Source organism: Carassius auratus, chromosome 13 (genome assembly GCF_003368295.1).
Source record: "Carassius auratus strain Wakin chromosome 13, ASM336829v1, whole genome shotgun sequence".
Taxonomy (NCBI): domain Eukaryota; kingdom Metazoa; phylum Chordata; class Actinopteri; order Cypriniformes; family Cyprinidae; genus Carassius; species Carassius auratus.
The window spans coordinates 7432804-7504892 of record NC_039255.1 but is presented as its reverse complement, the minus strand read 5'-3'; the positions used below and the strand labels follow the sequence as shown (position 1 = coordinate 7504892).

Sequence of the window (72089 nt, the reverse complement as noted above, 5' to 3'; positions counted from 1 at the left end):
CGGACCAGGATATGGTGAGTACACCGCTTCCAAGGAGTTTCCGCTTCCAAGGAGGCTGTTTGCAATGTGAAGATAAATACAGACTTGAAATAAATAACATGTAACAACAACTTGTCTCTGTGTGGTTAAATGGGGAAAAATGTATCATAGGGGAAATATGGTAGACATAACACGAAGCTATGACAACTGATATGTGCATCTATCTGCAATCAACGCCAACCGCATGATATCTAACTGTATATAAATAAATGTTAAAGCATAATGAACCAGATAAAATAATTATATTTTAAACCTAATAAACTAGAACAATAATAATAATTCATTGCATTTATATAGTGCTTTTCTAGGAACTCAAAGCACTTTACATTGTCAGGGGGTATCATCTCATCCACCATAGTGCACCAGAATGCCCACCACACACCAGCTTACTGCTGGAGAGGAGACATAGTGATAAACCAATCAGTGGATATGGGAATTGTTAGGAGGCTATGATGGTCAGAGGCCAATGGGCAAATTTAGCCAGGATGCCGAGGTCACACCTCTACTCTTTTCGAAAGACCTGGGATTTTTAATGACCACAGAGAGTCAGGACCTCGGTTTAATGTCTCATCCAAAGGACAGTACTTGTTGACAGTATAGTGTCCCCATCACTAGACTGGGGTGCTAGGACCCACACAGACCACAGGGTGAGCATTACTAGCACCTCTTCCAGCAGCCACCTAGTTTTCACAGGAGGTCTCCCATCCAGGTACTGACCAGGCTCAGCCCTACTTAGCTTCAATGGGAAACCGGTTTTGGGCTCCAGGGTGTTATGCCTGCAAGCCATAACAGACTGGTGACAACAGTCACCAGAATTACTCAAACATTAATAGCTAATGTAAAGATACATAAAACAGTTGTTTGTACAGACCTCACATCCTCCTACTATCGCTTGTAATGATGATGTCACCCTAGCACTTGTCATCACAATGACCTTTTTAAATTGCCAGATGTGATGCAGAGTCCAGAAACATATTCCAGACAGAATACAAGAATGCTGATGATTTCACACAGTATTACAGTTTTAAACATTTGATAAGACATTAAACCCCATTCTCTGAACCAAATTCTTAATAACCTAAACAAGTTTGTGAAGTAATTCACTCTTTCGGCAAAACATTTAACAATTAAAGGCAGACTATGTAAGACTTTTTTATTCAATATATTTTGCTGACTTGTGATATGATGGAGCTGAAACTTTGGAGTATCCCCCACCTGTTAATCTACTTGTATTAGTATTTATTTAATTAGGATTAGTGTTATGGAAAGAGAAGAGGGAGCCAAACAGTTTTCATTCAGTTTGTTACCTCCAGGCAAAACTGTCAATTCAGATGGAATTAAAATTTCTAAGGTAGGTTACCTGGATATGAATTAAATCACTGATGTTTGATTTCTTTAGCTATGTAATTTTGGCTCCAAGTAGATACATCCAGAGCAGACAATGGGGTTAACTATTAAGGCTGGAGTTAAGATTGATGTTGAATATCATTAAAGTGCCCCTATTATGGATATCTGAAAATGACCTTATATGCATGTAACACAGCTCTAAGTGAATGAAAACATACTGCAAAGTTTTACATCTGAAAGTGCACCATGCATAAAGTTATTGTCTCTCAGAAACAAACTCAACTATGAATCATCGAAATGATTCGTATTGCCCGCTCACTTTGTGTTTTCGTCAATGGTCTGAATAAAATGCAAATTCATTATTTGCTATAGGTGCCTTTTGAAGCGATAATATTTTTTTTTTTACTTTTATTTAGTTAATTCGATTCATTTTTGGCGTTTCGTTTCTGTTCATTATGATTAATGATAAGAGTGTTTATGCCATTTGCACTGTGATTGGCTGGATTAGTTCCACTTGGCAATGTGTCGCTCACATTACGAGATTACAGGTTTGAAAATATTATAGCACCTGTGCTAGCTCGAGATGGAGAGATAAAGTCCTCTAATATATAATATACATATGAATGTAGAAGGTGAATGTTTATGCATTTATTATTTTCTGCTTTTAATGTATTTCATTTAATAAACAGACCTGGTGGATATAACCAAGTCACCTTCTTACTTTTTTCCTATTTTTTGAAAATCTGTTAGGCTCAGATCCATGTCACATTTTTACTGCAACTTTAATTCACACTTCTACCAATTTATGTCAACAATCTGGGTACCTTGCCCAAGAACACCAGCACCAGATATTTTTGGATTATCCAACACCCCACCATATAGATAGTATTCATCTCGGCATTCGCCTGCGTGTGCTCATCTTTCGATACGTGACGGTGAATAAAACAGTGCGTGCCCGTGGGCGTGAACACGGTCACTTCAGCAACAAGGCAGAAGTGGAGAGCAGCATCTTGTTTGTTCGCTCGTGGAAGCAGCACTTTATCAAACAGTGTTACTTAGCCTGAACGCAAGAATAAAGCAGCCCGCTCTGCACCTGAAATAAAAATAACTCAGATTAGTGTTATGGCATGTGAAGAGGGAGCCGAACAGTTCTCATCCGGTTTGTTACCTACAGCCATAACTATCAATCAAGATGGAATTAGAATTCCCACGGTAGGTTACCTGGATATTAATTAAATCACTGATGTTTGATTTTTGCACTTTGTATTTTTGGCTCCAAGTAGGTAGTTCCAGAGCAGACGGTGGGGTTAAATATTAAGGCAGTTGTTTAGATTGATGTTGAATATAATGATTAAAGTGCCCCGTTATAGATATCTGAAATGCATTGTGTAACACAGCTCTAAGTGAATAAAAATATCACGCAAAGCTTTACATCTGAAAGTGCACCGTGTATAAAGTCATTGTATCTTAAAAGAAAGAGTCGACTCTGAATCATTGAAAGGAGTAATTTTTTTAACGAATCCCAAGCCTTTTCATGTGGACGTCAAAGTTAAAAATTAGCATATTGCCCGCCCGTCTTTTTCGCGTTGCTTTGAATGAAAATGCAAATTCATTATTTGCCAGTAGGTGTCGCTTTTGGAGCAGTAAAAATATGTTTCCCATGCTGTAAACAAAGTAGCATGTGCTCACAAACACTGCTTTATCATGAATTACAGGCATAATAAAATGGAAATGAGACCAATAGGACCAATCACCACAGATTAGCTTCAGACCAAGGAGATGTTTGGAAAAATGAATGTTGAACGAATCATTTGGGAGTTGTTGAGCAAGTAAGGTAAAAATAAATGCATAAGACGATGAAAGTATTTTTTTGACCTTACATGCATATCAGCCTGTTGTTAGGGACTCCCAAAACCCGAAATATAAACATTACCCAAATTATGAGCACTTTAAAGCGGCACGTGCCATATGCATGCGACCATTAAGGTTCATGCCGAAGAGCTTACCTTATTTGCTACCAACATTAATGTCATATTTGTCAAATATATACGTTCAGCCAATGGATACATGCTAGCTTCCCTGAGGTGTGTCTGTGAATGCAGCGAAGAAAAGCCGGTGTTCTGAAATATTTGGTGTCACTGGGTGGAGTACACATGAATATTCATAAGTTTCGTGTTAAAGGGGTCATATGATGCATTTTCAATTTTTCCTTCCTCCCTAGAGTGTTACAAGCTCTTGGTGCATGAAGAAGATCTGTAAAGATGCAAAGACTAAAGTCTCAAATCCAAAGAGATATTCTTTATCAAATTTAAGACTCTGCAACGCCCCCCTAAAACGGCTCATTCAAACACACCCCCACATGTCTATGTCACTATGTGGAAATATTTGTGTAATGCCACCCAAATTTTCACGCAAAGAAAGAAGGCGTAGTTTCAGTAACCGCAGTTAGTGTTGAATCAGCCATTTCAGGAAGATGTTGTGTGTTTTCAGGCGAAAGCAGGAGCACTTTATTTGGAATTCTGAAATAGGCATTTTTTAGGAATCTTAAGGTTACTTACAACAGATTCATACCGTTTCGTGAACCTAGGAGAGGAGGTCATTCTGACATTCTGAATCATCTACTGCAAGTATGTTTTAAATGTTTTTTTTTTTGTTTTTTTTTGTTTGGTTTGATTTAGATTTTTGACAGTAAATTGTATATTTTCATTTCAAAGATAAAAGTAGATTATTTTGTTGAATAAAGACAGCGACTGATTCTGTGTTAAAGTTTTATTAACAGATGTGGTGAAGGCATTACATAAATTACATTTACAACACACCTGTATAAATATGAAATACATGAAATACAATATTTTACATAAAATAAAATAAAATTGAATTAATAAAAATACAAAAATCATTTTCAGATTTCTTTCAAAAAAGATAGCACAAACTAAAACTAAGGCATGAATTTAAATAATAGTAATAATAATAATAAAATAAGATAATATAAATTTCAAGTTTCAGCCTAACTAAAGCTCAAGCATGAGCCTTCACTATCTTATTGGAAGGCTTTGTGGCTTTTGTGGGAGAAACAGTAAAGAGTGGACAAAAAAGGAAACTTGGAACAAAAACAAGAGACGTACACAATTTTTAAACACATTTTTCTGCAACATGAAATTAGTTAGTTATAGTATTAGTTAAACTATTTGAAATTAGTTATTTGGATGTCCTTTTACATACCGGTGTGTGTGTCACTTATTTTAAAAACTTCTTTTTTTATATCCTTCATTTCTGTGTGCTGGTCAGTTCACAGCAGTGATAGAAATTAATCTGTTCCAAGAAATCTTTACATTTTATGGGAATTTTGACCTTTATAAGGCCTTTTTTTATTTCATTTTTATTTAATTTTTTTAGTGTGTGTCTTTTATAAAATTATACATTTTATTAAAATTAAAATTTATCAAAAGATTTTACCATGAAACTCTGCAAAAAAAAAAGCAGTTATACTAGTACAATGACTAAATATATTTACAATGTTTTTATAAGTTTTTAGTTTTTTTTATCGGTACTTTACTTTATGCGGTGCATATTTTTTTCCATGCCCATGTTAACGGGTCAGAGCGGTGCTATTCAATAAACTTCATTTGAGGTCCGGGGGTCTAACCTATAAAATTAGAAATTAAATTGAAATCTAAAATCTATAAAAGGTTAACATTAGTGCTGTCTGTCAAACGATTAAAAATATATATTTTAATAAATAAATATATTTTTGTCATATTATTTGCATATTTATATTGTCATAATTTCACACTGAACCTCCAAATTAATTTAGAAACAACATCAAGTATATTTGAAATAAATATTTTAATGGCATCTTTCAATTAAGTAGCCTCTTATTAATGAAGTATTGATTTAAAGTATTGAACTATTAAATTAACATTAAATAGGCTCTGAAATATTAAGCGATTTTAAAACAATCTTCACGTTAACTATAAGTTCTATATGCATAAAATATACACAGAATAATAAATTAATTAAAGCTACAAAAGCTATCCAGCGACTGAACAGTCGAGTGATTTCTCTTTTTCTTTCGTTCTTTAATGTAGTAGCCTACATCAGTGACAGACTTCAGCAGGTTTAAAGGGGGGGTGAAATGCTCGTTTTCACTCAATATCCTGTTAATCTTGAGTACCTATAGATCGTGACCCTTTTTCGTTGGGACTGCATTATCCTTAAGAAATAAATGATGTGCAAATCCGGCATCAAAGTGGGCCTTGTTTGTAAAACAAGCATCTTCGAAATGCAGGGAACAAACACAAACACTTGCACAACTCCGTTGATGCTCTGTAAAAATAAACTCCATCCACTGGTCCCTTAATGCTGTTTCTCTTTTGGTAATCTGTGCAGGGTTGTCTTGCCCTGGCAACCAAAAACACACTTCTTTTGTGACTTTTCGCGATGCTCTCGCTCTGACCAGTGATTGTCTGTGCTCAGCCTCTCATAGCAATACGGGAGCGCGCGCTCTTCCGGCAGACGTGTCCTTCGGACCCATATAAGGAAATTCCGCTCCATCTAACGTCACACAGAGCCATACTCGAAAAAAACTTTCCGAAACTTGTGACAAACCGGAAGAGGTTTTTTTGGAACAAAAATACTCCTTCAAACGTACAACTTAATTTTTTAAACTTTGTCCATGTTTAGCATGGGAATCCAACTCTTTAACAGTGTAAAAAAACTCAGTATGCATGAAATAGCATTTCACCCCCCCTTTAACTTTAAAATCAGCGTTGCCCCTTTAAAACTTGATGCACATGATGCGGATCTGACACATATCTTCTCCAAATTCTCTGCGGTCGTTTAAGACTTTATAAATCATTTAGGACTACGTGTATAAGGTAATTGTGTGTGTTTTCGAGCGTTGAAGCGCTTCTGGTGAGCTGTCTAAGTTGCTCTGCGTCTGTGTAACAGCCGATGCACAGCCTTTTAAGTTATCTGCACCGTTACGCCTGTTTCACATATAATCTGTCTGCAGTGGCTATACAGTCCGTGTGCGTTACGTATGTTGTGCTGAAGCAGCACGGACTCATTGTGCTTTCACACAGGACGCGTTTGCAGTCCGTTACTGATGCGCGGCAGTTTAAACCACAAAACACAAGCTTTGTCCATTATTTTGATATCAAATCATGTAAAAAAATAATAATGATAATAATATCAAAAAGCTTTTTCAGCATTATGATACTCTTTTATCACAGTAGGCTACAGTAACAATCTTTCATAGACATATTTAAATTAAAATATAAACAACGTATTACTACTCATGGATTTGACTGCTAGTTTTTATAATAAGTTGCTGAAACAAGCTGCAACACATTTAAACACAACATTAGCCTACTTTTCTTGTTAGGATATCACAAACATTCAAAATTAAAACTAACCACTGACAGAAACAGTCGACTCTCCTGCCTTTTGCATTTAAATCTTTATTACACACAATCCAATGGGTCTTAAATAACTTTGTTTTTCTGCCTCTATAAAAGTGCATATATAATGTTGCCTTGTTTCTCTAAAGCTGCTCCTTTTCTTGTTTTAAATCTAGCCAAAACCCATGTGTTGCGTGTGAAACATAGTAGGCTTTGATTAGTATACATTTATTGTGAAATGACTGCATTTCCGTGTCAATCCATGTTCATTTTTACCGCGAACACTGCGCTGTCACTTTAATTCAGCGCATGCAGCACAGCAAAAATAGAGTCTGTACGTAAACGATCGCTGCACTTCTCCTGGAACGGACTGACGGATCGCAACCGCGCGCAGTGTGAACGCTGGAATCCGTTAACATGAGTGCGTAAAAAAATACGCAACGCATATGCACCGCAGACGGAGTATGTGTGAAACGGGCGTTAGGCGGAGTTATATCGCAGCGGTTATGAAGAATAAAGAAGGGAAATGTAAAGATTAACTTCCGAAAATGAAGCAGCAAAATCTTCTCAGGTAAAAGTGATCAGAACCGTGTCTATGGACAAGCTGACCATCACTACTCTGACCTTTAGAGTCATATTATTTGATTCACTCTTATCGTTTATGACAGAGCTAATCATGATGATCTTGTCTTCGGAAAATATTATTTTATTTGCTAACGCCAGAAACACTAAATCTCATTAAAAACGTGATTTTTTTTGTCACTATATTGCATGGTTATACAGTACTTCGTAAAAGAAAAAATTTGTGCATGTGTGCCATTTTTATATCTCTTAACATCAGTCAGTCAAACATTATAACATGATAATCAAGTATTACTTAATGATAGAACTTTAGAATTTAGATTTATTTAGTAGCTATTTAGAATTAAAACTTGATGTATTAGTAATTTTATCTGAATTTAGGATTGGTGGTGGTGCTTTTTTGGTCAATCAGGATTTCTGTAAAAAAATTGGGAAAAAACTTACTGTTAAGATAATAATGATAAGAATACTAATAAGAACTAAAAACGCACTAAGGATTAACACTTACTGGATTCATGAATATTAATCAGGTTGTGTGCATTTGCTCGAACTGATTTGCTGAAATCAAAACAGGTACGATAATAGGTTAGCGACAGCCAATGAGATTGCCGTTTGCGCATTAATTCCGCCCACTATCGGAAACCTGGAAGTTCTTAGAAGCTGAAAAAATTCAAAGGAACTCTGTTATTTTGACCGTAAACTACAACTAAGAATATCGTTTACATGTAGCGTGTCTATTCTTTCTCTCCCTCTCTCTCTTTCTGCGTGTGACAAAGCGACGATGAGTAGTGCGCCTATGTAGAGGGATGATTTAGGTTGAACTGTTCTGGAGCAGTTATGATTTTGCACATATCATACCTGTACATAGTTGTCTATATTATATTTTGTGTGTTTGATTTTTTTGTACATTGTTTTTTTTTTGTCTATTTTTATATTATTCTTTTTATTATCTTTGTCCTGTCTATGTCACGGTAGGGTTTAGGAGAAACACAAAGAGAGGGTTGGATCCAAATGCAGGTAAGGGTTTTATTTAAACAGAAGGGTAAATACAAAATAAACAGTCATGAGAGACAAACAAAACCAAAAGAGGGAACCGGATGAAACGGGGAACTCGGAAGAACAAGAAGGTAGAGGAAGTCTTGGGGAACGAGAGCATGAGACACATAGGGTAAGGACTCCATAAAGACGACAGAGAAAGACAGCTCTATATAGGGAGACTAATGACTAAGGATAGTCAACACCTGTGCGATTTAATTGGAGTGCAATTACTGTGACGACATGACCAGACAAGCGGAATTAAAGTGCCTATGGTGAAGTGCCTAAGGAGAAGTGCGCTCACTAGGGGACACCCAGGAAACAGAGACTGATAGCGTGACATTACCCCCTCCCCTACGGAGCAGCTACCAGATGCTCCACCTGAAACCCCGGAAAACCCAACAGAAAAAGAGGTAGGAGGGAGGTGAAGCGGAGGCGGACTAGGGGGAGGGACGGAGGGTCAGAAAACAGAGACAAACAACCAGGTGAAAAGGAGAGACAAAGACAGGACAACCAGGTAAAATGGAAGAAAAGAGACGGAACAACCAGACGTGATGGAAAGGCAGAGACAGGAAGGTGTAACACAAAACAAGGAGTCCAGGAGGGTGGTGGACCGGCGGAAGGAAAGAGGGGAGGGACGGAGGGCCAGGTCCAACGGAGGAAAATAGAAAAAACAAAAAACAAATGAAAACAAAAACATTGGTAATTGGAAGACATTAGGTGATGCCCACCCGGGCGGAACAGAGGGCCATCACACCCATGTGGTCAACGCAGAAGCCCCCCCAGGGCGGAGCGGAAGGCCACCACCTCCACGTGGTCGCGGCCGAAGTCCCCCAGGGCGGAGCGGATGACCACCACGTGGTTGCGACCGGAGTCCCCCAGGACGGAGCGGATGACCACCACGTCCTCTTGGTCACCGCCGGAGTCCCCCAGGGCGGAGCGGATAACCACCACGTCCTCATGGTCACCGTCGGAGTCTCCCAGGGCGGAGCAGATGACCACCACGTCCTCATGGTCACCGTCGGAGTCCCCCAGGACGAAGCGGTCTCGGGCACTGCATCGGGAACGGCCTCCGGCACCGCATCGGGAACGGTTTCGGACCCCGCCTCGGTCTCGGCCTCTGGAACAGCATCGGGCACCGCCTCGGGCTCGGGAACAGCATCGGCCTCTGGAACAGCATCGGGCACCGCCTCGGGAACAGCATCGGCTTTGGGAACAGCATCGGCCTCGGGAACAGCATCGGCCTCGGGAACAGCATCGGCCTCGGGAACAGCATCGGGCTCCGCCTCGGCATCGGGCACCGCGTCGGTCTCGGCCTCTGGAACAGCATCGGGCACCGCGTCGGCCTCTGCATCGGGCTCCGCCTCGGGAACTGCATCGGGCACCGCGTCGGCCTCTGGAACAGCATCGGGCACCGCCTCTGCATCGGCCTCTGGAACAGCATCGGGCACCGCCTCGGGCTCGGGAACAGCATCGGCATCGGCCTCTGGAACAGCATCGGGCACCGCCTCGGGAACAGCATCGGCTTTGGGAACAGCATCGGCCTCGGGAACAGCATCGGCCTCCGCCTCGGGAACTGCATCGGGCACCGCCTCGGGAACTGCATCCAAATGCAGGTAAGGGTTTTATTTAAACAGAAGGGTAAATACAAAATAAACAGTCATGAGAGACAAACAAAACCAAAAGAGGGAACCGGATGAAACGGGGAACTCGGAAGAACAAGAAGGTAGAGGAAGTCTTGGGGAACGAGAGCATGAGACACATAGGGTAAGGACTCCATAAAGACGACAGAGAAAGACAGCTCTATATAGGGAGACTAATGACTAAGGATAGTCAACACCTGTGCGATTTAATTGGAGTGCAATTACTGTGACGACATGACCAGACAAGCGGAATTAAAGTGCCTATGGTGAAGTGCCTAAGGAGAAGTGCGCTCACTAGGGGACACCCAGGAAACAGAGACTGATAGCGTGACATTACCCCCTCCCCTACGGAGCAGCTACCAGATGCCGCATCGGGAACGGTTTCGGACCCCGCCTCGGTCTCGGCCTCTGGAACAGCATCGGGCACCGCCTCGGGCTCGGGAACAGCATCGGCATCGGCCTCTGGAACAGCATCGGGCACCGCCTCGGGAACAGCATCGGCTTTGGGAACAGCATCGGCCTCGGGAACAGCATCGGCCTCTGGAACAGCATCGGGCTCCGCCTCGGCATCGGGCACCGCGTCGGTCTCGGCCCCTGGAACAGCATCGGGCACCGCGTCGGCCTCTGCATCGGGCTCCGCCTCGGGAACTGCATCGGGCACCGCCTCTGCATCGGCCTCTGGAACAGCATCGGGCACCGCCTCGGGCTCGGGAACAGCATCGGCATCGGCCTCTGGAACAGCATCGGGCACCGCCTCGGGAACAGCATCGGCTTTGGGAACAGCATCGGCCTCGGGAACAGCATCGGCCTCCGCCTCGGGAACTGCATCGGGCACCGCCTCGGGAACTGCATCGGGCACCGCCTCGGGAACTGCATCGGGCACTGCATCGAGCACCGCCTCGGGAACTGCATCGGGCACCGCCTCGGGAACAGCAACGGGCACCGCCTCGGGAACTGCATCGGGCACCGCCTCGGGAACTGCATCGGGCACCGCCTCGGGAACAGCCTCGGGAACTGCATCGAGCACCGCCTCGGGAACTGCATCGGGCACCGCCTCGGGAACAGCATCGGGCACCTCCTCGGGAACTGCATCGGGCACCACCTCGGGAACTGCATCGGGCACCGCCTCGGGAACAGCATCGGGCACCGCCTCGGGAACAACATCGGGCACCGCCTCGGGAACTGCATCGGGCACCGCCTCGGGAACTGCATCGGGCACCGCCTCGGGAACTGCATCGGCACCGCCTCGGGAACCGCATCGGGCACCGCCTCGGGAACCGCATCGGGCACCGCCTCGGGAACAGCATCGGGCACCGCCTCGGGAACAGCATCGGGCACCTCCTCGGGAACAGCCTCGGGAACTGCATCGAGCACCGCCTCGGGAACTGCATCGGGCACCGCCTCGGGAACTGCATCGGGCACCGCCTCGGGAACAGCATCGGGCACCGCCTCGGGAACTGCATCGGGCACCGCCTCGGGAACTGCATCGGGCACCGCCTCGGGAACTGCATCGGGCACCTCCTCGGGAACAGCCTCGGGAACTGCATCGAGCACCGCCTCGGGAACTGCATCGGGCACCGCCTCGGGAACTGCATCGGGCACCGCCTCGGGAACAGCATCGGGCACCGCCTCGGGAACAGCCTCGGCCTCTCGAACAGCATCGAGCACCTCCTCGGGAACAGTCTTGGCCACAGCATCGGGCACCGCCTCGGGAACAGCCTCGGCTTCTCGAACAGCATCGAGCACCTCCTCGGGAACAGCCTCGGCCTCGGGAACAGCATCGGGCACCGCCTCGGGAACAGCATCGGGCACCGCCTCGGGAACAGCATCGGGCACCGCCTCGGGAACTGCATCGGGCACCGCCTCGGGAACTGCATCGGGCACCGCCTCGGGAACTGCATCGGGCACCGCCTCGGGAACAGCATCGGGCACCTCCTCGGGAACAGCCTCGGGAACTGCATCGAGCACCGCCTCGGGAACTGCATCGGGCACCGCCTCGGGAACAGCATCGGGAACAGCATCGGGCACCTCCTCGGGAACAGCCTCGGGAACTGCATCGAGCACCGCCTCGGGAACTGCATCGGGCACCGCCTCGGGAACAGCATCGGGCACCTCCTCGGGAACAGCCTCGGCCACCGCCTCGGCCTCCGGAACAGCAGCGGGCACCGCCTCGGTCTCCGGAACAGCAGCGGGCACCGCATCGGGAACAGCCTCAGCCACCGCCTCCGGAACAGCAGCGGGCACCGCATCGGGAATGGCCTCATGGATGGCAGCGGCCCGCTCGGGAACGTTCTCCGGGTCCTGAGGAACAGTAGCTGCCTGTCTCCTCCTCCGCCCTCTACGATGGAGAATCGGTGTCATTGAGTCGGCCATCTTGTGCTGTGGTGCTGGGCTGGCAGCCATCTTGGGCTGTGGCGCTGGGCTGGCGGCCATCTTGTGCTGTGGTGCTGGGCTGGCAGCCATCTTGTGCTGTGGTGCTGGGCTGGCAGCCATCTTGGGCTGTGGCGCTGGGCTGGCGGCCATCTTGGGCTGTGGCGCTAGGCTGGCGGCCATCTTGGGCTGTGGCGCTAGGCTGGCGGCCATCTTGGGCTGTGGCGCTAGGCTGGCGGCCATCTTGGGCTGTGGCGCTAGGCTGGCGGTCATCTTGTGCTGTGGGGCTGGGCTGGCGGCCATCTTGGGTTGTGGGGCTGGGCTGGCGGCCATCCTGTGCTGTGGGGTTGGGGTGGCGGCCATCTTGTGCTGTGGGGCTGAGCTGGCAGCCATTTGGTGCCGCTGCACAGGACTGGCGGCCATCTGGTACCACGGCTCTGGCTCAGCCGATCTGCATCTCCCCTCTCCTCTCGGGACATCCTGGGGAAATGGCAGCCCCCATCCGAATCTCGGTTCGATGGGAGGCCACAGTGGCGATCGCTGCCGGACCTCCTCTCGACCGCTTGCTCCGGAGCGACCTCCCCTGGTCCCCCGGAACACCACTAGGCGAGAGCCTTCAAAACCATTTCGCTTGCTGGCTGATGAAGACATGGCAGCAGACATACCGCTGGATCCTTGATTGATGGAGTCCTTCTGTCACGGTAGGGTTTAGGAGAAACACAAAGAGAGGGTTGGATCCAAATGCAGGTAAGGGTTTTATTTAAACAGAAGGGTAAATACAAAATAAACAGTCATGAGAGACAAACAAAACCAAAAGAGGGAACCGGATGAAACGGGGAACTCGGAAGAACAAGAAGGTAGAGGAAGTCTTGGGGAACGAGAGCATGAGACACATAGGGTAAGGACTCCATAAAGACGACAGAGAAAGACAGCTCTATATAGGGAGACTAATGACTAAGGATAGTCAACACCTGTGCGATTTAATTGGAGTGCAATTACTGTGACGACATGACCAGACAAGCGGAATTAAAGTGCCTATGGTGAAGTGCCTAAGGAGAAGTGCGCTCACTAGGGGACACCCAGGAAACAGAGACTGATAGCGTGACAGTCTAAACCTCATTCTGATTCTGATTCTAAATACAAATTAACAATGAACATTTGGGCGGTGTTATGCAAATCTTCCCACACAATGATGTAGACATGTGGGGGTGTGTTTAAATGAGGCATTTTAGGAGGGCGTGGATGAGTCTTGACTTTTTGTACAAAATAGCTCTTTGGGTTTGAGACTTAAGTCTTTGCAACTTTAGGGATCTCTTCTATGCATGAACAGCTTGTAACACTCCAAAGAGAAAGAAAAACTTGAAATTGCATCATATGATCCCTTTAAATGTCCAGTTTATCTGTAATGTCCCTGCAGAGCCAAAGCAGGAAAACTAACTTGATTGTTTTATTACTGCTGGACTGTAATGCTAAGAGCATTCCAGCAGTTATGAAAGGTTTTTGATGCTGAACACTGGTATTTTTTTAAGAGCTTTAAATGGAAAGTCCCAAAAAGAGAATCCAAGCTTAATCAACTCCTTCAGTTAGGATTTTATTGTCTCCTCTTGCAGTGGAAAGTTCATTGGTCTCTCATGGGTCTAGTTTTACTTGCTTAAATCACTGTCATTGTCCGTCCTTTTATAATCACATTTTTTTAAACCTCCTTTCAGCTCTCACCACCGCAGGAGAGGAAAAGAGGTCTGACTGTATGGAGTAAGGTGTGTTTTGCAATCGGAGGGGCTCCATATCAGATCACAGGCAGTGCCCTTGGCTTCTTTCTACAGATCTTCTTGCTTGATGTGGCACTGGTGAGCATGTATATGTGAACACTATAACTGAATGGCAGAGGATCCTCAGCTCCAGTTATCTTGATCAAAACTCCTGCTGCCTCATTATTACAATCGATTCCATAGCGATAACCAATCAGATCTTCTCATCCGAGTCTGTCAAGCAAATTAAGGATTGGTAGCAGATGAAGTGAGATGTGGTTAAAGAACTCATGTTTAGTCAAGTCAAGTAGATGATATTTTTTGTAGCACTTTTCACAATACACATTGTTTCGAAGCAGCTTTAAATAAAATACTGAAATGAATGTTCTTCAAAATCATTGTTTTCTTTAGAATGTTGTGTGTAAATCCTACAGTAATTAATGTCTTTCTAGTTGGATCCCCTCAACGCTTCTGTGATCCTGTTTGTGGGTCGGGCCTGGGATGCTGTGACTGATCCTACAGTTGGGTTTTTAGTAAGCAGAACCCCATGGACACGGCATGGACGCATGATGCCCTGGTATGTGATTGTCAGAAATCCACACCATGAAATTATATTGTTTTACGATTCAAGATTTTATTTGACATACAACAAGCAGTGAAATATAGATCTGGCATACTCTTTTTAGACTGTGCAAAAAAAAGAAGAGAAAATGAAATACAATAATGAAATATCCGAAGGGGGAAAAAATAAAAAAAGATAATTAAATACAAATAATGAAATATACACAATATATTAAAGTACTACACGGATTCTGTGTAGCGATGCTACAAGAACTGCTATTCAGATGATGTGCAGAGATGAGTGCAGATGAGTTGAGTTGTAATGTGCCGAATGTACGATATGCATGATACTGTTTTCTAAATTCATGAGAAAATTAAAAGGAAATTAAAACTCTGTATTTTTTATAAGCTGGTACTCTGGGATTGGGTGGTTATTCACAGAAAGAGAAAGAGAGATGTATTTAAAACAGAGAAATGAACATTAGCCATGGTGATCCAAGCCAAGTCCATCTGCTCTGGATTATGTATCCCAGGGGTAGGCAACGTTGGTCCTGGAGTGCGAAACCTCACTTATTTGTAACCTTAGTAATCCTGAAGACCTTGATTACCTTTTTCAGATGTGTTTGATTAGGGTTAGAGCTAAACTCTGCACAGGGTTCCCATGCTTCTTGAAAGTATTTGAAAGTTCTTGAATAAAAAGAAATGTGGATTCAAATCCTGGAAAGTACTTAAAAACAAACATAGGTCCATTAATGAGGGTATCAATTAAATTTGAAATCAATTTTGTTTATGCAGGGATTCAAGTTTTTCATTGCTACAATGGATTTTCATCAATTAAAAAAAAAAAACGGCGAAAGAAACATGTAGCACATTGTTGTTGATGTTTTGCCTGTACACCAAAAAACATACCCGCCATGGCTGCAGTTTCTCAGTGACACTGTGATACTGGCACGGCTTTCATCTTTCTCAGTCGGGTTATTAGCATAGAACAAAGAGAAGGACTTGAATTTAAAACCCATAGACGACCAGATCTTAATTTTCAGACTGATTGTTCAAGCTAAAATGTGTATTTTGGGCATCTCTTCACCCATAGGTGGCACTGTTCCCAACTCAAGTTCAAGTTTCAAGTTCAAGTTTCAGCATTATTGTCATATGCATATTCGTACAGAGTACCACAGCAATGAAATGTGCCTCAGCACTTTCTCAGCACCAGTCAATAAATAAGATAAATAAAAATAAATTTAAAAAACATACGCTCAAATCTCAGCCCTCCTTCCTCTTACACTATCGTTCAGTAGCCTTACAGCCTGTGGATAAAAACTGTCCCTAAAACATGACGTACGTGTTGGGATGCTCTGCCAACGTCTCCCTGATGGGAGTTGGGAGAAGAGACTATGTGCCGGATGACTAACATCCTGTATAATTCTCAGTGCCTTCCCAGTACTGCGTTTCCAATAAATATCCTGTAGTGATTCCAGTGGAACCCCAATAATTTTTGATGCAGTTTTAACCACCTTTTTCAGAAGATTTAATTCACTTGAAGTAGCCCTTCCAAACCACACTGTAATATTACCTGTCAGTATACTCTCAATTGTACAACGGTACATTTTTTTAAAAATATTTAGAGACATACCATATTTCTTAAGACACCTCAAGAAGGAAAGCCTCTGGTGTGTCTTCTTAATGGCACAGGTGATGTGGAGAGACCATGAAAAGGAGTCTGAAATATGAATGCCTAAAAACTTAAAAACTTTGGCATGGGCTCTCAGATCATGGTGTTGATGAAGCGTACCAAGTTTTTCTGTGGATTGATCAAATTTTGGACGCGATACAGCCTCTGAACCAATTTCCGTCAAAACATTTTGTTCAGTCATCTTTATACGTCTTGGTCCAAAGATATATATATATAAAACATTACAATATAACATAAAACATTGCAATATAACATTTCTATAATCAATATAGCATAAATCAAGAGTTGAACAGTAAGATTTTTATCCTTTTAAAGAAGTCTCTTCTGCTTACTGAGCCTGCATTTATTTGATCCAAAATACAGCAAAAGCAGGAATATTGTGAAATATTTTTACTATTTAAAATAACTGTTTTCTATTTGAAATACATTGTTACATTTAATTTATTCCTGTGATGAAAGCTGAATTTTCAGCATCAGCATCATGAAATCCTTAACATATGTAAACCTACTTGCATACCGTGAGTCAGAAGTTCCAGACTGTCCTTGTAAAGAGTGAGGAATGGCCAGTGAGTGAGGAACAGCCGGGGGCTTGATTGAGGAATAGCCCGCAGATTAAGTAAGCAGCAGCCAGCAGTTAGAACGAGGAACGGCCAACGGATTCAATGAAGGAGCAGCTGGGGGTTGCGGCAACCACATGTGACGACCCAGGGCTAGACTACAGTGAAACAGTGAAAGCAGATCCGGAGATCCACAGCATGAAGTTGATGTATTTCCTCAGTGACCAGCATGGATCAGCTTTAGGCATGACGAATCAGATATCGTGCTCTTTTGGAAGGCCAAACAAAGTAGTTTCACTTTCACAATGAAACACACAGCTTCTCCGCAGCGAGAATAAAAGGTATGCTGCCTTTCTTTGCATGAACATTTGGGCGGCGTTTTGCAAATCTTCCCACACAGTGACATAGATGTGGGGGCATGTTGAAACAACCCGTTTCTTGACTTTTATAAAGAATATCTCTTTGGATTTGAGAGTTTAGTCTTTGCAACTTTACATATCTTCTTTATGCACCAAAAGTTTGTAACAGTCAAAAGAGAAAGGAAAAATTGAAATCGCATCATATGACCCCTTTAATCATTTAGAAGTGATATATAACTGGCCATAAAGACTGGAAATTGTAAGCCTGGCTTTCTTTTACAGATTAAATGAGCCAAAAAAGAGATCCAACTCAGACTGAGAAGTCAATTTTTTTTTTAAATCCCCTTGAGAAATATTCTAATGCAATACAGACATTTCAAAGTTAAGGCATGACGATTTGGTCAGCAAAATGCTCATTGGAAAAAATCCCCCAAAAAATGAGCCCTACTAAATGAGAATAATGTGGCATAAATAACGTCATGCAGTATTGTGAAATACATTAATTTTTATAGGCTTTATGATCAGATAAGTTGAGAGTGACTCTTGAATGACCAGAGAATTGATCTTCCAGATTCTGTCTGTAAGTTTTAGGAGCTCATTTTTGTCGGTCTCTGCAAGACAGACAATTTAGGATAACTAATACACTCCCAAAACTTACTGCAACATGGAGCTAAGGAGTAAAATGGAGAATATGAAAAATTGGAAAAACAGCAAAGTGAAAAGCATTTACAGTTTAAAGCAAGCAGAAAGTCCTTGAGTTAATTAACGAATAATGTCTCTTTTGAGTGAATGTACACATTTTTTATGTTAACAGGTTTTAACATGTTATTACAACATTTAACCCCTTTTTATTAAATGTAAAAATTGAGAAATCCAAATTTAGATCTTGTACAAGAACTGCAGCAAAAGAAAAAACAAAAAACAGTTTGATGCATATTTTATCAATATTTTAGACATTGTATTTAAATATTACCAGTACTGACTTCTGTGGATTTCATTAAATTATTTTGAACACAACTGCACAAAATGGTCTAAACATTCATTCATTTAAAACATTATTACTCTGAAAATGTTTATGTAAATTTTAAGTGTAAGTGAAATTTTAAGTAATTTAAGGTGTTTTATGAAATTACATATGCTGGGGTGAGAATTTGATAGGTGCTTGATATAAAATAAATGATGCTGTAAAAAGTCCTTGAATCTGGTTTTCATGAAAGAGTTGGAACCCGGACAGCTGGACACTCCAGGACCGATGTTGCCTTCCTAGAATGTGCAAGAGCACCATGTGTTGTCATTTCTCTGGGATTTTTCTGACTGTTTATGCGTGCACTCAGATGTGGAATAAAAAAAAAAAACTAAAAAAAAAATCTTCAATCCCAATCGGTAAGCCAATAGAAAAGGGCACACACACTCCAGTTAGGAGCTTACTAATTCTTTTTTTATTTGCGTTCATTATGAAAGATACAGAATAACAATACTGAGAAAATTATGCTTGTTTAATGGTTTGAAATAGAAACTTTGAATATTATGTTGTAACACCAATATTTAGTTTGTGCAGTAAGAATAAAGCCATATTTGTTGAGTTGAAGTGAAATACAATGCAAATCTATTGTTATATTTGTAAGGTGTGCGTGTGTGTATGACATAGGGAAAAATTTAGCTTTCTGATTGGCTCCGCCGACCACACCACCAGAATTGACCAATGAGAGTGTAAGCAGCGTGCAGGAGATAAGAGAGAGGCAGTTTGTTTATGTTGTGTAGGACAGTTTCAGTTCCCTTTCGATTTGGTCACTCTACATTGCTATGGGAAGTACATTTTCCTCCAAATGCTACTGGAGTCTTATTGAATCACACCAGGGAAACTGGCCAATGGCGGTCAAGTGCACAAAATATGAGGGGGCTCCTACTCTATATAAAGCAGTGCTTGTATGTCATCCAATCTTTTCCTTCAGACAACCTTCTATTAGAAACAAGAAGCCTATCATCAGGAGTACCCACCATGATTTACATGCTGCAGCGGACATGCCTTCTCTTCCCCTGCTGTATTCCGGTGAGCTTTTTGTCAAGGATGACCTCTCACGATTGCTTCTCCTGCACGGAGCCAATCGAACACTCTGACGGCTACGAATCTTGCGTCTTCTGCCTGGGTTGCGCACACCAAGAGGCGGCGTTTGAGGGATCGGACTGGAGATACGACCCTTCGGCCTCTCAGGCTCCATGTTGCCATCATCCAAGGCGATGAACTCACCCAAATAGCTCTGCCGCACTCTTCAGGTGACAAGCTCGCACCTCAGTGTCCACACGCTCCTCACCCCCCTGTTGCAGGTACCCTTCCAGCGCAATTCATGACTGCAGATCTCTTTCCCTCCCCCAGCATGCGGGATATGATGTCTTTCAGTGCCATGGAGTAAACTGAGGATGAAGATGATGCCATTTTGGTGGCTTTCTCCGCGGCAGGCCAGGCCGCTTCAGCACTGCATGTCATGGTGATACTCCATGTGTATCAGGTATTCTGCTGCTGCTCGGTGCAAACATGAGCCAGCAGTGAGGCCAAGACAGCTTTAGCCAAACTACCATCAGGGCTCAAAGGGCCAGAGACCCCGTCCTGACAGAGACGGCAGGCCACCAGCACTGCAATCAAAGCCATGTTCCTCTCGGAGGAGGAAAGCTTCACCCAGCCCAGAAGACGAGCCACTGAAAAAGTCTGCTCGCTCCACTGTGTGTGTTCACCACCTTCCTGTCTGTAGGCAGAGTTGTCACTGTCCCGAATAAGGCCGATGAGTGTGGTTTCATCAGCAAACTTCAGGAGTTTGACAGAGGGTTTTTTAGATGTGCAGTCATTGGCGTATGAGGAGCTCCAGTGCTGATTAAATGGGTGCTGGATGAGAATTTTCCCAGCTTCACTAGCTGCTGCCTGTCTGTCAGGAAGCTGTTAATCAACTGACAGATGGAGGTGGGCACGGAGAGCTGAGTTAGTCTGGGCAGGAGGAGGTTTAGAATGATGATGTTAAACAGGATCCTCACACAAGTCCTAGATCTGTTTAGATGGTCCAAAAAGTATTGCAGTAACATATTGAATTGTCCACAGACCTGTTTGCTCTGTAGGCAAACTGAAGAGGAACCAGCAAGGGTTCAGTAATGTCTTTCAGGTGGGCAAGCACCAGTTTTTCAAATTACTTCATGACCGCAGATGTTAAAGCCACAAGCCTGTAGTCATTTAGTCCTGTACTTTTGGATTTCTTTGGGATGGTAATTAGGGATGTAAAGATTCACTCAGCTCACGATTCGATTCGATTCACTATTTTGATTTCACATTTTGATTCGATTCATGATTATTATTATTTTTTACAAAATGAGATTTAAGACAAATGTGTCCTTTTAATTGTTAGGACAAAATGCTGCACATTTCTTTGTGAAACTGAAATATAATACTATAATAATATTCTAATAGCCCTTGCATATTACTGTTTTTTAGTTTTGATTGCTTCTATTGTCCTTATTTGTAGGTCACTTTGGATAAAAGCGTCTGCTAAATGACAAAATGTAAATCTAATCTCAATGTAAATAGCAAAACTAAATTGAAATTTTAAAACTAACCCCAAATTAAATAAATAACACAAATAAAAATCTGTATTCTTTCCATTTAAAATGAGTGGCAGCCACTGCATTTTAATCATTATCCAAACAAAGATGCTGCATACATGCAACATTAGCAGTTCTTAATCTAAATAAGTATTGTATCATTAGTATTGTATAATTTAGAAATTTGAAGCAAAAACAATGTTTTGACTTCAATTTTGTGAAACTATACATAAAAATATCTGCACGAAACAGTATATGAGACGCAGATTCACTCTCTGCCAGGTGGTGCTTAAAACATTTCATTGTTTTCTGCTGTAAATGAAGCAGAGGTGCATTTATGAACTTTACTATGCATTACCATCTAAACTTTTCTAAAGACATTCAGTTCCACTCAGATTCCCCATTCATATAAACTCCTACTCATAAATGAATCACAATTTGTTTAGCATCTCAACCAATTTGAATCATCACACATTTGAATTGATTTTCAACCGGCACACAGTTAATCGTTAAATCCCTAATGGGGATGATGGTGGAGTGTCTGAACCATGAAGGGACTTTGCATGGCTCCAGTGATCTGTTGAAGGTCTCTGTGAAGATCAAGGCCAGCTGGTCAGCACGGGATTTCAAACAGGCTGGTGTAATATAATCTGGGCCTGGTGCTTTTTTCCTTTTCTGCTACTGGAAGACCTGGCACACATCATCTACAATGATGAAGGTGTGGAGGAGAAGGGGGTTGCAGGAGGTGCAGTAAATGGTTGTGTGGAGAGGTGTTCTGGGCGGGTGGGGGCTGTTTTTTTCAAACCTGCAATAAAACTCATTCAGATCATCTGCAAGTTGTTGATTATCCACAGTGCTGTGGGATGGTGTCTTGTAGTTGATGAGCTCTTTCAGACCTCTCCACACCAGGGGCGCCCCCAAGAGGTGCCCAGGGGTGGCCACAGCCACCACTGTATAAACTCTGGCCACCCCTGGGATGATTTGCAGTGGGTACTATTAATTTAAATTCACAATGTAAATTCAAAATAGTTTAAGAAGTGAAAAAAAGCCAACAAAGTCTTTAGCCAACAAAAAAGATTTGAAGATTGCTGGACCACAAAACAAGTCTTAAGTGTCGAAATTGAGATTTATGTGCCTCATAAATTTATGACTCATAAATGACTCATATATTTACTTAAGTTTCATGAATGAGGCCAAATGTGCTATCAGTGCGTCAAGAGCACTCATACACTCAGTCTGTACTTCACACAGCACGTGTGAGGTCTTGTACTCCTCAAGAGAAAAACACAGAATATGACAGATCTCGTGTTTAAAACGGAAACATGCTGGAATTAATAATTCACTGTAAATGCAAAGCAAGTTTCTGTTTTCTCTACAATCTCTAATGTAATAAGGCTGGTTTCCTTTATTAAAGGGTTAGAACTGCATTTATTTTGCGTTAATTGCGTCAAATTATTTTTACGCATTAAGTATTGTAAAATTAATCGCAAGCATTAAAGATGACAGCTCTAATCTTAATAGAAAAATCAATTAATTATTTTCGGCATGCTCTGAGTGATATTGTATCAAATCATGAAAGAGTATTGTTGCCTGACTTTGATGCAGGCTGCAATATTAATAATTTTTATCTTTTTGTCCTGTACAAATGCACATTTGAAAGTAACTTGAGTTGACAATAGCAGTAGCTTAAATTATTAGGATGCAAATGTTAATTTATGTCCATTTTCAAAAACAGTAACATCTATAAAATAGTTGTCTATTTTTATATGGTGAATTTTAATTATTCTGACTGTTTGGGTTTTATTAAAACTAACCATTGGTTTTCCATAGTAAGAAACATTTACCTCATCATAACCACAGTTAAAACCACACATATATAACTATATGGTTTCCAACTATTTGTATGAAAATCAATTGCATTTGTGTGGTGCTGCTGACACAAGAGCCGACATTCTGATGTAGAACCCGGATGCACTGCATCTTGTTTACAAGTAGAGGAATGCACATGCACTCTCACTCTCATGAATGCGCTTTGAAGACTGGCACCAAAGAGAAGAAATTGTTGAATTAAAGGGGTTAGTTCACCCAAAAATTTTATTTATGCTGTGTTTTACTGGCCTCCAAGGCATTCTAGGTGTATATAACTTTCTTCTTCCCGACAAATCCAGTTTTATTCAATATTGTCTTTGATCTTTTAAGCTGTTTAATGCCATTCAGCGGGTGTTGCATGCATCAATCCAAAATAAGTTAAATAAAAAGCACCGGTCTTAAACTGCTCTGTAAAGGAAAAAGAGTAAGGAAACTTTGCTTCCTTTGATCCTGTAAACAAACATTGGTTTTCACGAGACTCAAAGGCGCATGCACAGCACCAACCTCATACTTCATCATCCCGGAGCTGCTTCTGTGTAAACTGTTGGTGCAAGCTACATTAAAGTGATTATTGTATTTTGAATATGGATTTTTTTTTCTTAAAAAATGCATCAATTCGCTGCAGGAGGCCTTTGTTCACCCCCCGGAGATGTGTGAGACAGTAATTATTATTTTTTTATGGATGGGTGCTTTTTATTTAACTTATTTTGGACTGATGCATGAAACACCAGCTGAGTGGCATTAAACAGCTTGAAACATCAAAGACAATTTTTAATGTAACTCTGACTGGATTCATCTGAAAGAAGAAAGTCATCTACCACTAGGCTGCCTCTGGGGTGAGTTAAACACAGCCTAATTTTCATTTTTGGGTGAACTAACAATTTAAGTAGTTATTTTATATTTTCTTGCACACCAAAACTATTGTTGTAGCTTCATAAAAATAAAGGCTGAACCATATATTTTAACAATGTCTTCTCGATCTTTCTGGGCCTTGAATGTGGTAGTTGTGTTTTGGTTTTCATCAAAAACATCTTAATTTTTATTCCAAAGACTAACTGTCTTAAGGGTTTGGAACGACATTAGGGTGAGTAATTTATGACAGAATTAACATTTTTGGGTGAACTATCCCTTTAAAGGAATTTGCTTCTGATAGTCATTTGTTTACAACTCGTACTACACATATTGAGCTGTTTTTATGAAACCCATTACATTTCCAAAAATATCTTTATACAATTGGAACACACAGCAGGAAAAATTACTGCATCCCAAAATGCAGTGTTGCCAACACTAATTCTGCAGTCTAATAGAAAAGAAAGATCAGCTTATTGTAAGAGGTTTTTCTATCCCGGTGTAAACACTGCTGTCAGTCTGATCCATTGATTTCAAAGCGTCTCCTATTGATCATCACTGTGTAGCATTTGGACCAATCAGACACATAACTATTAGTTATATTTAACAAATAATATCTAACGCCCCCTCATCTAACCAAAGGGTCTATGGACCCTTCTCCTGAAATGCAACAATCACCTCAAAAAAAAAAAAGGCAGAACAGGCACACTATTTGATAGCTGCTCCCAGGAATGTGGCAAAGCAATTCTTAAAGTAATCTCAAAAACAGACACATAATGCCCAAAGGGACTCTTCTCTAATAAGTTCATAAGAAAACCTCTCTTTAAATGAATATCCTTCAGGTCAATGTGTGTATTATTATTGCTGCTTTTGTATATTGTCTGTTGAATTCAACTTTTTTATGCTTGCTTATGATAGAAGCACTCGTTTATGTAATCTTATATGTAGTCTTACCATGTTTTTTATCTATGAATTCATCTTCTGATGATCTTAACGAGAGTGTATATTGTATGTTTGTACCTATGCAACATATTAGTGTTCTTAGAGCCTTTAGTAATTTTTGTAAACATAATTAATTGTAATTATTTATATACATTTCCCTTTTGAGCTTAAATTTGCTACAACTGTTTTCCTAGTAGACTCTCTGATTGGACTAGTGCGAGGAATTTTGGAATGAGGTGGTGTGATTAGAAATCATTTTCACGGCCTGCCAAACTCTAGCTGACTTTTGTTTAGAGCCATAGGGGAAAGATCAGTGAACCTCACAGAGATGTGATTCGCATGAGTTAATTACAGAATGAGTTAATACAGAAGTGACCGTATTCACCCTCAAACATCAAATGAACGGAGATCCTGTTTGGGTGTTTTACATCAGTTCTTAACCAATCAGTTTTTTCCCGGTTCTTCCCCTAAAGCCCAACAACTGTAACAAGCCTTAGTACAATTAGATGATGATGACTGCTTTCTCTCTGCAGGATTCTGATCTCCACCACACCAGCTGTGTTGTGTTATTTCCTGATATGGGTAGTTCCACCTGTAGAGCAGGGAAAGATCTGGTGGTATCTGCTCTTCTACTGTCTCTTCCAAACTCTCCAGACAGTTAGTACACATTCTTGTAGTTTTTGATGAGTTAAATGCAACATTATTATTATTATTCTGTTTTCTGTTCAACATTATATTTATTTACATGTATTTCAACTACTTGTCAAACATCTGGACACTATAAAAAAGGGTTAATATAAACATTTATGCTTAAATGCTTAAAATTATATATGAATGTCTTTTTTAACTAATATTTTAACACTAAAGTTAATATTTAAACTACGCAAATGTATTTTTAGTACAGTCATTTTTTACATTTTTTTTTTTAATGAATGAGTAGGAGCGCATACATAGGATCCATCCAGCTTACAAGTTTTATTAAAATCACATATTCACACTTCCATTTGTGTTTATTATATAATAAAGAATGAGAAGGTGTGTCCAAACTTTTGACTGGTAGTGTATGATAATTGCATTAGTTTGCATATTTATGCTTTTTGTTGTGAGCCAGCCATGAGTTACTCTGTGTGTTTGTGTGTGTAGTGCTTTCATGTGCCTTACTCGGCTCTGACCATGTTCATCAGCACTGAGCTGAAGGAACGAGATTCAGCCACAGCGTACCGTAAGAGCATTTACACACATTTTAACGCCTTACGGTTGCAATCAGCTACATTATACATGCAACAAACACATTATAACTGTGACATCAAGAAACATTTCTTATTATTATCAATGCTGAAAAAAGTTGTGCTGCTAATTTCTTTTCTTTTTTTTTTTGTGGAAACCATTAAACATTATTTTCAGGATTCTGTGATGCACAGAAAGTTCAAAAGAACAGCATTTATTTGAAATAAAATTATTTTGTAACAATTTAAATGTCTTTACTGTCACTGTTGATCAATTTAATACATCCTTGCTGAATAAAAGTTCTAATTTCTTTAAGAAAAAAACAAAACAAATCCTCATATCAATCATATTGTATTATGTATGACACCTGTCCTTCCCAGCATAACCAGTTTGACTGTTTTAGTGATGTCTTTTCTCTTCTCTCTCTCTTTCAGGTATGACTGTAGAGGTGTTGGGTACAGTAATAGGCACTGCCATTCAGGGGCAGATTGTAGGCATGGCCAACACACCTTGCATTAACAGCACATCCCAGACCAACACATCTAGTCACTCTATGCATATTAATAACTCTCAGATCTTACTGGACAACAAATTATTTAATGAGGTGAGGGGGCCATGGTCATTACACAGCAGAGGACATTTCATAACACATCTACCTCTAGCACCTGCTTTATCATCTCTCTCTCTCTTTTTCACAGAGGCGTGCATATATGATTGCATCTGCAGTCATAAGCTTGATCTATGTTTTGTGTGCTGTTGTGCTGTTTTTTGGAGTGAGAGAGCAGGACAGTGAGTTACTTCCCTTTACATACTGTACACATTCACATTATTCATGCTGAGTCAGTATAAAATATTGAATACAAAACCATCAAAATATGCTAAGAGAAAACATGTTACAGATTTTAAGTAACAGTGATATAATGGTAATACTTTGTGTGTGTGTGTGTGTGTGTGTGTACATATACACTCCCTCATACACACACACACACAAACATGAATGTGGATTGATGGATAAATGAATAAAATGCATGAATGAACTTGGATTAATAATAAACAATAGTAGTATATTTCTAAATTAATTCCAAACCTAGATTAATATAATATAATATTATTTCTATGTGTTCTGAGTTAGTTGATGAGACCAAATGCATTAATTACTCATAACAAATTGAACCTTATTTACCTATGCAGGTAAATAAATGTAAATATTTCATATTTGTGGTGTTTTATTTTTGATTGCTGATTGTTTTGATTTTAACATTTTTATAATTTTACATTTTCATCATTTAAAAACATAAATATAAATATTAATAATATCTTATAAATTAACATAAAAGTATAAATTTTTAAAATAATAAAATAACCTCTTCTGTAACTTATGAACTCCCTGGAGTTCTCTAATGAAGCCCCATGGGTTCGCGATCCCAAGTTTGGGAAACCCTGGTCTAATTGTAGGCTGTTTACATTTCACCATGAAACTTGGTGTATCAACACTAAATGTGTATTTTGATGCATTTAATGTTTTTTTATGGTTGTATTTTTCAGATCAGAGTGGTTTAAAAGCACAGAAGCACGTGTCATTTCAGAAGTCTTTGCGGTTGGTGATGGGTCATGGGCCGTATGTGAAACTGGTGGTGGCCTTCCTCTTCACTTCTCTGGCCTTCATGGTAAGAACAACACTTTAGAAGTGCACCTAAAACATGTCACTCTTGTACTTATTTTTATTCCTGTTTTATGATGATATATATCTCATTGGATATCATTTACAAAAGATGCAAAAATGGTGTTTTAACTAAACAGTCTCTCAGGTGACAAACATCTGTGATATGTATGAGAGAGCAAGTTTCTGGAACTGACCACCGCACAGCTCTACATTACAGAGATGAGCTATGTGTGTTAAAACAAAGAGAGCCACAGAGAGAGAGAGAGAGAGAGAGAGAGAGAGGCTGCCATGCAAGAGATTAGGTTTAGAATCATAGTCAGCATTAGGACAGGTTTGCGATCAAAAGTGAAGTTCAGAATTGTTTTGAGATTGAAGTTGGGTTTGAAATGAAGACACTGTGTGGACAATAATCATCAGTCACTTGATGGAATCTCATTTCATCTGTCTGTTTTCCTTTCGCAGCTGATGGAGGGAAATTTTGCTGTGTTCATCAAGTACACACTGGGATTCAGAGAGGATTTTCAGAACGTCTTACTGTTAATCATGGTGAGAGTGTTTTCAACTGACTGCTTGAATACGTTTTTCTGTACCTCTGAATTGTTTGGTTTTGATGTTATAACAGCACTCAGCAGTTTGGATGAGGTTAGCAGCCTCCATAGTGACAAAAGACATGCAAAAAGAGGGTTTATAACTTCAGCAGTGTTTGCACGATTATCTTGGTGTTGTATAATAAGCTAATGAGGTTTTGTAGTGATCAGAGATAAATACATGTTTGTGTGATTGGTCTTCCCAGCTGTCTGCCACTCTTACTATTCCCATGTGGCAGTGGTTCCTCTGCCGGTTTGGGAAAAAGACAGCTGTATACATTGGCATAACAGTGAGTTTCTGATGCTTGTGTTACAGTAGTGAGAGAGGTGTACTGGCAGTCATGATTAATGGTCTGTGTGTTTGTGTTTTAGTGGGCGGTGCCCTTCATGATCCTGGTGGTGTGTGTAAACAGTAGTCTCTTGGTGTGCTACATCGTATCAGTTGCAGCTGGTGCCAGTGTGGCAGCGGCCTTCCTCCTGCCCTGGTGAGGGATTTTCTGTGGCAGTTGTGACAGAGCTGTATTTCAGGATTTTAAAAGCTGATATTAAAAAGGAAGTATCTATAACAAAAGACTTCCTAAAAATATATATTTATGTTTATACATTCAGCAGACACCATTGTGTCTTACAGGGTTACTCCATCGCAAAATGAAGATTCTGTCATTAATCACTTACCCCCTAGCTGTGCCGATGTGCTATTATCATTCAAACCAAAGAGTAAATACTTGACAGTCTATGGGACAGACTCAAGCCTCCAGGTTTTCATCCAAAATATCTTAAATTGTGTTCCGAAGACGAACTAAGCTTTTACGGGTTTGGAACGATTAATGACAGAATGTCATCTTTTTAATTTTCTAGTTTGTTAAATATGGGGAAAAAAAGCCACGTTGCTAGTGCCATTCACTAATATGAATATAAATCATTCGTACAGCTAATAATCCCTTTTTCTTTGCTGGAGATTATTCACGTTTTTTGTAAATATCTAAACAATGAGTAAGGAACATTTGATTAAATATTCTGTATGTGGTAATATCAAGACATTTTGACTTAAAAATAAATTAATGTATTAAAAACTAAAATACCCTTCATTGAAACAAACAAATTAAGATAACTTATCCAGGTATTTTATATACTACCATTGGAAAGTTTGGGTTCAATAAGAAATTAATAGTTTTATTCAGCAAGAATGAATTACAGGCATTTATAATGTCATGTTTCAAGTAAAAGCTGTTCTTTTGAGTTTTCTGAAAAATCCTGAAAAACTTTATCATAGTTTCCACAAAAAATATTAAGCAGTTGTTTTCAACACTGATGATGATAAGAAATCTTAATCTTAAAATCTTAATAATCAAAGTCAGCGTTTTAGAATGATCATGTGACACTGAAGACTGGCGTTAGGAATAAACTACAGTCTTGTAAAGACTTCTTGTAAAAATATTCAAAAACCTTACAGACCCCAAATGTTTGAATGGTAGTTATATTTAGTTACCTTTGACATGCAAGAAAATGCTGATTGCTTTTTTCCATGTGCTCCTCTGTGTCACAGTAGTAAATGATATGAAATCCTTGAATAAATAGCCATATTTAAAGTTGTTGATAATTTTTCTAGATTCAAGAGTTTGATATAACTAACACATCTGATCCCATAAACCAATACCATAATGAATGTAAGCATTAAATATCAAGTTCATAATTTCACACTTACACATACTTCCATTTCAGGTCCATGCTTCCAGATGTGGTCGATGATTTTAAACTCCAGAATCCCACCTCTCAAGGGCATGAAGCTATTTTCTACTCTTTTTGTTTTTTTCATCAAATTCGCGTCTGGAGTGTCGCTTGGAATATCAACACTTGCATTAGGGTAGCTCACTCGCTATCTTCCTCAGTGCATGTACATTAAAAAGCTAAATTTGTGAAATTTGTAAAATTTGTGAACCGATCATGATCTGTGATTTACATTCTGGCTTTTTACGTTCATCATCTCATATTTAGGTTCTTCTGATTTCTGTCCCCAACCTTAGCTTTGCAGGTTATGAGACAGGAGTTTGTGTTCAGTCTGATTCTGTGAATCTGACGTTGAGGATGTTGGTGTCGGCTGCTCCTGTATCACTTATAGCTCTGGGGCTGCTCATCTTTAAAATGTATCCCATCAATGAAGAACGCAGGCAGAACAACAACAAACAGCTTCAGCTGCTGCTGCAGTAGGACATACACTTATGATAATATCTTTATTTTCTACAGAGGTGTTATAAAAATATCACTAATGCCACTATAGTCATGTTAGCAGCACTTGCTGTTGAAAATAAGAGTGTCGTTTCTCACCTCCAGGAACGAAGTACTAGAGACTGAGATGTAGACCTTGAAGCGCGACATCACAGCATGAAATACCAGCTCTGGCCTACAGAGGGCGCCAAAACACATCTTAACCGCTGTAATGAGGAAATCTATCGGCTGATCTTTCAGGGACAGAACTTTCCTCAAATGGAACACTGAAGGATGCTTAACCTTTGAAAAAAAATCTGCACTCCTGTTATGAACGCTACTATAACTAACTAACTAAAATATAGTATTTGCTGCTTTCACTAACACGAACAGCTCTCCCTGGTCAACAAAGGGATACTTGTATGATAAATATGAGGTACAAATCTAACCACTACGTATACATCACATATTCTTGTAAATATATTTTCTCATTTGAGACTATAGATTTATATTTTGTTTTCTGAATGTGAAGGATATGTTGAGTTGCAATTGTTTGAGGACGTGTTTCAGTTTGGTGAAGAATTTTTGGTTTGTTTTTGCACTTGGGTTGAAAAATTTGTATTATATATATATATATTAGTGCTGTCAATCGATTAAAAAAAATTAACTAATTAATCGCACAATTTTTTAAAATTAATCGCGATTAATCGCAATTAAAAGACTGAAACTTTTTGGATATGTAATTGTAAAATGTAAATATTTAATGTAAACTCAAGACAAAGAAACTATTTAAATTCAAAATATGATTGTTTATTGGAATTTTTGTTTAACTTGTAACAGATTTTCTCATGTAAACAACATACCTGCAATAAACCATCAATATCCTCCAAATTAACTGTTGGCTTGAAAGCCATATTTATTACAGAAATAAAAACACAGGCATGTAAGTACCATTTGAATTTCAAAACAATCAATGCCAATAAAAAACAAAAATGATTTCCATGTTGAATTCTAAGTGGACTGCAAAAAAATTCCAAAGTATAGTCATTGCCAGTGCTTTAAGTGGGCCAGTACCCACAGGTACTCAGTACCGCCACTTCCAAATATAGCTCTTGAGCGTACTGCCACCTCTCCGTGCGCCCAGAACGTACTTGTAGCGTACCGGTACGCTCATTTGGACATCTGTTTTAATAGAGGTTTTAATCTTTTACCTGCACCGCCGATTTTCAGAGCGCCCTTCACAATGCAAGCTTCCTAATTCATCCCACCCAGAGCAGAAACTACATTACCCATTCACCCTTAAGTTACACAAGTGAATAGCGCATGTGTCGCTTTTCCCACTGTTAAGTGTCAACAACTCAACGTGGCCGGAGAAGGTGTGTGAAACTCGTTGTGAGTTATACTAAAGCAAAATCTTGAGTATTTATTGTCTGATAAACATTAAAAACTGTCTGCGGAGGTTGAGTCGTCCTGCAGCCCCCGCTGGCTGCTCATTGGCTGCAGCATCTTTTTTCTAAGTTCTAAACAAATACCGTAGACGGCAAGGCACAAATTTAGATATTCATTTATCTAATTAATCTATAGCCTATGCACAAAGACAATATGATCTTTTTGTCCCCTTTTTGTTTTAAAGCTTGATGAAGAGAGAGAGCGCAAGTTGCTGCAGCTGCGAGGAGGACAGTGATGCACGCGCACAGGAGTGATTGACAGTTCGCGGCACTGTGTACAAAAAATACTCCGCTACACAATTATTTCTTTATTTTCGTTTAAGCTTATTAACGTTAGCGTTACAGAAAGGTCTGATTTACGCACTGTTACAGTCATACAGTCATAATGTTTCTTGTGGCAGACTGAAGAGTAATCCGGCAGAGTTTTATACTGAAACTTTCCGTCTAAAAGTCCTTCCTTGGTCTTATCCATATTTCTTTGCACGTTGAACATACATAGGCCACAACTGGAAATAAAAAAAACTGCAACCGCGTTAATTGCGTTATTTTATTGTAACGCGTTAAATATTTCAAATTAATCGAATGCGTTAACGCGCTAATTTTGACAGCACTAATATATATATATATATATATATATATATATATATATATATATATATATATATATATATATATATATATATATATATATATATATAAAACACCTTTAATTTTTTTTTCAAAGACAATCATGAAATCATTGCACTTGTGTGAGCAGTTTATCAGCCTGAGGAAGATGGGGCGGGGGGGGGGGTCTACGTTTATAGTGCCTTATATTGAGTAAGGTGGTGTAAAGATTTTCTACAAACCTGATCAGGTTAGATTATAGCAATTAACACATGTAAAGTTTTAGTCACAGCTCATATAAGAACAACAATTCCCTAAATCAGAGTTAGTGACGGACCAAAGGAATGATTATAATTTTTTATGTCAATCGGTGCATTGTTTTTTCCAGCATGAAATGTCAATATCTCTTTACATTTTGTGTGTGTGTTCAAAAAGTGATTGTATACATTTAGTAGTTCGGCTATTTCACAGACTGTGTCAATTCGAGCCAGATCCTTTTCCAGAAAGTGTCCGATTTTTGATTTCTGGTAACTGTTTTTAAGGATCCGGCGTTAGATCGTGACAGTGCATGCGTGCATGTGAGACCAAGCACAGGTTTATGTATTCGGAGGTTATGTATCAGGTCCGGTTCTTGATGACTATAGAAGGGTGGCCTGGGAGATATCCTGTGTGGGCATTTTTTTGTCATCATATCACATATAGTCTAGAAGATATTTATACTGTATATTAACCATATTAAACTATATGCACACTGAAAAATATAATGCACTTTTACAGCAAAATAAACTTTTTCTTCATTGAATAATAAAGAAAACCTCTTTGTACTCTCTCTGGTTCATTGTTTCTACACTGGTGACTGGTACTTTTTTTTATTTCTAGAAAACACGGCTGTAATCCAGTCTAGAACAATGGAGGGACCAATTGTTTTGAGGAAAATATAAGACCAGACCACTAATGCTATTTATTTAAAGAAACTAAATGGTTCAGCACTCCATAATGTTCACATCGTCTTGTTTTGGATATAAATAAATAATCATACATAGACGATTTTCTTTCTTTGCCCATGGGTAAACTGTACAAATATGTCCTTCATTACTTGCTGCTATCACACCGAATCTCCCTCCATTATCACGGAGTCAACGTGGGCATTGAGTGTTGCTATGAAGTTTTTTTTTTTTTTATTGTTTACCACAGACCATATAATTAATATTATTTCTAAATTGTATTATCAAATACACTATATTGTAAAAAGAAACACATTATTGACTTTGATATCTTCAACTTTTTTTTCTATAGATTTATTGCGAGTTTTATTGTGTGATTGTATAAAAAGTTTAAGTCAATATAGAATAGTGTAATTTATGTATATGAATATTAATTTGTCTAAACAAAGCAAAGATTTTAAACTAAACAAATTCCATATGGAAGTAAGTAAATCAAACCTAAATCCAGTAGAACTCTGAAACTGACCAATTGGTTCACTTTCTTACGGTGCTGGTAGATGCAACAAGTTTTTCATACCTGGATTTGGGGATCCTCTGCCATTCCTCCTTGCAGATCCTCTCCAGTTCGGTCAGGTTGGATGATAAACGTTGGTGGACAGCCATTTTCAGGTCTCTCCAGAGATGCTCAGTTGGGTTTAAGTCAGGGCTCTGGCTCGGCCATTCAAGAACAGTCACGGAGTTGCCACTCGTTCGTTATTTTAGCTGTGTGCTTAGGGTCATTGTCTTGTTGGGAGGTGAACCTTTGGTCCAGTCTGAGGTCCTGAGTACTCTGGAGAAGGTTTTCGTCCAGGATATCCCCGCATTCATCTTCCCCTCGGTTGCAACCAGTCATCCAAAAACACCCCCCCCCCCCAGCATGATGCTGCCACCACCATGCTTCACTGTTGGGACTGTACTGGAGGTGATGAGCAGTGCCTGGTTTTCTTCACACATACCACTTAGAATTAAGGCCAAAAAGTTCTATCTTGGTCTCATCAGACTAGAGTCCTTGGTCTAAAACTTTCTCCCATCTCCTGATTGCATCTTTGGAGCTCAGCCACAGTGATCTTTGGGTTCTTCTTTACCTCTCTCACCAAGGCTCTTCTCCCCCGATAGCTCAGTTTGGCCAGAGGCCAGCTCTAGGAAGGGTTCTGGTCATTCCAAACGTCTTCCATTTAAGGATTATGGAGGCCACTTTGCTCTTAGGAACCTTAAGTGCTGTAGAATTGTTTTGTAAGTTTGGCCAGATCTGTACCTTTCCACAATTCTGTCTCTGAGCTCTTCAGGAAGTTCCTTTGACATCATGATTCTCATCTGCTCTGACATGCACTGTGAGCTGTAAGGTCTTATATAGACAGGTGTGAGGCTTTCCTAATCAAGTCCAATCAGTATAATCAAACACAGCTGTACTCAAAGGAAGGTGTAGAACCATCTCAAGGATGATCAGAAGAAATGGACAGCACCTGAGTTAAATATATTAGTGTCACAGCAAAGGGTCTGAATACTTAGGACCATGTGATATTTCAGTTTTTCTTTTTTTAATAAATCTACAAAAATGTCAACAATTCTGTGTTTTTCTGTCAATATGGGGTGCTGTGTTTACATTTAAAAGAACTTAAATTATTTTAGCAAATGGCTGATTTGTGAACAAAATTTAAGGGGATCTGAATTTGAATTAAAAAAAAGGTATTTTTATCTAGACTGTATAAAAACAGTTCTGAATACTTTCCGTACCCACCGTGTGTGTGTGTGTGTGTGTATATATAGCCTATATAAAAGTACAAAAAGTGTACTTTTTGTAACTACGTTTTTTATTATTTAAATATTTTTATACAATTTATTCGTGTTTTAAATTTATTTATATTTCTATATTTTCACCTTAAATGGTGTTTTTAATATTTCTATTTCGCTTGAGTTATTTTTTATTCATTTTTTTGCACGAAGCTTTATATTAAGTATTGTTTTAATTATTTTAAGGTTAAGTTAAAAAGGATATCTCATCATTAGTGCACAAACAGTGAAATCAATGAAATTTATTTTTGGTGATATCATGGACCGACCTTTTCTTTTCCCTTCATTTAATTTGGTCCCAAATTATTAAACTTTTCCTATATGTTCATGGGTACAAGGCTGTGGCTTTAAAACATGGATTAATATTTAGGAGAATTTTAGGTTAACTTGGTGAAATTAGTCCACAGGAAATGAAGCTCTCTCAGCTGCATAATAAAGATCACAAAGTAAATAAAGGTCTCTCTTTTTTCCGTGCATCAGGGTTCATAAGCAGTGATCAAGTACTCTTCTCTGATCCTGTGACTTCTCCTCTCTCTACTTTGGCTTCCTCAGCTCTGCACTCCACTGTCATGTCTCATAGAAATGATGCTGTCATCTGGTTTGAAGCCAAACTGGCCAGAGAGCCGCAGAGGTCCAACACCAGACTTCTTTGCTTCTGTTAACCTGATATCTTCTAGAGAGGACCATAATCAGAGACAGCACATGTCTCAAATCAGCATAGTGGAGCTCACAGATGAGAAAAGGAAAGAGATGGAGGAAGAGAAACATGGGGATGTTGAGATTTTTATGGTAATCAGTAAGAGTATTGTGTGATCTGAAAGGCCAGATTTAGATCCCCTGGAGCAGACTGACATTACATCCTTGAGCTCGTCTGGCGACAGGAAAATGCAGAACACGAATAATGGTTCACATTACTCACTGAGGGAAGTTCAGAGAATGGGACAAGTCCCTGAGAAGGACAAAGGTTCCACAAAGACTTCAGGTAAGGACAGTCATTCCATTGAGCAACATTCCGATAATGATGAATCAACACTGAGAGACAGACAACTGGATGAGGTGTTTCTGCCAACATTCATCTTAGAGCAAAAGGAAACAGAAGATGAAAATTCTTCAGAAAATAAAAAGGAAGAAGGTTTGAATTTCCAGGTTATTTTTTTCAACGTTTGAAAAGAAACCAGTTTCCAGGATCTGATAAACTGGTACCGCAGGGCATTGTGAGAAAACTACACCTTACACAAAACTCAGATAATCATTGTTTTTCAGATGGAATGAGATACTATTTTATTTTTTTCTATTTCTATTCTCTTTTTAATTATTTTTTTATTATTGAACCATGTAGTCATTAAACCAGTATTGCAAGAAATACATTTTCTTGTTACGGCATGTCAAAATCCTTTGGTTACATGGTTTCCACTGTAATGATTGAATCAGAAATTAGAACAGTTGTGATCTTTAGGATCATGTGTAATGTCATTATGGGTCTTCATGGGAACATGTTGGGTCTTTCTGTCTGTAAAATGACATTTCAAGACTTGTGGGTAAAGTCAGACAAAATACTATCATTCATTGGAATGCCTTTTCACATCATATCAGTTTTGGATATAAAAATACATTTTGTGTTCCTCATCCACACCGACCTTTTCATGTGTGTGTAATCTCTACAGGACTTGTAATAGTTGTACTTTTGAATGAACTGCTTGTATGTACTGCCATTATTCCTGGAACAATTCCATCTGATTTGGTTTCCATTAGCACTAACCCACGTGATTTTTTTATTTTTTTAAAGAAAAAAGCTAGATGTACATGTACAGTCATGATCTATGAAACCACACTGGTGAAATACTTTACAAATTTTTATTTCTTTTCTGCAGTGTAATAAGATAAACCTATAACAGGTCCAAGTATGATTATTCAGAACAGAACATTTGAAATATTACCATCACGAATATCACTAGTGAGTTTACATAATCCATACTAATTAAAATCTCAATACAATGTAGTTTACAATAGTAAAAAATAAAAGTTTAATGAATTTAAAAACCAACTGATATTCAATAGAAAACAAAACACTATAATATTCAATAAATAGTGTTGCAAACATGCTGTTAATGCACTGCAATGTCATCCTGCCAGCAGGTGAAAAAAAAAACGGTTTTCCAATTGCACAGAACACAATCATGAATATTAAATGGAACACTAATGGAAGTGATCGCAATCTTAATTTTGCAATGTAGAAAAAGAACAATGCTTCATAGAGCATATATCATGAGTGACAAATTCTATTTAGAATTTATTTAGGGTCTGTTAAGACACCAATGATGAATGTTGAATTAAAATGTTACATAATGTAAGGGATCCGTGTCATGTAACACTTATTAACTATATTATTTGTTAAAAGCTGCCAAGGTTAGAAAATAATGTGTACAGTACATTATAAATATATTTCATTCAATATAAAAAATATGCTATGTCTGTATTGCAAATCAGAGAACATCTTCCGTAAGTTTCATAATATTTAACTTAAAGTGGTTTTGTAACATAACCTTTATAGACACGTTGTTTTTCCATTAGGAACTTGAATTTCAGCTTGTTCCACTTCTTCAAAGTCATTTAGTTTGGTCTGTTCTTTCCTTCTTCGTGTAATGAACACAAACAATGCACTCATCACGATCAGCAGCAGCAGCAGAATAACAGAGATCAATATGAAGAGCCCATGGTATCTGTTTGCTGACTCTTCTTGCTTCTCACTCTTATCTGTACAGTAGAAAAGAAAATTAAATTAAATAAACTGCAAATTAGTTTTAGACACAAATGTGGTTGATAATTCAAGAGAATTTTAAACTTGTTTTTGAAAGTCCTTACTTGAAAAGAGCTGGATCTCTCTCCTGATGTCCTGTCCCAGGGGTTTGTTGTGCAGTATGAACGTCAGAGAGGAGTTTGTGACTTCAGTGAGGTTTATCAAACTAGACACAACATAAAGTCCGGTGTGAGTGTCCTGCATGAGGTGCGTTTGTGTCTGGTTAGTGATGTCGGAGTTCTCCATCAGCCACTGCAGTGTAGGAGAAGGGTAACCCCCATCTGAAGTCACTAGCAGATTCACTCCATCAGTTAACAGAGAGAAGTGCAGACGAGGTTCAGAGTAGAACGCTGAAAAACACGATAAAACAAAGGCATTAAAACACTGGGCAGTTTCAGTCACATTGTAAGACCCTGATATTGATTCACACGGTTTTCTATGAATATCAGGACATGTTGCTTTGTTACCTGCAATTTTCACTCCAAAGCTCTTCTTCTGGCTGCCAGTGTTTGTGCTGACGGAGCAAGTGTAAACACCAGCATCATGAAGAGTGACTTTGTCCAGTTTGAGTGATGCGTTTCCCTGTGCTATCTCCTGACTGAACAGACTGGTGCGATTGACATAATGTTGATTCTGACGCTCAAGCTGGTCCTGGTTGTAGTAGAAACTGTGAATAACATCCAGTCCACGCTGCCAGGTAATAACAGTGCTTCTCAGATCCCATGAACTGTCCACAGGAAACGTGCAGGGGAGGATCAGATCCTCACTGTAAAATCCAGTGACTGTGTCTCTGGGAACAGTAATCTCAAACCCAGCTAGGGAGTGATGGAGAGAAAATACATCCACAAATGAGTTTCACAATCACTTTTTACTTGATTGATGAGATGATTATTTAATAAAGTATTTCACAGCATTTCCTCCTCTAAACATGGTTTAACAATCTGATTAAGTTGTAATGCTATTTTTGGACAAGGATGATTGATATGGGAGAGAGATCATTTTGAACTCCACTGAAACCAAGATAAAATGTTTCCTTATATCCTTATACATGAGTTATGAAAACCCCTACAACTCACAAAACTTTCCGGACAAGGAATGGGAAATTGTTATTGCCCAGATGAAAGGAATGCTGAGAAGTCTCAAGTTTGATTGATCAGTCCAGTAATTAGTTCTTATAAGTTTAAATTTCAGTTAAGTGGAAGAATTTTACGTTTTAATGAAAATGAATGTAAGTTTGTGATCATCTTAGTGTCGTTTTTTTTTCTTTTTCAATTTTTTTTTTCTGTTCACATCCAGGAAAACAAGGTACCAAAACTGCCACCCTTTTAAAATGTATTGACTACTAATAAGGTACTAATATATAATTTAGAAATGCATTTAGATATAAATATATGTAAAATAGTATAAATACAAAATTATTTATGCTGCCCTATTGAACCAGAACAGAAGGGTTTTTGCTTCAGTTATGGTTCACAAAAAACGTCTAAATCAAAAGGAGAATTTAATTACGGGACTTCGAAACATTATTTATTTATTTCAGTCCTAGTGTTAGACAACAGTTTGTCTAAACTGGTCAACGCGACGCGTACATTACTGATAAACAAATTCAAATCACGCGCACTGCACACACGTGGATGTATGGCTAATTATGAATGAACTTAAAAAAAGTTAGATATTCTTAAACTAGAGCATGTTGAGCCACTTCACCACTTTGTTATGTTGAGAAGTTTGTTTAGTTCTGTGTTATGGAGTCTAATAAAAAGGTATTATCAGATCCAATTTTGTAATTACATAAGCGATAGTTTCGCGAAACATAACGGTAAATACTGAATCAATAACTTGGACTTCTTTGAGTGGTTTCATAAGTTTTGTTTTAAGATTTAATTATAGTTTCAGTAATTTCTCAGAAATACTTACTGCGACAGGTGGCTTCAGAAAGAATGAGAGCCAGGCACAACACTTTCAGGTTCATATCACGGTCCACGGCCGTTGGTAACAGATAAATCTTCTGTAAATCCCTGAATCACCAGATCAAACTTGATGAAGTCCTCTGTCATATGTCGGGGAAGCCCTCCGAGATTAACAACAGAAATCCTGTCCAGGTCACATTCGATTAACTTTGAGATGTCAGTCCTCAACGCCATTATATGTATCGACCTCTGACGTAGTTTCCGGGAAACTTCGTAGGCAAGCAACGAGTGTTACGGAGCAACAAACAATCTTCTTAAAACCCATTCACTGCAGTGTTTCTCAACTCAAGCACACTCGCTGGAAAGATTGTAAATCTCGAACGCTTTGGAGCACAGACTAACGCTAAGTTTGGTCTTTAAAATAAAAGAAGAAAAAAAGACGACACGTGGCAGACAATTGCAGAACATTCTTGAATGTAACAGCAACGTCCAGAAGATTGTGCCAAGGGGCGTTGTAGAGCTGAAGATAGTAAACAAAAACTATTGTTCTTTCTTTCTTTTTAATAAAGTAGTTAATGTTTATGTTGTTAACTCTTATCTCTCCAAATATTTTTTTTTGGATGAACATAATTTCCTTAACTCTCTCTCTCTCTCTCTCTCTCTCTCTCTCTCACACACACACACACACACACACAAACACACACACACACAGTTTTTTGTATTAACTTATACACGCAGAGATTTTGTGCAGAAGTGATATTCATTAAACTCTAATCCTAACCACCCTAAATCTAAACCTAACACAAATCTCTTGATATCATGAAGTTCACGAAGGACAGAACAGAATTAATTAACTTGTGAATGTGTTGCCATGTTACTGGTTAATAAAACAATGAAATTGCTTAAAAACAAAGTTACATAACAGGGTCATTCTACGGAAATGTCAATTTTTCTGTCCCTAGCCTTTACAGAAATATTACACTTGAAAAACACTTTAGGTTTACAATTTTTTATATTTAAAAATGAAACAATATGTAATCTTGAGCCATCAATGTGGCAATATTTGATTTTTATTAATTAATTAGAATTCCAAGCACCACAGAAGTGCTCGTCCCCACAGTCATGTACAGAGGGAAAATGCTTTATTTTGAGGTCAAAAACAGTGTTTTCTTCTATTTAAAATACAACCATGTGTCCATAACTATAAAATATATGATGTAAATTACATTAAAAAACAAAATGCTAAATAAATATTATAAAATATATAATGAAAGTAGTGGTCCCCTGGAGTTGTGTCACTGGTGTTACCGTTTAACAAAAAAGCTCTTATTGTGAAATAACAATCACGCTGATGACATCACTCGACTTTCTTCTTCCAATTTTCTGGAGATCTATGAAGAGAAGCCCATGGTAAGTCCACTGTCTCTTTTCAATTATCAGAAATCTTCTCATTTATCTCATGATTTCATATGAAGCTTTTAGTTGAAGTCACTGGTATGACCTCTTTTATTGTTTGGGCATTGTAAAAACTAGAATACAAATGGATTAACCTACTTAATTTAGTGAGTACACCATGATTGACAACATGTGGTTTGATACCTTGCAGCAGCCATTTTGTAAAATGCAGTTTTCATGAAAATTGTCACTGGTGTTACTGTCACTGGTGTCAGCTTCCTTATGGGTAACACCAGTGAAGATCAGTAACACCAGTGACTCCCTTTTATAGATAAACTTTGTTCAAAGCTATTCATTTAGTTATTTTGCATAAAATAGCACTAAAATTGTGATTCTAACTTTTCTTTGTCATTGTTAATCCTCCTTTGGTCATGTATTTCTAAATTGAGGGTATGGCTAAACTGAGCGCAGCTGAGAAACAGCGACTATACAGAAAGCGTAGGGATGCTGATCCTGAACGCAGAGCAGAGTATTTATAGAAAAGGAAACAGAGCTATGTCCGTGACATTGTCACACAAAAAAGAAAGAGAGTAAGTAATTTGAGTGAAAGGGAGAAAAGATATGAGCGAAAGGCATGGAGAGCCCGTCAGCAAAGATGCAGGCAAAGAGTCAGAGCAGGAGCATTGAAACTTTGTGCATTTTTCATTTCTCAAAAAATCTCATTCTGTATGATTTATATGCAATTTGAAAAATAGGGACAAGGGTTATGTCCTCATAAGTCACCCTCTCCTTGTAATACCTTTGTCATACCCATGTCATTATACAGAGTTGTGTCCTGATATGATACAGAAACAAGAGCACTCTCTCTCGCTCACTCTCACACACACACACACTCAAGCTAGGGTTAAATGAGTGAGAACTTTTTTTCAAGAAAATATTTTGCTTTACAGAAAACTACAACGAGGGAGGAGACAACGTAGGAGAGATGCACAAAGGAAACAAAGGGAAATAAAGAAACTGAAAGACAAGATCATCGGTTAGAAACGAAGATATGAAATGGTGAAGAAATGAAGTTAAAATGTTAAGTTAAAATGTTGTCTATGATATTTTTCTAACTCTGATTTCAGTTCTTATGAAATGAGTCATTTGTATATGTTATGTATGTCACTGGTGATTTGTTGTGTCACTGGTGTTACTGTTTTTTTTTCTTTCACATTAAATAAAATCTGTCATGTGGCATAATGATCATTTTAAATTCATTGAATTCTGCTGCACTTAAGAGTTAAGCTTTAAATGATTGTATTATTGCTTGTTTAAAACCTTTTTTTCAAATATTTTCATTGTAATAGCAAATACATGGTTGTGCAATTGAACTAACATCATTCAGTCACACTTTTAACAAACCTGATTAAAATAAATAAAACATAATCACCGTATTACTTAGATCATCATTAATTTTCTGTACCTCTGACTGCATGTGCTGAAAAAAAAATTAAAAAATATTTCATAAACACCTTTAATATCGCTAAAGAAGTAAGGTAACACCAGTGACAAAAAAATGGTGTATGCGGTCTTTAAATACATGCACACAAAAAATAAAAAATCATTAAGCTGTAATTTATGTGTACTCATAAAGTCAAAGGGTAATCTAACAATGTGGTCTAAGTTTAAATGTTAGAAAAAGAAATCAATTTTAAGAGATCTTGCCATACCAATTGTGGACGTTTCTGTAGAATGACCCAAAATGGAAACCTGAACAGCGAGGATGTGAAAGTTCTGGATACGCCTAGTATCTGTTCTGATGTAAACACTAAGTCATGCATCACATGTCACGATTGTTTACATAGATACGGCATTTGTGTTTTGTGAAACCTACTCTGAAACTGTAACTTGATAAGCTAAGCTGCTCATAAGTTAAAATAGTTTAAGCTACTGTACAGTCAAGCTACTACAAAAAAGTAGCTAACTACACTGAAACTACTTTTTTCATGACATATTACAAATAACTGAATAAGCATTAATGAGGAATGTTTTAAGATATAAAATATAAAGAAAAATGTATTAAAAACAACAATGCAATATAAATGTCAAAGTCTATTTAGCCTACAAATTTAGCATAGCAATGGCCAAATGTTATTTTTATTTAAATAACTTAAATTAAGAAGCATTTTCTTAAAAAGCACACAGAAGCATTTTCTCAAAAATACTGTGACAGATGGCTGCACTATGGCAAGATATGATACTGAACTCTGAACAACCAGCCACATGGAGCACTGACAGGGAAAGCACTAAGAGGTCTGACTGTTTTATATAGTAACAATGTAATGTAATGTAATTTAATAATGTGACAATGGTTTCTTAAGATCTACTTACGCTTCTGATGATTTCGGGTAAACGCAGCACTGTGAGCCATGCTTCAGCTGTGATCGGTTATGTCATTCAGCATTTGCGTTTGCTGCGTGTTGTACGTTTATTTTTAATAAACCCGAATACATAACCATATAACGCTGAACAGCGAGAATAAGAAAGTTCTGGATTCACCTAGTATCTGACCTCATGGAAACACGTCATGCGTCACATGGCACGATTGTTTAGATTGTAAACGCTATTAGACACTGGCTGAGTCACCAGTCACAGACCTTGCACGATTGTTTACACAGCCTTGTATACTGTAGATACTTATCGTTGTCAGGGAGATAGAGCACTTCGGGGAAACCCCATAGACAGTAAAAGAAACCAAGACTCTTGGTCAACAAGAGGCAAGATCAGATGCATCGGAAACTGCCGCCCTCTATAGGTCGACGAAAAAAAATAAAAACTTGATCAAGAGTTTTTGGCATAGGGCCAAGAAGGATAAGGATGGCATAGATACTGAATTTAGGATTTTCCTTAGTTGTCAGTTATAATCATCATAAAAAATAAAAAAAAGAAACATTTGAAATATATCATACTGTGTGTAATGAATGAATATAATATACAAGTTTCACTTTTTGAATGGAATTAGTGAAATAAATCAACTTTTTGATGCTATTCTAATTACATGACCAGCATCTGTAGTATCCATTAACCATGTTTTTCATATATTATATACATTGTTTTGATTTAGGATTTATAGCTGGATCGATTTGCACTGACCGCTACAGTATTCTTGTCAGAGAACTTAAAGTCTTATGTAATCCATCTGCTAATTATTATTTTTATTTTATTGTTCTAGAAAACCTTGCACATGTCCATCTATGTTGATGCCAGAGCAATCATTAAAAGGCTATCATTGAGGCAAGACTCTGAGTTCTCTGACAAGAATATTGAAAGTCGTGACATTTGCCAAGTTTGGTAACCCATACTCAGAATTGGTGCTCTGCATTTAACCCATCCAAGTGCACACACACACCCGATCAGTGGGCAGCTATATATCCAGCGCCCAGGAAGCAACTGGAGGTTCAGTGCCTTGCCCAAGGTCACTTTAGCCATGGGTATTGAGGTCGGAAGAGAGCACTGTTCATTAACTCCCTCCCATCCACAACTCCTGCCAGCACTGAGACTCAAACCTGTGACCTTCTGGTTACAAGTCCAAGTCTCTAACCATTAGGCCACAGCTGCCCTACTGTAGCTGTCGGTGCAAATCAATCTAGCTATATATATCCTAAATCAAAACATGGTCCTTCAAGCCGGATATGACTACTGCAGTCATTGCAGTATGTAACTGATATGTCATTGCCTGATGATAACCTCCTGTACAGTCTAGATCATTCAGCTGGGAAATCAGTGAAACAGAGTAAGCTTCCTAAGCACCTGGACGACTCTGTTGTGGACTATAATTTTCCACGGTCAACTAGTCTCCCACCATGCTTACTAGAAACACAGCCAGAGCCTTCTGCAGCGAAAAAAGCATTCTCACTCAGTATGTCTACACCAGTACGTAAAACAGAACAGGTCCTATATATGAATATCTAATCCCCATTTCCCTGCTGGGGGGAAAAATAACATGGTAGGTAAATGGTAAGTCTACACTGGTCTGACTGTTGTTTGAAGTCCATACTATTAGCTGAATATGTAATGCCTATGACAACAACATTTGCAATACTGACCTGGGTGTTAAAGATGAATCTACCACCATCCTGATATAACAGTTCTTAAGATCCATGTAATTGTAAAGCAGTCAGTGTTCTTTATTTTGAATGAAGTATAATTTTTATATGTTGCAGCATTGGATAAAAAAAAAAATCTAAAACAGTAAAAAAACAAAAAAAACAAAAAAAAAACACAAAGGATCGGAAGTCACCATGAAGCTACTTTAGTAACTTTGTTTTATACTTTTTACTTTCATCATATGAAACACAATGAATAAACTTTTTTATATATTTGTAGTGAATCTGTTGACACAAATATGTAAATAAGACATTTCTCCTTAAGAGATTATAATCAGAGATTGCTGAAATCAAAGGAACAATAAAAAGGCAAGCTTTAGTGCATGAAAAAAAATTAATGTATCAAAAACATTCATTTTCTTTTATTTGTCCTGTCTGTAGACTATAATGTACATGAACTGTGTAAACAAATGGAACTTATGTGTTAAAATAAAAACAGCTAAACCAAAGGTACTGCTTACACAGAGATGATTTTGTTTATGCAGTTTCCTGACTTCTGACCACCTTCTTGGCCCTACCTGCCTACTCACAATGTTGAGAACACAGCTTCGGTTTCATTCATTGGCTCTATCCTTCTGTTTCATTTAGACTTGCTCAGATTCCTTCTCCACATTTCTACATATGGATACTTGGTGTGGGGAATGTCATTACCATTACCTTTAAGGAGTTAGTGTTTTAGTAAAAATAGGCTTAGTTATACTCTGCAATTGGAAAACAGAATAGTCACAACCCCCACCCCAAAATCAGTGGTCTATTCTCCCATCTGTTCTCTGTCTTTTGTTCACCTTCTTTACATTCTTTGCCCTAATTTCCTTTCGTACTGCTCCCATATTCAGGCATTCATTGATAACTGTAAAAATCAAGCATAGAGATTGATTGCTCAACTCTATTATAAACTTAAAACTTCTCTTTTGGTGCGTTCCTGCTATGTTGCCACAGTTATTACAGTGCTACCAGTAGGGAGGAGTTCACTAAACTAGAAGGTAGCATGGCTTCTGTTTAAGTTTGAGGACATATAAATAAAATAAGAATATTTATAATTTCCAAATACCAGTGACATGCATTCCCATGATGAATGAGAATCAGTTACACTAAACCAGTGTACAAAAAGTGCAATATGCCTATCTGTACATAAAGACTTTTTTGGTATATTTAAAAATTGTTTAAGAAGTTTGGGCCTAGGATCTAAAGCCTGGCTTATCTACGAAATAAAGCAAAAACTTGAGGATTATTAAATCATTTGTGCACGTTCATTCACTTCTTTTCTCAGAGTTCTCTGTACTTCCTGTCCGGCAGTTTGTACAGTTTCTGTTTACACATGCTCAGTCTTGGCTACAGATTCGGCCTCTGCAGAGTTCTGAACAACTCTCTCAACCTTAGTGTTGGGTTTCTTAGCAATAGGTGGAGGAACTTTGTTAGCCATCTTGTGTGAGTCAGTAGACTTGTCTAAATCAGAGACAGATGCTAACTCTGCCACCAGAGTTTTCCTTAGGTCACCCTGAACCTCTAAGGATGACGGTGTCTCTATTATGACCTTCTTTGGGCTTTTGGAGAAGACGAAGCTGGCTGTAGATGCAGGGGAGTTTGGTACAGTGGTGCCACTAGCCATGGCTGGGGGAGGAGAGCACAGACCAAAACGCTTGGCTTGATTGTCTTTTGAAGACATAGTGGCAGCCTTTAGACGAATGGCATCCTGGAGACGCATGGAGGGGTTAGCTGGCGAAGAGACTATGGGAGTTGTGGAAGAGACAATAGGCATTGCTGTTTGGGTCTTTGACTGCTCCTCTTCTAGCTTTGGGTGCATTTCAATGGTGCTTAATTGCTTCTCTGAATTATGTGGGGTCTTGTTGGGTTCTTGTGCCTGGTGTTGAGACTTTTGGTCATTGATTGATTGGTCCTTTGGTTCTGTTGTGCTTAGCAGGGTTGCTGGGTCAGGCACTAAATGTTGAATTTGTTCCATGTTGGTTTGGGGTTTGAGTTCTATTTCAGCACAGGGTTGTTTAGTTGCTGGTTCAGTAGGAGCTGGATTGTTACTTGGTTCGGTAGGTGGACATGTAGCTGATGAAACATTTGGCATTTGAGAAATCTTGTTTGATTGAGTTTCTCGTTCAGGTGATCCTTGCTGAATACTTAATACAGTGGTTGCGTTTGTGTTGAGGGACGAAGCTTCAGTTTTTTGCTCTGTGTTGGAAAGAGCTTCCACATCAGGGGGCAATGATGTTATAATCAAAGACCTTCTGATTGGCTTTGGAGGTGCCTCTTGATTGCCACTTGATTTAGGTTTGGGTTGTGATGTTTTATCAGTTTCTACAGCATGGCTCTGATTGGACTTAACTGACCTAAGACGAACCATCTGTAGGAGAGACTGGGTGACCACAGGACCAGAGGTCTCCTCTTTGGCAGGAGAGGGACTGCTTGTCCGTTTCTCTGGTTCTGTTTTCTCTAGTCTGTCCTCCATCTTTACATTTCCAGGTGGAGGAGGAGGGGGAGGAACACTGACTTGTTGAGATTTTAAATCAGTGAGCAGTGGAAGAGGTGGAGGAACGTTGATTTGTTGAGAAGTTTCAGATGATGTTACTAACACTTTGTGTGTTGAAGGTTGGGATTCTTGTGGAGGGGATGGGATTTTCTGTGGTTCAGAAGGTGGTCTTGGTGGAGGTGGAACTTCCTGTGGTGGTGGCAGTGGAATATCTGGAGGTAATTGAGGCAATGTCAGTAGAAACTGTGGCGAAAATGGTGGGGGCGGTGGAGGAAAGTCGATATCATTTTGCACAACGACAGGAGCTGCCGAAGCCGTACCTGCTGGAGGCGCCGGAGGAGGAAACAGAGGAGGTGGTGGGATCCAAGTAGTTAAGTCCTTTATTGCTTTGGCAGCTAGTGTAGGAGTTGAAGGAACAAAGTCTGGAGGGGGTGGAGGAGGTATGGCTTGGCTGTTGTATGGTGTTGGTGGGCAATGTTCTGGGGGAGGTGATGGAGATGGGGCAACACAAGCAAGTGGTGCTATGGATTCAATTTTGCCTTTTATCTCTACTGCCTGCAATAGAGATGCTGCATTTACTCGGTCAGTGTTTGCCAAGGCTACATCTGGTTCATCTACTACTTTAAGACCTCTCTTTTTGGCCCAGCGTGCATAGTTAACAGGTCCGGGTCCACACAGCAGTTCAAAAGTTCGCTGGTTGTGAGCCCAGGTCTCAGGAGGAGGAGCTGGCGGAGCCAGTACTTTGGGATGGGAGGGAATCTCTAACAGAGATCGGAGAGCCATTACAGCTGGGGAGGAACTGTTACTATTAATTAGACTTTTTGACAGAAGGGTGTTCTTAAGTTCAGCAAGCTTACTGGTGCCATTTGTGTATGAATGTGGTGCATCAATGGAAGACACTTGAAGGTTATTGCTGTATATCTTTACTTCAGGTAACATTGTTTTCTTGTCTCTGCTGACTGGCTGTCTCTCCTCTGATGTGATAGTTGTGGGTCCACTGGAGGGAGGTATGTCTATTTTAGGGCTCAACTTGTGAATGGTGGTCTTCGTTTTAGATACAGAAATTACACCTGGGTATGGGGACTCATCGGGAGCGCTGACATCAGCAAAATAGGTTTTACTCTCAGATGCCTTCCAGGCCTGTTTCCCATTGTGTAAAGAGTATGACCTGCTGGGAGGAGCTGGAGGTTTGTTTCCCCTTTTAATCACTGATAGGTTACGTGTGAAAGCAGCAGCAGATCCTTTTTTTCTGCTATCCTCTTCCTCTGTAGAGCCCCCATTCATATTAGTAGTTTTAACATCATTGTTCAGCTTGACTGGTCTATATGTGTTCTCAACCTGACTCCCTCTGCTGGCCACACGGGGAGTGCTACTGCTGGAGATGGTAGAAGAATTGGATACTATTGTTTCTGACGATCCCGAGTGGCTCCACCCAGAGTAGTTTGAGCAGGCTGTGGAACGATGTGAAGAGACTCTGGAGGAAGCACGTGTGGATGCTGGGCTGGCTGACACCAGACTGCTCTTGCTGACGGTTCGGACACTGCTGCGACTTTGGCTCCGACTGATTTCCACAACATCCACAGATGGTGGAAGAACAGCATTTGGAATGATTTTAGACATGTATGTGGCCTGAGGTGAGATGGACATCACCGCACCAGTTTGGTTCTCTGTCCAAGGAACACCTAGAATGCCTGCTCCGGACTTTTCTGGATCTACAGAATGGTTCATGAGCCCTTGAAAGAGGTCATCTTTGGGTTTAGTCAGTGTAAGGAGCTCTGCGTTGGTTTCCTTAACAGTGTACAGGTTCTGCACACCTTGTAGATGGTCTGGTACACTTTCTTGTTCACAGCTGAAAGACACACCATCCACAGTGGAAATTATGGTGGGTATGATCATGTCTCCATTGGACAGCTGACCATCAAGAGCACTGGTGGTGATCCATGCTGCCCTGTCCAAACCTTCAGATATAAAATATGCAAAAATAAAATATACATAAACATGTTTATATTTTTTACATTTTAGTGTGTTCCATTAAAAAAAACTCCAGACATTCTCTGCACTATAGAAGACCGTGGTAAAACATACCCAGTTCTCTCTGGATGTGTCGAGGAATTCCTACAACAGTTCTCACATGTCTCCTACGAGACTTTGTCTTCTCTGCAGTCTTATCTGGCTTCAAGGGTCTGAACGTTGAGGCTGGAGAAAGGAAACAGAAAACAATGTTCCTCTGACAATGCTTATGTGACATGAATGCTTAAATCACTTTATGGATGTATCTTTACTAGGTCAAGATGTTTTCATGAAAAAAATATGATACAATTATATCAATTTATGTATTAACTGTCACCTTGACGTTTGAGTCCTGAGCGTGTTGATCGTGAAGAAATGGATGAGCGCATGGAAACCGAATCAGCTGCTGTGCTCTCAGACTCAAAGCCTCTCAGTTCACTGAAGGCCATGCTGACTTCAGTCTGAGCTGTTACTGTTGACTAAAGAAAACAGCATGGTTAACCTTTCAAATTTATAATCATTTGTCTGCAGTTAAAAAGTAGTCAGTGATACTGCAGTCATGGAGCTGCTTATGTGCACAATTTAAAAACCAGGCTGTCACTGGATGTCACTGTTTTGGTGGGAACATAAATAATCACTCATAACAGGAACTGAAGACTGATTGATGCATGGATTAACACTACAATCATATTACAATCAATAACACTTACGATCATACTTTGGTCATCAGGGTAATCAATCCCATTCCTATCATCTGTAAAATAAAACATCACTCTTAGCCAAATAAAATAAACTGTTGTATGTTGAAGAAATGCATGTGCTTGGATCAGAGCAAAAGAAAGTGTGCAATTTAAACAGATTGATTTGGAGTTTGACTTTTCTCACCCTCTTGCTGCTGCATTTTAAGGCCCTGCTGGGCCTCTGTGTGAAGGTCCAACACATATTTAGGCCGATTACCCTCCGCAAACACATTTTCTTGGAACTCCTGAACAGAAGTAGCACCCACAACTTCCTCTTTAGGGCCTGTAGAGATAAATACAAATAACTGCATTTAATATTTAATATATTTTCAGATGGCAAATCCAGTATGGGATGTTTCAATGTAGAGGGTTTGGATGTTTTAAAAGTACACACACACACACACACACACACAAACACAAGCTTACAAACAAATAAAATAGCAACTTATATCATCTGATCTAAGGAAGGTCAGTTTCAGTAACAACTATAGCTAATGCAAAATCAATTACCATGTTAAATGTATAAAAGACCATGCTCAAATTAACCATGTGTCCTGATTCAACCAGCTGACTCACTCATTGTTTTCCAGTCATTTGGGTCTTCTGAAGCATTTTTTGAATGGTTTCATACTATTTCTATCCATTGCATCTCCTGATAGAAATGCTATGTTTGTGATTTACTGTACTACCATAACCACACAATTATTTACCAGACAAAATACTGATAACAACATTTGCAGAACAAAAACAGAAAAATTGTTAAAAACAATACTTTTCACAAACTCATCATTCAGCCTTTAAATGTATACACAACTTTACATGATTGATAACGCAAATTGAAAATTACAAATTAAGAACATATGCATAAGACAGCTACTGTAAAAAGTTTCTTAGTCAATTTAACCAAAATGTGACTTATAACAAAATCTGACAAAGACTTTCTTTTGTTTTAAAGATGGACAGAAGAGAACAGTCATTTTGAATTAGCAAGAACATAATTTCTGCATTACCAAAGGAGTTTAAAGTGATTACATCCTCCATTTGATGGCACACTCTTTAGTAAAAACTAATTTTAGAGTGAAAAGCTTCACTAACTAATGAACATTATTTAGAAAGCTTTAGTAAAGCTTACAGAGGGAATACAAAAGCTATATCAACAGTGTAACTGCAGAAAATAAAGGAAGTTATAGATTATGTACTGTTCTTAAGGTTCTAGGTTGTAGTAAACAGACTATTCACTTAATATGAATATAAAGATAAATCATGTGAATATGAAAATAAAATGCTTAAAGCTTGGAATAAAAGTACTTCTGTCATTTTGGACTACATTTAAGACACAATTACAGTGCACCACTAGATGGAGTAGGAGAACAAAGGAACTGTTAGGTCACAGGTGTGCTTAAAGGGGTTAGTTCACCCAAAAATGACAATTTGATGTTTATCCATTCTCTTCCAATATATGACTGACAGACTGCAACGATTTGAGTTCAAAATCTTTGTTTGTGTTCTACTGAAGAAACGAAGTCACCTACATCTTTGATGCCCAGGGGGTAAGCCGATAAACATCACATTTTCGTTTTTGGGTGAACTATCCCTTGGGTGAACTATAAATTGTTGCTCAACCTGGAGAACAAAAGACAAGTTTTCCTTGTCATAAACTCAGTAAAACAACAAACAGCATTTATTAATCCTTGCAGAGAGTTGAGTAACAGTTCCACATTTGACACACATTCTGACACTTCACACTTTCCTATTTATTATTGTACTTAAATTATTCATTACTAGTTGATCTCTGGTCGGCGAGGACTGCAGCAGGAATGCTTAAATCCAACCTCAGCCCATCTCAATCTCAATGCACCTCCAAACCAGGTCAGACATGCCATTCACCACAGAAAGCCCTGCCCACTCATTTATCCCATGTGACTGACCTACCTCATTCATTAATCACAGCAAGAGAAGACAACCAGTAAGAGCTACAATGATATTTACAACTTTTTTCAGATGGGAATTAATTAATTCACAACTACAAAGTTAAAGAACCAAATAAATGAAGAAAAGAATGAACAAAACAAAAATGAAAGAGTGTTAGAAAGAGGTTATAACTTATCTGACCATTGATATTTCTGAGCCTTGGTTGAGTACTTTGTTTGTCTCACTAGTGATATGTGCATTTCTAGACAGTCTTAGACACAGACAGCCAAACCACAGATAAAATGTCCCTAGCAATGGTTTTATACAATTAAAATAGTTGAACAACCACAGAGGTCATGTGCACAAAACTGTGTTGATTGCTAAAGGTTGTATAATCTGGACCATGACCTGATCATCTTTGAATGTATTCTCAGTAGTTCAGAGACTTTCTAAAAACTCTGATAACCTTCTGAGGAAGCCAGAGAAAGCAGCACAGAATGAGAAAGATTGGGCATGCCTGGACCTGCCGAGGGCAGATGTCAGAACAGCTGCAAGGAGTCTCAAACAGGATAAAACTCAACACACAGCTTTACCTTTATCATCAAACTAAACCTGATGTTTTATGGTGGTTGTGTCTTTCTTTTAAAAAGCAGAAACCCTTAAAAATAAAACAACAGAAAAACATCAGCTTATCTCAGGTTTTGAAAAAACAAAGCAAAAAACCTGACTTTATCACAAAGAGAGATTTTATCCTGGCGCCTGATGCTGCTGTCCTTCAGAGTAGATTGAATAAAGGTTATTAAACATTTAATTATTAAAGTCGATTCATAGGTGAAGAGACTGAGAAGCAAGAGAAAGAAAGAGGAACACAATGTGCTAAAATGAACGATAGAGATAAGCAATGTAAACACAGTGTAGTTCTCATTACTGGCAGCCAGATCCACAGGCAATGTGTGTCCTGCCAGGAGCTCGGGACTGCCCTGCCCTGACTGTGTTGAATTTGGGCAGTAGGGGGCATCACATTGTAGCTGCTTTCATGTCATACAAAAAGAATGCTTTTGTTTTCAATTTATAAAGTCACCAGCTTTCTCACATCAATGTATATACATATTGTATATAAATATATATAATACATATTTTTTAATTTTAAATATAACATTATATACACTTATAATATATTAATATAGTAATTTAAAAGATCATGTATGTATGTATGTGTGTATTATATATATATATATATATATATATATATATATATATATATATATATATATATATATATAAATAAATTACTATAAATATCTTAAATTACTATATTAATATTCATATTTTTTATGTTTTATTATGTTAGAATTAATGCTTTATTATTTATTTAGCATGAAAATAATTATGTTGGAAGAAATCTTCAGCAATAGTATATAAACAAAATAGGTATCTATCGATAGGTATCGATTTTGGATGATTTTCAGCAAATGGTAAGGAAAGGCCTACCACACCTGTATCACATAACTGTAACGTAATTTTTGCAGTAGTATTTCATCAGTTAAACGCACCCAGAGGAGTTACAATCGCTGCATAAATCAATCAATAATAGAATGCATTCAGGACCATTCTGTTTGATTAAGATTATTGTAGAGTTCTTAAACATCATTTTGGTGGCAGGCTTTGCTCTGAATAGTTCAGATTCGGAGCCGTCCACAAGCAAACCTCACTGAGGCCTGAAACCCCTAAAAGCCTATGCAATACCAGAATATTTTGTAAGCAACAGATGTAAAATCCCATGCAGAAGTGTTGCAGGTCTGTAAATTAGACTGGACAAGATTAAGCAGCGATTAGCTGATAGATGATTTCCATGGAGAAGACGCTCATGCTCAGATGCTCATGCCTGTGTAAGGAGTTGGGGACGGAGAAGGGTAAGCACATGTTTGTGCAACAGACTAAAACAAGTGGGATTACAGAATTTACATATCTTATTTAATTGTAAAGGGAGGAATTACAATCATCTGAGCCATGGTCTGCCTGAACTACATTGGAGTTCCATTCATGGTAAGCCTTTGTTTTTTGTTTGTTGTTGTTTCAAACTTGTAGATATGCTGTTATTTGCAAATGCTACTGCTTATGTTAACTTTTAATATATGGTTTTATCCTGTTTAAAGCTTTAATACAGAACAGTAACTGCACAGGCACATGTTTAATGCTTCTCATTGCTGTGTGAAAATAAGTGTATAATTGTAACAGCTCTTTGCTGGAGCTTGTCTGATTAAGAGAGAGAGAAAAAGAGAGAGATGCAGATCAGGGGGATGTGAGGCAAAGTATTAAGAACCGCTGCTTTAGATTAATTTTGAAACTTGTGAATCCATTAAAATCATTAGAAAGCAGAATCGTGATTCATTTATGAATATATTTTTACGTGCACCCCTAGCTTTCTCTTCCTCTTCTCTAAAGCAGCGCAGTATGGCCTTGTGGCGAGTGGGGCGGGGCCGAGAGGCGTGGGAACGAGGAGTGAGGCCAGGTGTAGTGATTGGAGATGAGCTACACCTGCGCCCCACCGCCGGTCTTGAGTCCCACGTAGGAGATGGAAGGATATAAAACTGGAGTGACGACCGTGAAGGACGAGAGAGGACCAGGCCTGGGACATTATTTTAGGTGTTTGCTTTTATTTGTGCGCGTCAGTCGCAAAACCGGAGGAGCCGTCGCCGTCCATCGGGCGGCGGAGGAGTGTCGCGCCGTCCGCCGAGGGCCGTCCAGTGCCACCGCCAGGCACCGCGGAGGAGATCACCCAGCTGTTGGAGGGCCGAGCAGCAGTGCGTCTGGGAACCGGATTATTTTTTTTTTTTTTTCTCTCTCCCCTCTCTCGTCCTTGTCGCTCCTCCTTCCATCTCCTTTTCTCTCGCCTCGTCTGTCCTACCCCCAGGTTCCTGCAGGTCCCCGTGAGCGGTCCCCCCCGGAGGGAAGGGGGGGGGGGGGGGAGTAGAGCGCAGTCTCGAGGGTACCCCCCCTGGCCTGCGAGGGGCGATGGGGGTATGTGGCGAGTGGGGCGGGGCCGAGAGGCGTGGGAACGAGGAGTGAGGCCAGGTGTAGTGATTGGAGATGAGCTACACCTGCGCCCCACCGCCGGTTTTGAGTCCCACGTAGGAGATGGAAGTATATAAAACTGGAGCGACGACCGTGAAGGGCGAGAGAGGACCAGGCCTGGGACATTATTTTATGTTTTGGCTTTTATTTGTGCGCACCAGTCGTCCGTGAGGGGCTGGTGCGCCGTTTTGTATTTATTTATGAATTATTAAAATTCTTTTTGATTGTGCGCCGGTTCCCGCCTCCTTCTTCCCGATGAGTATGGAGTGAATATTGTTACAGGCCTCAAAACCTTTGCTACCTTTTCCCAAGAGCAGGGTTTAACTGGGTTTGTGATGTCACAAACCCGGGAAGTAAATTGTTGTAGTCCCTACCAGCCATTTTTATAGGCATTAAACTGCCTGCATTTTAAAAGATGATATCTCTGTTTAAATTGAACTTTCAGCTTCGTAACTTTGCCAATACGGTTTATGCTCAAACAGCAACATTACACACTTATGTTAAAAAAAAGTCAAATGGCAATGAACCACCCCTTTAAGAGAGTATCTGTGGGAACATTTACATTTTGAAGCTGTCGAGCAAGTGTCTGGTGCCAAACTAGAAACAAGTGCCTGTGCGACAGACTTTGAGATGATAAAAAAGGTGTCTGTGACAAACTAGTGACTGAAAGCTGAATTAATGCATCTGTCCATCAGAACGGACTAAACGTTTGTCTGTGTAACAGACCAGTGCATTTCTGTGCGACAGAACGAAAGCTGACAACGTGTTCTGTGCGACAGAACCAAAGTCTGATTTAGCGCATGTTATGTTCAATGAAACTGAAAGCTGATTTGACACGTGACAGAACTCAAGCTGTTTTAGCACATCTCTGTATGACAAGACTGATGCTGACTAAGCTCATATTTGTGCAACAGACTAAGGCAAGTGTGAGAAAGGATGAAAATATACATCTTATTCAATTACTGGAAGGAGTTTAAAATCAGCTGAGCGTGATTGATTGACTACATTTGAGTTCAATTCGTCACTCGAACTATATTTCTGGCTAACAAAATTAAATATTTTGATAAAACTTCCTCCTTCAGTTGATATCAAAAACACAAAGCCGCAGCCATGCATTAAAGTCAACTGGTTGAGCTCTGTGTGCGCATGTATTCGATACTTTCATTTTTTGTAATTTTTTTTTATATTTATTTGTATTTGATAAACAAAACTTGGTTTTAATTGCTTGGTGAAAACTATAACAGCTGTGGGTCACTTGCACCATGCAAATTATTAATCTAATTCTGAAATGTCTTTCTGAAAATTCTCTTTTGCCTTAAAAGAGGTTAAATCAGGTTCTAACATGTGCTTATACAATGAAAGCACACACAACTGAGGATAGGAAACTGCCAGTCTATGATGCAATTAATATAAATTTTTTTTTAGATCAGTTTAAATTCAGACCAGGTGCAAAGGAAAAGGCAAGCTGAAACAGCTTTGAAATCACCACTTTACAACCCAATGCTTGAAGGGGCAACATGCGCATACCAGACTAAATATGGATGTTAGACATATTCAAAAAAATTATGACTTAAAAACATTTTTGGAAGAAAGAGCAATGGTAAAAGTCACTCTGAATCAGTCCAGTTCTGGCATAGAGCTGGGTTCTGTTCACAAGAACTGAAAAAGCTGAATGATGCTAAGCAGAAAACCAGTTTCCCAACTTTACACCCGTTCGTTGTATCTGAATCTTCAGGGCAAAGGTCAGGAAGGTATGGAATTCTGCACAAACGCCCACACGTAACAATAAACAAATGCACACATAAAATCTCTGTCTGTCTTCAGGTCTCAAATGTTCACAGGGACAGTGTTCAAAAAGGTGTTGAGGAATGACTGGCATTTCTCATGATGAGTTGAATAGAAAGGTCAGGATTGTGGGTAACCCTTGGCAAGCGCGTAACTTCCAGCAGGAGATGTCAAAAACATTGGAAATAGCTGTGTGTGTGTGTGTGTGTGTGTATGTGTGTCAATGGAACATTTCATGGGAAACGGGTTTAAGGTAACAGTTCTTTGTTCAGAGTGAACTAGCAACTTCCCACAGGAAGTTTTGACATTGCAAGGTCTGGGATACAGGATACAAAACACAATATTACTGTATGTGTGTGTTCTCCGTAGCTGTGACCCTCTTATTAGTGGCGCTTCCTAAAGTAAGCATTACTATTCCAATCGCTCATATTTAGGGCATGAACAAGCCCTAAATAATAGGTTAAATGTTGCTGTAACGTGGGCTGGTTTTTGGTGCCCAAATCTTTTCAAAGCGTAAAATATCCTCAGAACCACTAAAATACGATGTGTAGTTTCTTTCTTTAGGCACTAAAATGTAAAGATTATGCAGTTGTTAACTTAAGGAGCTATTTCTACCTGATCTGAACATTAAAATTACTTCTACTGTAGTCTGGTTGATTTAGTCAAATTTAATATATAATATTTAAACTTAGTGTAGAACAGTAATTCATGAGTTTGTGGTCAGGAAGATGAAAAAAAACCCCTTTTAATAGAAATTAATACTTTTATTCAGCAAGGACGGATTTAATTGATAAAATAAGTAAATACAATGATGTTACAAAGGTTCTAAAAGTTATTAGTTAAAATATTATAATTTGATATAAAATACAAATTTCTATGCTTAAAATTATGCTTTGACATCACAGGATTAAATTTGAATTCAAGTATAATAAAATATAAAACAGTTATTTAAAACTGTAATAGTATTTCACCATATTACGGTTTACATTTTTAATCAAACAAATGCAGATTTTTTCCAAATACAAAAATAAAGTACAGATACCAAACGGTTAAAAAGTAGTCTATATTATAATAGTAATACAAATATTTATGGTGCACGTTTTTATTATTGTAAACCAATAGTTATTTAGTTAGTGCGTCAAAAGCATAAATAAATGATAACATAAAAAAAAAAATCTAACTGGTCACAAGAAAACAAGGTGCAATTTACCCAGACAAACTAATCTAATCAATTCGCTTACTGAGACTGAACGTCATCTCCATATGGGAGCAGCATAGATAATCCTATCACGTTTCAAAACACACAGTAAGATTTTGTTTTTAACGTTACAATTCTTAAAATCAACACAGAGGATCATTCACAAGGACCCAGACTGATCACATCACACAGTCGAAACAGATGATAAAACACTACATAAACCGCATTTTAAAACATCATAGATGCTCTACAAAAGCAAAGCAAGCTCCAAAAGGTAAGAATATTGTCCCTACTATTAGCCCAATTCTAAAGCAGTTCTGCATGTGTCCTTTACTGAGAAGACAATTCCATAATTCCCAAAAATAAACTCAGTAATGAATGAAAAGAATTTATAAATCTTAAAAAATAAAACACAGAAATAAGAGTTTTAGAGTATCATGCCTTAAGTTTAGCAATATTCCACATCAAACAGTACTGAAATCAACTGTGAGTCACATTCTCCAATGCGTAATACTAATTGTGTCATGATGGTCTGCACACTGCCTATTTAATTTCAGCATAATTTCAGCAGTGCACCCTCAGAACAATTACATAAAAGAAGTAACATTTTTGTGGTTATGCACCATATCGTTCATTATTACATGGCTTTGTGGAATACTTGATTCTGATTGGTCAGTCACAACATTCCGAGGTATGTTATCCTTCGATAACAAGCAATAAAAACTAATAACACAGGATACTCCGGGTAACTGCAGTCAGCGCTGTACTCTTGCTAGGAACATTTTCATTTTGTGGAAGCTTTGCGTTTAGTTAGCTAATAAAATATTTAAACTCAATTCAGTATATTATGTGTACAGTTATTTAATTATGCCATCCTGGTATCGCAGACTTTAAGATTTTTTATACATCTTAAATCAATATAGTTTAATCGCCTTAATTATTTGTGGTGAAATGTAATAAGTGGTTTGACTGCACCATTTCCCTTAAATATCCGTCCAGTTGGAACTTGCTGCTTGCTCGTAACTGCTGTCTCAACAGAAGCCTTGCGTTCAAATATTTCAACTTAAAGATCCTGATCACCCTGTCAGGGGTCATTCTGAGATAACAACCGGCTGGATGTACATTATCTTTTACTTAAGAAAGCTGCAATCTGTTCGGTCAGCCTGGCATGTGTGTGTGTGTGTGTGTGTGTGTGTGTGTGTGTTTGTGTGGATTCATGCTCCAGTAAATCGGTGGGGTATGGTCTCACTGCTATTACCTCCCATATGGAACCTTTGCATTCATCTTCTGCTTAGCACATAAAGCACACACAGACAAACAAAAATAAAACATAAACAAGGCATAATTCACATCCATTCAATAAACACTTAACACTCGTACACACAATGAGAGTACTTAAAATTTGGCCTCTGCTTAAGGTCACTTTATCTTTGTGGCATGTTGAAATTCCAGCCCGGAAAACTCATGCCTTTGCGATAAAGCAAATATTTTCTAGACTTCTTTTCGCTCACATATACCCAATAATATATAGGTATTTGAGAGACATATCTCAAGAAGGTTAAGGGTCATTTGATGTGTCAGCCTTCCCTTCTAGGGTCCAACAGACAATAAACAGAAATGAATAATTAGGAGTGAAATTATCAAAACCACTAGAAAAAATATATTCTTATAAAGATATTCTTTAAAAAAAAAAAGATATGAAAGATATTATTATTATTAAAGCTGCTTAATGTTGCATTTAAAAACAAAATGCTGGAGAACAATGAACACCAGTTACCCAAACTAATGACTTCTTCTAGATTGTAAAGGGATTACTCTACTAATTACACTGTCTGAACTGAAATGACTGAATGTCTGCACACATTACCCACTACTGAAATAATTTCTAAAACATATACCCTATGTTTACTAGTTGGGGTAATACAAAGACAGATAACAAAATGTTAAATATCATATACATTTTAAACACTATTTAAATAAAAAAAAACTATATATCTCTATATATCTAATATCTCCCACTTTCAGTTCGGTAGTTAGGTTAGATTTTATCAAACAAAATGGTTGAGAGATATTTTCCACCTGGGCATAACTAACATTTTACTGCAATGTTCTTATTTACAAATGTCAAAAAATAAAAGTAATAAGTATTTTCATAAACCTCTCGTTCTAACCACTACTGTGCATATCGATTAACGCTAGCTAACCCAAACAGTAGAGCATGGCTCTAGCAGAGCCAAGGTTACAGGTTTGATTCCCAGGGAATGCATGAACTGATCAAATGTATATAGTTAGAATGCAATACAAGTCACTCTAGATAAAAGAGTCTGTCAAATACATTAATTTAAACATACACTTATAGATTTGTGCTGATGCCGTTGCTTGCTTCCTACATTCATTTCAAACACACACCGGGCACAACATACCTTTCCTTAGCCAAGCTGCACTTCCCCTTTCTTTCTTTAATTTCCCTGAGACTCATCTGCTTACAGAACCAGTTTATGTTATAACTGATGTGAAACTAGTTAACATAAAAACAAGTCTTTCAAGCAAGAAAAAAAAAAGAGAGAGAAACAGGCCCACCAGCAAACAAAAACCATTGCATCATTGTAGAACGATGGACATCTGAAGTACGTTATCAAAAGTATTACCTGTTGTAAGTGTAGATTTTGGTAGTTCTACAGGTGATCCAGCGATGAGCAAGTCTCCATGAATCTCTGTACCACGTTGGCGGGTTTTCCTACGCTGGCTCTTCAACCACTTGAAGGCACGGCTGAAGGATCCTGCCTTTCTCCTGCCCCGTTTGCCCCTGCCGCCCTGCCACTCCTCATTGAACACCTGCAGCATATCTGGGGGAATCAGATCCCCTACAGACTCACGGCCAGATGACATTGCGCAGCCTGCCACAAAAACAGAAATAGTTCACATGAGTCATTGTTTTGTAAAGCTTGTTTTTGTCAAGGCTGTAAATTCCCTGGAATTGCTCACTAGTATTCATGCCCTTCAAAACAAATCAACGGTCATCTGTAGACATCTCCTCATACAAAAGGCAGATAATGATTTCATTCAGAATCATGAAACACTCAAATGCTGCAACTATATTGGAAAAGCTATGTGGCAATGCTGGAAATTCAACTTTAGACCTCAGTAATGCAGAATGCAGTTCTGAGAAACTGACCTTTCGCCGGGAGTTTGATTGACAGGCTATCTGACCAAACATATTGCAAAAACTACCATTTTGACCGACAAACAAACCAGACAGGAGAGTAGATTAACATTGGGGGACAAAATGGTGTGCACTGAAATCATTTGTGATTAAAATAAGAAACCTCATGATGTTTATTTAGGTTTATTTCTTGCTATTAATAGGAAAGACTAAGAGATAAATGGTTCACGTGCCGCTCGATCTGTCATGAGACATTAAAGAGCCACAAAACAGTATTTATTGTTTGAATTTCTTTAAAATAATTGTCAAAATTAGAAAGCAAAGACTATTACATACCAAAAGTAACCTGCTCTGTCTTGTCTGTCGACGCATGGTAGGTTTCCTCTTTGCTCTGCGATGTAACTAAGGGGGGGGGGGGGGTGGGTCTTTGCAAAGGGTAAATTACCTGATCACTATTTTTCAATTGAATCCAACTATACATTTTTATTTTGCAAGAAAATAACCGATTGTTTTGCTAGATAAGAACCTTATTCCTCGGCTGGTATCGTGTAGAGCACTTTGAAGCTGCATGGACACTTTGATTTGGACCTTCAGACTACTGGCCACCATTAAAGTCCATTATACAGAGAAAAATCCAGGAACGTTTTCCTCAAAAACCTTCGTTTCTTTGCAACTGAAGACAGACACGGACATCTTGGATGACTGGGTTAAGTAAACTATTACAGCACACTATTACATTTATAGATATGATTCTTAGTGTGAAAGGGCCAATTAGTATAAATAGGACATACTATAAGTATTTTAAAAACGGTTTATTTTGAAAATGTCTTACTTAGGAAACCAAATACTGCTAACTGTGTCCCATATGACATCCTGCTTTAAAAAGGAAATGATCCTTGTCCTAAAGAGGTCTCAAACACAGAACAGAAGTGGAATTGTTACTGACATCTGTGGTCAGCATAGATCAGGGTATGACCCTAATAATGTACACCGTACACCCAAAATTGCACTGGAGTCTCATTCCAGACCCTCTAGTCATGGACTGCACCCTTACACACACAGATAGTAATACACACCCTCACACAGCACACACATTCATGATGTGTAAAACATTTAAGGCATTATATAATATTGAATATACACACAGCAGATGTATTTATCAAGGGAAGTCATTTTACTCAATTAATGGAAAAACACAAACATTCACAAAAAGCAGAACGTCACATGAATGCACAAGGCATAAAATAAACAGCAACTTAAAAATGTATGCTGTTTAACATAAACCGAGCTCCTTAAAAAAAAGCAGGATGCTAAAAAGAGAGAGGGATGATGGAGAAATAGAAAAGAAGAAAATGTACAGCGACACACTAACACAAGGGTATAAATCTGGAAACTGGAGTGGATTTCACGTGTGAGAGTGAGACTGAGAGCAAGACTTTCTCACGTGGCTGCAGAGCTCTGTTTATCAGGTCAACGGACCAATCAGAGTGCAGCATTCTGACTCACTCGGTCACCATGGAAATGTCCAAAAACAAACAGAGCAGAACCAGCATGCAGCGGTGCCATAGACTTTATCCACTCTTCATTGTAATTATATCAGTTTGATCCAGGATCAGCTTTATAAACACTGACTCACATGTTCTTTGCAAGCTGCAAATCATTCATTTACATTCAGTTACGTCACATTAGTTATTATAATATACATGTTAGGAACTTATTCGCATGACATCACAGGTCTGTTTTGTTTGGATGTTCTTCCTGTGGTCTAATCCTCACATACACACTTGCAGACAATTACTGTACACACTCCTATACTAAAACTTTCACAGATCTGAGAAAAATGCACTGCTATCCCAACAGGCGTGTCTGTTTGTCAAAAAGTTTTTGTGGTATTTTCCAGCTTAAGTCAGTTCACTGATTTTTCAGGGATGTCATTATCCAGTTCTACTCTCTTCCAAAACTGTCTGTGCAATCAGTCAAGCATCCCCAACTAAGCCAAAGGTAACAATGGCAAGGAACCAAAACTCCATCAATGACTGAAATGAAGAAATCCTTGGGAGAAACCAGGCTCAGTTGGGGGGCCAGTTTTCCCCTGGTCAGAGAAAACCAGCATGGTGTGGTTCAATTCAAAAATCAAAACTAAAAATTAGAAGATAAGTTCTTTCTGTTTGTTTATCACACTGGAAATGGAACGTTGTGTGCACTGCATCCTGGGATACAGTATTGCACTAGTATTTTAGCAGTGCTTTATCATCATACTGCTGCAGTGTATACTGTGCACAGATGGTATACTAAATATGCCAAAATGTAAGATGCAATGTGATCAGACAGTTTTGCTTTCATTTCAAGTGTGATGATGAACCAGTAGTAATATCAGATTTAAAATCTTTTTCCTTTACTCCGTAGTAGCTACATTTACAAGATAAACCTGATCTCCGAACAACAATTTAACATGCAGCATATGTCATGTGACAACAATATATCGTACTAATGTTTGAAACATTGCACATTTGCACATTTTTGAATATTAAAAAAAATAAAATAAATAAAAAGTCTCTTATGCTCACCAAGGCATTTATTTGACCAAAAATACAGTTAAAAAAAGCAATTTTGTGAAAAATTATTACAATTTAAACAAACATTGTCTGTTTTAATATATTTCAAAATATGATTTATTCCTTTGATGCCAAAGTAAAACTTTTTAGCATTATTAGTCCAGTGTTCGGTGTCACATGATCCTCCAGAAATCATTCTAATATGCTCATATGGTGATCATTATTCTTTTTATCATTGATGAAAACAGTTGTGCTGCTTAATATTTTTGTGGAATTTTTATTCAGTGTTCTTTGATTAACATTTAAAAAAAACACCATTTATAATATTTGATGCATTCTTGCTAAATAAATAAATAAATAAATATATATATATATATATATATATATATATATATATATATATATATATATATATATATATTAAATCTTATTGACTCCAAACCTAGACTAGCAGCTACACTCTCTAACTCAGTGTGAGGTGTGTGTGCAAGAGATCTTGTGCAAGACACCTGGCTTATCATCTCTGCTGTAGTGTGTGCAGGTGTGCAAAGCAGGAGAGGGTGTGTGTTCATGTGGGTTACAGGAAAAGGAGGTAAATCTGGAAGATAAAATACCTGAGGTGTATTAACCAGGAAAGCTGTGGTCACATGAACAGACACATGCAGAATTTAACCATGCTTGCCTTATATAGAGTTTGATTCTACTATTTTCATGGCACGATGTTCACCAGGTGGATGGTACAGACTGGCATTCTCTCTGTCTCTCTCTCTCTCACACACACACAGTGCACAGGGGTTTTCCAGTCAAAGAAATGAGACATTCACTCATGAGATACGCATCTTGAGATGGTTACACATAAGACATTATGTGCACAACTATATGCAGCATCACAACTGTGTTAGACAGGAGCAGTTCGCAGAATGTTGTAAAAGCATTTAGGAAATGCCTTTCTTTCTAAGCCCCAAACCTAAGGAATTCAGGGTTAAGGAACTTAATTCCTCCCTATAGGTGCTGAGGGTCATTGCAGTGCTTCTGGTAAACGAAGAAGGAAAGTGCTGATAGCCGTCATGCTAACTGCACATTATATCCCCATGGGAGTGTCTTTTTCCTCACAGCTACCATTACAGTGCATTAACACACAACAACACAGACTGACACAAAACACATGAATCTGAGAAGACCGCCCGAGGTATGTTTTTATATCAGATATCCATGTGACATGAAAGAAATCCAGCGGATTTCATCGTCTTGTGACGATGAAATAACAATCACTATTTCATTTCCAAACTTCAGAGATGTGCACTGACATTCGTATCACATTTCAGTCTGATTTCATCTGCACAAAACACTGACGTATAGATGTGATCTGTGCTTTTGTTCAGTGTTGTGTGTGTGTGTGCACGTGTGTTCTAGGGATTTGCAGCAGCTTGTTGAGAGCAGGAGTAACATTCCTAAACAACTGCTAATTGTATAATTCCTGTGGGTTCCTCCTCCAGTTCCACCTCTCCTTCCATCATTGTCTTTTTTCTCTCATCCCGTTTTTTCCTCGATGCTTCTTTGATGAGATTACTAATGTATGGGTCTTAATAGAGCTGCTACAGGCATAAAAATTTAATTAATGTTTTATGCCTACATTTGATACAAAAATGTAAATACACAATAGAATTTCTGAGAGAAAAAAAAGATTCTATTTTAAGAAAAATTTGAATAAATTAAGTTTTTTATGCATTTAAATAATTAGACATACTAAAACAGGATTAGGTAACAATAAAACATATGAAGAAAAAATTAAACATTTCATAGGACCCTAAACATTTTGTTAAACTTGTAATAAATTGTTGTGAAAATGTATAAGTGTTATGATTTTTATTAATTAGACATGCTTTTAGATTAATACAATTAAATGTAAGCATTAAAAAAAGGAGTTGAGAAAAATTAAAACAGAAATAAAAAATGGAATCCAGAAAGATAAAAACGGAAAAAAACAGAATTGTGAAAAAAATAAAATGGATTCCATAGAGCCCTACTTAATGTGTCATCATCCTAAAATCAAGAGTTGTCTCATGGTGTCATCATCATAAAATCAAGAACTCTCTCATGGTATCATCTTCTAACAATTCAGAACTGTTTCACTATATTACAGATGCATCTCAAAAAGTTGTGGAAGAAAAATTTGGTTATTTTAGTAACTCAAATTGTGAAATTCGTGTATTAAATTAATTCAATGTATACAGACTGAAGTAGTTTAAGTCTATGGTTCTTTTTATTGTGATGATTTTGGCTCACATTTAACAAAAACCAACCAATTCAACAAATTAGAATATGGTGACATGCCAATCAGCTAATCAACTCAAAACACCTGCAAAGGTTTCCTGAGCCTTCAAAATGATCTTTCAGTTTGGTTCAATAGGCTACGCAATCACGGGGAAGACTGCTGATCTGACAGTTGTCCAGAAGACAATCACTGACACCCTTCACAAGCAGGGTAAGCCACGAACATTAACTACAAAAGAAGCTGGCTGTTCACAGAGTGCTGTATCTAAGCATGTTGACAGAAAGTTTAGTGGAAGGAAAACGTGTGTAAGAACGTGTGTTTTTTTGGTCATTCTGAAATGCCTGAGGGAAGTCTGTCATCATAGCATTTCTTTATAATTACAATGTCTTACATGACTGCGTTCTCAAACAGCAGGCATCCACGTCTAAAAGCAATGACCACATTTATTGTGTTACGTCTGTGCTCTTTGAAGTGCAAGTTATTTATTAAACATGAAATTATTATATTTAGTGACTACTTCTAGTTTTCTTAGAGATATTTAGTGCCAGTTTATCAGAAAATTATGATTTTACTGTATTTGACTCATTGGATAGAAATGGTGCTTTATTGGCAAATGTTTTATGCAATGTTCTTGTTTTGTGCATAAGTCAAATTAGCATTTTTGGATGGAAGCATAATGACCGTATCATCTTCATAAAACCAAGAAATGTCTCAATGTATCATCTTCTTACAATCCAGAACCGACTTGCATTATCTTAAAAGAAATCAGAACTGTTTCACTGTATTATCTTTATAAATCAAGAACCGTCTCACCGTGTCATGTTGATTGCTGATGTAATCCAAATAAGTTTCACTTTCATTATGTTTTACTAAACTATTCACATACACTAATTAGGAGTGTCTCGCACTCAATTAGTCCCGCAGGTATCAGGGCTGATGAAATAATGATTAAGCGTCAGATTAGCCTGTTTCATCAAGAGTTTCAGATCAAAACTTCTCAAACTCTGTACATATATAATCTTCCACAAACACACACATCAAAGTTATAAAATCTTGATGTAATCAGCTGCAGGGTGGCAATACACTGGCTCAAGTTCTGTGGTCTAAGCAGAAGGTTTACTAAGGGTTACTTTACAATCCATGATGTCCCTGCGCAAAATCAGACAATTGTCAGTCACTTTACCTCACATCAGCCAAAGAAAACCAGTTTTAATTCCGTCTGAATAAAGCAACATTTGCAAGCATGGGAAAATGATCATCAACACTGCCTAAAAGAGACTGCTCTCTCTCTCTCTATTTTGAATTAAAGGTGCAATTACAGTAAGTGATTTCAAGTTTTGCTGACAGACAGAGTTTCTTATTCAAGCACTGACTTTTTCTTGACAGGTACAATTTCTCAGGACACTTGTTTTAGTGAAATACCTTTAAGAATTCAACTGGGACAGTATGGCATTAGTAATATCAAGTTGGGTTTGTATTTGCTTAGAGCGGTTTTCTGTCCTGTGGTGGCATATTTCCAACTGAAACAGGACTGAAATCCCTTAAAAAAAAATAAAGAGCCACTACAGGATTTAGTTAAAGGGATAGTTCACACAAAAATGAAAATGTTATGTTTATATTTATACCCTCAAGGCATCCAAGATGTAGGTGACTTTGTTTCTTCAGTAGAACACAAACAAAGATTTTGAACTCAAACCGTTGCAGTCTATCAATCTTATAATGTAAATGGATGGGAATCACGGCTAAAACATACAATAAACAGAAAACCCACACACAAAACCAAATTAAACCCTGTAAGTGCGTAAGCTGCGCATCACCTGCTAATAGAGTGTGAGCATTTTTGCCACTTTATTTGCTTTGAACGATTGCACAAACCCTCATATGCGTTCAAATGCAAGTAATTTAGGTCTTAAGGGAATGTAAACAGTTGTGAGAGAAAGAGCATATGTAACAGTATATTAGATCCATACTTCAGTCTTAAAGGGGAACCTGTTCAATATTCGTCCTCTCTGCCATTCATGAAAATCTCTCACTGCTCTTGCCTTAATCACTTTTAGTAACTAGAGTAAGAAGAAAATAAATAAATAAATAATGTTAATGATTATGTGTATGTATATATAGATAGATGGCTATAACTTACACAGTGAAGACTAATTCATTTACACAATGTATTTCTTATTTATTGTAGTTTTTGTCCTATTGCTTGTAATTAGTTTCTTGTTCTTATTTCATCACTGACTGTTTATGTATCTCCAGAGATATTGATATTGGTGACAAGGATTATGAAAATTCTATGGTATCAAATCTTAATTTAATACAAAAAAACCTTATTAAAAGAAAAAATAACTAGATCAAGATATATACTGCTATGATATAAAATTTCTCATATCATGATATAATGATATTATGTTTTTAGGGGTGGGTGTTATGACAAAAATCTTATGAGGTCTTTAATGGGAATGCCAAGCTAACATTAATATTCTTGACATGTTGACAACACTCAGATTACCACTGGCACAAATTTCCTAAACGACTCGTCTTCATGACAACAGGCTCTGACCTCACCACGTGTTCAAATATGTGCATCTGATACACATCAAAACAGTGTGAGTAATAGATTCAGATCATGCAAAAGCAAATCAGCCATGAAAAAACAGTCCATAACTTTATTTCCTACAGTTAGGCAGTGGAGAACACCCACACACACACACACACACCTCCTGCTTCTGCACACACTTGCGCAACTGATCTGGAATCTCTACAGAAACAAGCCCCAGCATGGCAGCCGCACAGCGACACACCCAACATCAACAATGCCTACAATCACCTTTCTTTCTCTCTCACTCTCCCTCAAGTCACCATGATCAACAACATACTAGCTAAGACCAGAAGTCTCTGTCTCGCTCCACCTCCTCCAAACCCCTGCAGGTCTCTTATCTTTTTCAGGTTAATGATCAAACCTACTCAAGGTGAAGCTTTTTGAGATACACGTGTAAAGGGAACTCACAAACTGCAGAAATATGCATGACCAGAACCGTTACAGAATTTCCTATAAAATTCATTATTTAAAAATAAAAAATGTAATGTGGTGTAACCCACAAGTTAAAAGTAATAAAATATCTTTCTTACAACGTGAACATACTTGAGTGTCAATTATTATTTTGTTTTAAAAGGTTTTCAATGTAAAATCAAAACCAACAAAAATGATATCAGTAAGTTTTCATAGAGTTACTTGATTTGACCTTAGCTAACGCTTTGCCTTATATATATATATATATATAGTGCTTTGCAAATGTATTCATACCCCTTCATTTTGTTCACATTTTGTTTTGTCTAGGTCTAACTGCTGATAATGCATATCAGAGCAAAAAAACAAGCACTGAGGTCAAAAGAACTGCCTATAGAGCTCAGAAACAGGTTTGCGTCAAGCCACACATCTGTGACACAAATGTGGCTTCATTGAAGGGGCACAGCATGTAGTCTCTGTTACCCTTACTGGAAAAAGTTTGAAACAACCAGGGGTGCATTTCCCAAAACCATAGTTGCTAACTAAGTCAGCAACTCTGTTGGTTGCAATGCAATTTCCCATTGCCAACCAACTAAGTTGCTAACAGGTTAGCAATTATGGTTTTGGGAAACGCACCCCAGGTCTGTTCCTAGAACTGGCCTCCTGGCCAAACTGAGCAACTGATGGAGAAGGGATTTGTTTAGTGTGGTGACCAAGAACCTGAGAGTCACTCTAGTTGAGCTCCATGATCATATGTGGAGATAGAAGAAATCTACAGATGGACAAACATCACTCCAACACTCCACCGATCCAGTCTTTATGCTGGTGTTGCCAAATTCAATCCTCTCCTCAGTTAAGACGCATGAAAACACGATTGGAATTTACAAAAAAGCACCAAAAAAGGACCCTCAGACTCTGAGAAATAAGATTATCTGGTCTGATGAACCTCAATTCTAAGCATCATGTTTAAAAGAAACCAGCTCTGCTCATCACCTGCAGAGAACCATCCCAAAAGTAAAGTGAGCTGATAGCAGCCTCAAGCTTTGGGCTGTTTTTCAGTGTATAGAGATATAGAGATATAGAGATATAGAGTATATAAAATATAGAGATAGCCTTGATGAAAACCCAGTCTAGAGCATTCAGAAGCTCAGACTGGGCAGAAGGTTGACCTTCCAGCAGGACAGTGACCCTAAGCACACAGCAAGAGTGGCTTATAGACAACTCTGTGAATGTCCTTGAGTGGCCCAGCCACAGCCTGAGCTTGAATCCATTCAAATATTTCTGGAGAAACCTGAAAATGTGCCCCCATCCAACCTGGCAGAGCTTGAGAGGATGAGGAGGATGGCAGATAATTGCACAATGCTGATGAGCAAAGCTTGTTGCATCAATGCATCAAACATAAAAAAAAAACTTGAGACTGTAAAACTGCTTCATATTTAGTTAATGCAATGGACCTATTTCAGTTTTTTATTTTTAATAAATTTATGAAGTTGTGACTATTCTGTTTTTGCTTTGTCATTATGGTGTATGGAGTGTAGACTGAAAAAAAAGTAATTTAAAGTATTTTATATTAAGGCAGCAACATAATAGAATGTAAAAAATATATATTATTATAATTTTTATTGGAAGAATGTTTATAAAAAAAATAAATAAATAAAAATAATTGTAATTTTAGACAAGTCCCACAGACATATTAGAATTACATAAAATTCTGAATGTATATTGTTTTGTGAATTGAAATATATATATATAAATTAGATCTTAAGAAATACTACGCTGACTTTAAGAATTAGAAATATATGGGGTTAGTAAATGAAAACTAGCAAAGAAGTGAAAGAGAGACCAAGACACACATACTACTGAAAGTAAAACCAAAATATAAGGGCGCCCACATTTTAATGATTAAACAAACGCTGGAGCTAACTAAGAGTATGTCTAAAAACTATACTCCATTTTAATTCTAACTTTAGTTCTGACTTTGCATTATAATAATTACACAAGTTTAATGTCACGTTGGCAGACTTGGGAGGGCTTTTACCTGTAACTTCGGGATCCCTCAGTTTCTTTGCTCGGTGCTATAAAATCCTTTACATCGGACGGTCCATGTTAATCTGGTCTGGAAAGTTGAGGTGAGGCATATCCACAGTATTCGGGGTTTTTTTTTTTTTTAGGAAACTCTTGTTCCTTAGAGAGCAGCCAGTCTTGAACAGTCCTTGCAGACTGTGCTCGCCTCTGGCATGAGATACTCTTCTCTGCTTACTCTTCAAGAGGCTCCAGGTGAGAATTAAAAGGGAGTTTCTAAACGCTCTCAGGTCCTTGACCGCTCATTGGCGCCATTCCGCGGTCATATAATAAACACACACACACTTCCTGTAGACGTGATTACGTAACAGACTGATTAAAGGGCGTGATTGATTTCATTGTATAATGTATAGATGTATTGCAATGGAGATGCTTAGTCATACAGGACTCAGTTTTATGAATTAAATAAAATGTAAATTCAATTAATATCATTAAAGAATCATTAGAAACGTTTTTTAATTAAATAATTAA

At 38.6% G+C, this 72089-nt stretch overlaps 2 protein-coding genes and 1 pseudogene across 4 annotated transcripts; 1 reads left to right on the top strand and 2 right to left on the bottom strand.

Annotated features, from left to right (window-relative positions):
• The first annotated feature begins 2310 nt into the window (after positions 1-2310).
• On the top strand, positions 2311-30938 carry LOC113112498 (sodium-dependent lysophosphatidylcholine symporter 1-A-like; annotated as a pseudogene).
• A 5990-nt stretch (positions 30939-36928) lies between these two features.
• On the bottom strand, positions 36929-43965 carry LOC113112497 (CD276 antigen-like). 2 transcript variants are annotated; one of them, XM_026278132.1, is made up of 5 exons: positions 43564-43965; positions 39803-41186; positions 38353-38700; positions 37951-38235; positions 36929-37842 (listed from the first exon to the last, which is right to left on the bottom strand). In XM_026278132.1, the coding sequence occupies exons 2-5, from the start codon at positions 39855-39857 to the stop codon at positions 37634-37636; spliced, it is 897 nt and encodes a 298-aa protein (XP_026133917.1). In that variant the 5' UTR covers positions 39858-41186; positions 43564-43965; the 3' UTR covers positions 36929-37633. The 2 variants fall into 2 exon arrangements, with proteins under 2 accessions (XP_026133917.1, XP_026133916.1); XM_026278131.1 differs by lacking the exon at positions 43564-43965 and having other exon boundaries at positions 39803-41327.
• Positions 43966-45552: 1587 nt separating this feature from the next.
• LOC113112496 (uncharacterized protein KIAA1522 homolog) lies at positions 45553-71841 on the bottom strand. Of its 2 annotated transcripts, none has more exons than XM_026278130.1 (7): positions 71575-71841; positions 61185-61433; positions 50713-50850; positions 50538-50581; positions 50165-50306; positions 49903-50013; positions 45553-49775 (listed from the first exon to the last, which is right to left on the bottom strand). In XM_026278130.1, exons 2-7 carry the CDS (start codon positions 61423-61425, stop codon positions 46651-46653), a joined length of 3801 nt encoding a protein of 1266 aa, XP_026133915.1. In that variant the 5' UTR covers positions 61426-61433; positions 71575-71841; the 3' UTR covers positions 45553-46650. The 2 variants fall into 2 exon arrangements, with proteins under 2 accessions (XP_026133915.1, XP_026133914.1); XM_026278129.1 differs by lacking the exon at positions 71575-71841 and adding an exon at positions 61522-61628.
• Positions 71842-72089: the final 248 nt, after the last annotated feature.

Coding starts and splice junctions, on each gene's coding strand:
- LOC113112496 (XM_026278129.1), bottom strand. Junction 50,014..50,164: donor CTCAGGACTCAAACGTCAAG/GTGACAGTTAAT, acceptor TCCTTTCTCCAG/CCTCAACGTTCAGACCCTTG. Junction 49,776..49,902: donor ACACATCCAGAGAGAACTGG/GTATGTTTTACC, acceptor TTATATCTGAAG/GTTTGGACAGGGCAGCATGG.
- LOC113112497 (XM_026278132.1), bottom strand. CDS start 39,857: ATGAACCTGAAAGTGTTGTGCCTGGCTCTCATTCTTTCTGAAGCCACC. Junction 38,236..38,352: donor CTTTGGAGTGAAAATTGCAG/GTAACAAAGCAA, acceptor CGTGTTTTTCAG/CGTTCTACTCTGAACCTCGT. Junction 37,843..37,950: donor AGAGATCCAGCTCTTTTCAA/GTAAGGACTTTC, acceptor TCTACTGTACAG/ATAAGAGTGAGAAGCAAGAA.